The following is a 72,089-nucleotide window of genomic DNA, read 5'->3' as shown; positions in this document are numbered from 1 at the left end:
TTTTGCCTAGAAGGGTTCTTAATGACAGGAACAAATAAAAACCAATTAAAATACAAGGATTAAAATATTTAAAAACATATTAAAATGCAGGAGAATCTATTTCACCTAAGAAAACCTGAATTATGTTGCAACCAATTTTATTTAGAAAGGGGAGATCAGAGACTGCCAAATAGATACCGAAAGAAATCACAAAAGGTCTTACAATTGCTTCTTTAGAGAACTTGGAACATCTCCCTCTTTCAAAGAATCTTAAGCCCCTTCCACACTGTTCTTATATTCCAGGATCTGATCCCAGGTTATCTACTTTAAACTGGATTATATGAGTCTCCACTGCCATATAATCTGGGATAAACAGATAATCTGGGATCAGATCTTGGAATATAGGGCAGTGTAGAAGGGACCTTGGTCTTAAATCCTATGTTCCTATGTATCTACTGGTTCCAGAGATAATAAGCTCTGAATAAAAATGCACAAGAATGTGTTGGTAGTCATTTCAAGTGTTCAGCTCCATTTTATAGTTGCCAACAGCGTTAATCCTTCAGTTACCCATAGCTGTATTCCAGATTTTAATGGATTAAAACACATCTCTTTTTTATGGTTATGTGAGCCTTCTTCAATTGTTTATTTCAGTGCATGTTTTTATTTTAGCACTTTGCTCGTTGTTAAATTTCTCAGATAGGAACTACCAGCCAGAGGAGAAATGAGCTTTATAGACTTGGGATTTTGGCATGCATTGGAAAGCTGCTCATTTATTAGCAGACATCGCCCAAGCCCAAAAGGTAGTTGCAAGAAAAAGGAGAGGGATGTGGGAAGTCTTGGGTTCAGGCAGAGGGAATAATTCCTTTTCTTCAAAGCTGAAGATCTTGAATAAATGGTTTCATTTGTGTATTAAGGAGCTCCTAGGGAGCAGTTTTATTGAGTGGATGAAATAACAGTATCTAGAGATGGAAAATAACATTTTCTGAGATTTTCCAGCTGTTTGAGCTCTCTGTTGTTCCTTACCCTTTCTATATAAAAGCAAAAGCCCCTGAAGCTTTGCACTTCTGTGCCTCAATTGTATACTTATTACTCTGTGTCCCTTCTAATTCATTTTCTGCTAATAAAGACCTTTTTTAAAAAGTTACAAAAAACATCTATAAACCAAACCCATAAACTAATCAAGCTGTTTTTTTCTGGGGGGGAAACTGCAAAGAGATGGGTGAGTCAGATTTGCATTTTTATTTCTGTTTTAAATGCTAATATGACAGCGAAAGGAGGCTCACACATTACCTAAATATCTAACACAATGGTATCTTTTCGTTGCTGTTGCTGTGGCCCAACACATAAATTAACTGACCAACTTTCCACATGCAGTCACCAAGTTACGAATAAGAGAGGGTCTATTCTTAACTTGAATTTGTAAGTAAGTCAGAACAAGTACATTTTTAAGTGTAACTCCAGACACACACACACACACACACACACACACACACACACACACACATATATATATATATATATATATATATATATAGGCTTTAGATAGCATAGGAAAGGGCTAACACCACTGTGCTGTTTGCTTTGCTGTCTGTGCCTCTATTCAGAAGATTTCACCTCACTTTCTGTCCCTGAGATAATTGGATTTTGAAAAATGTGACTTGTTGTAGCAACAATGATTCATAATAAATTTTCAGTGGAGACAACTTTTCCCCGTGATAACTCTTTCCGGAGTGAATTTCCCTCCCAAGGGGTTGATTTCTCTCACTTCCTGTTGCCTCACCCCCATTCTTAACTATGAGTCATTTGTACATTGACACTGTCATTGACACTGTCCTTAAAGGTAAAGGCTTTCCCCTGACATTAAGTCCAGTTGTGTCTGGCGTCTGACGCTAGGGGTTGGTGCTCATCTCCATTTCTGAGCCGAAGAGCCAGCGTTGTCCGTAAACACCTCCAAGGTCATGTAGCCTTTGAGCATGACTGCGTCGAGCACAGTTATACACTGTCCTCATCCAAATAATCATAGGGGATGCTCAGATTTAAACTTCTTTTGACACTCTTCCAAAATGAATTAGTAGAGTGGCCTCTGGGAGCAATACATTTTTTAAAAATGCAGAGTGACTATGCTCATTTACTTATTTACAATACCAAAAATCAGAGGAGCGAATTAAGGAGATTCAGAAATCATTTTAAAACTATCAAGCTCTTTTAAATGCACACAGAGTTAGAGGAAATATATTTTAATGAGACATTTGCAGTAGTATTGCTCAGCTGCTAACGCTGGGCAGGAGGAAGCAGCCTGCCTGAGGAGAACATGAAATTGTCAATTATGTAGTTCATTATTGCGTTTTTACCACAGAGCGTGGAGCAGGGGGCACCATTTGGCTCTTCTGCTTTAGGCGCCAGTGTTCCGTGCCTTCAGTTTTGGATTCTTTTTTCAACACCTTAGAAAAACACAGAGGAGCAACATACCGTATATTGAGATGTGTACGGATAGAGGCAATTAACTTCAAAGGTTTTGGTGTTTCCTTTCATATACTGATCTGTCTATAGTTTGGTCCAAGGGCAAGAACAAAAATTAGGTGGGTCTCCATATTGTCTTGGTGTCCAAATCCTATCAGCCTTAGCCAGCGTAGCCAATGGCATGGAATGCTGGAAACTGCAGGTCAACACATCTTGGTGTTGTTGTGTGCCTTCAAAGTCATTTATAGGTTACGGCAAACTTCAGATGAACCCAACACAGGTTTTGGTAGCATAATTTCTTCAGAAGGGAGATGCCCTTGCCTTACTTTGAGACAGAGAGTGTGTGACTTACCCAAGGTCACCCAGTAGGTGTCATGGCCAAGCAGAGATTTGAACTCTGGTCTCTTTGGCCCTGCTACATAGCTGTATAAAATCCGGATTATCTGCTTTGTACTGGATTATATGGCAGTGTAGACTCCTGCCAACCTAGCAGTTCGAAAACATGCCAATGTGAGTAGATCAATAGGTACCGCTCCGGCGGGAAGGTAACGGCGCTCCATGCAGTCATGCCGGCCACATGACCTTGGAGGTGTATATGGACAACGCCGGCTCTTCGGCTTAGAAATGGAGATGAGCACCAACCCCCAGAGTCAGACATGACTGGACTTAACGTCAGGAGAAACCTTTACCTTTACCTAGACTGAGATAAACCCATTCAAAGCAGATATTGTGGATTATCTTTGATATTCTAGATTATATGGCAGTATAGAAGGGCCCTTAAGAGTCCACACTGGCTTTCCTAATAACATCTGGAGCACTACAAAATTCCTGCCTTGGACTAGATCTTCTACTCACCCAGGAAGCCATGTTTTGCATGCATGGTTCTCAATGATATAGTGCCAGCCATTATATAAATTGCAGATGAGGTAACAGCAGGGTAGAAGCAAGCTTGGGAACCAGCCCCTATTTCCCTGTGCTCAGGGATATGGGGAAAGAAAGTGCTCCAGCCATAGGCAGTCATGAAATCTTACATTGGTCAATTTCTATAGTTTTTCCAGGGGAGAAAAGGTAAATTAGAAACAGACCTAAAAGTTGCACTATGACTCCTGCCATCTAGTGTCAAGAGATTTCCATCTGGCATCACTGTTTTAGAGAGGACATTAGTCTAAGATGTGAAATGAAAATTATTCCACCCTAAATATATTGTTGTCTTCTAATCCCAGAAGTCCTAAATGGCATCATCATCATCATCATCAGCAGCATTATCATCATCATCTTTATTTCTACTCTGCCACCATCTCTCCAAAGGGACTCGGGGTGGCTAACAAAATATAGCAAAGTGCCGCATATAGACAATGCAGTATTCTCTCACTTATTGCCGGGGCTAGGTTCCAGGACCACCCGCAATTAGTGAAAACCCATGAAGTAGGGACACTATATTTATTTTAATATTTATACATTATTTTAGTAGTTATATACTATTTTAAGTCTTTATCAACCAATCGTGTGTTGATAAATCGCCCCCTTCTCCTTTCATTGCCGCTTGGGCTCCTTTTATTTCCCTTTGGCTTCTCCTTCCTCCCTTCCTTAGGCTGTAAATTGAAATTTTTTATGATTTATAATAGTCTTTTAGAGTTTATTGAAAAACAGCAAAAAAGCGAATCCACGAAAAGTGAACCGCGAAGTAGTGAGGGAACACTGTACATAAATCTAAAATGATAGAGCCACAGAATTACAATCACACACACACATAATTACAATGTAATCTCATCTAAATTCAGGGCCCACATAGTATCTAGGCTTTGTTAAACACAAGAAGGTAGAAATTGTATAGTCCAGAAATTAAACAATCTTAATCAGCCTTCTCCTCTGAACCTTACAACATTTTATTTAATGTTGCTATGTTGGTACGTGCTTATTAGGTATTTCTTAAACGTGTATAGCTCAAGAATATAACTATGCAACAAAAATCAAGACAATTTCCAAAATGCCCCCATATCATTGTGGTGTTGATTCTTATTGTATATCTGCTACTGGGGCACAACTAACATGCAAAAATAGGAATACGTTCCCATACCACAAAAAATGAGAGGGGCTTGAACATATTTCAGCTGATTTTTTTATTCAGAACTAAAGATATGCATATGTCAAATGAAATGAGCCTCTTTTGTCAACCACTTTTATAATAATTTCCATTCTGGTGGCCAAACATATAGATCTATGTTCTTTTTAACATGCTGATGGCAGCTGGGGAGGGTTTTCTGCTTTTCCCTTTTCTCTTTGTTTTGCTCTTATATACACAGTAAGAGATTCAAAAGACAGCTGCTCTTTGCTTTGCCTGTTGGAAGGAGGCAGACTGCTAGAGTAGAATCTTGCTCACTCCCTGCTCATGCTTCGTTTCATTGTTTACTACAGACATACTGTTTCAACCCACCACCATAACTGTGTGTTAGCCCAGCCCTCCATTACTACCTTCCCAGTGGTGCTGCTGTTTTTTTTGTTGTTGTTGTTTTTGTTTTTGTTTTGTTTTTTAAACAAACCTCTAGCTCATACATGAGCAAACTTCAGCCCTCCAGGTGTTTTGGACTCCAACTCCCACAATTCCTAACAGCTCACTGGCTGTTAAGGATTGTGGGAGTTGAAGCCCAAAACACCTGGAGAGACTAAGTTTGCCCATACCTGCTCTAGCTAGTAAGCAATGAGTCTGAGGAGGGATTTTAACTAAGGTATGCCTGCGTTTTGTCCCTATTCTGAACACCAGAACTCTATAATTTCCAAGTGGCCACCTTACCTTTGACCAGATCATACACATGTAAAAGATTGTAAGGTTGTTTTTTGTTTGTTTGTTTATTTGTTTTAAAGAAGAGTTATGTCTCAAGATATATAATATGTGCGGTTGATTCAAGTACGGCTTTTTGGATTCTGCAGCTGGATTATAATTACTCACTACTTATCAGTAACTGATCTTTGAAGTGATGCTGCAAAGCCTTGGCAGGCTGCTTCTGTTTAATTAGGAATAATGACACAGTGCCGTTTCATTCCGGGTCTCTCCTTCCTCTACTAACAACCATAGTGAACAATTCAGCGTTCTTTACTGTGCTAGGTGAAAATAAGATATATTGGCTTCCTAACCCATTGTGTTTACTATGCTGCCTAACCAGAACATATGCTGTTTAACACTACTATTAATCATGTCATGCAGACTTCATAAGATTTGAGCATCCGTTTACAATCCTGCTTCTATCCAGGCACAACCATCTCAGAGCGGCACCTGGGTTGAAAATTCATTTCAGGCACTATTTTTTCTTCTTTTTTTTTCCAGTTAAAGCTTATATCTCTCATGATGTCCAGAGCAACTGCTCCCTTGAGAAAAAGGACTTGTGTCCAGGCAATACTTTACAGATGTATTCTTTCCACTATTCACATTCATTACACTACAGCAAAGTCCCTTCAGGTCATCAGCAGAGTTTTGCTGACTCCCATCAAAGAGTTCATTTACACTGCAGAATTAATGCAGATTGACACTGCTTTAATAATAATAACATAATAGCACTTTATTTATATTCCACTCTATCTCCCCGAGGGGACTCAGAGTGGATTACAACATACACAGATAGGCAATCATTCACTGCCTTAATAAAGTGGAATAACAATGACATACAAATACACAGAACAAAGGTACTGTAAAGGCTTCCCCTTTCATCTCCGGCTTTCTGGAGGCAGTGCTCCACTCTGGCCATGGGGAGGTACTCTTGTTCCATTTCCAAGCTGAGGACTCTGTTGTCCATAGACACCTCCTGGTCATGTTGCAGGCATAGCTGCATGGGTACCTTTATTACCTTCCCGCCGAAACGGTACCTATTTATCTACTTACATTTGCATTCTTTCGAACTGCTAGGTTGTCAGGAGCTAGGGCTAACAGAGGAAGCTCACCCTGACCCGCAACTTCGAATTGCCAATCTTTAGGTCAGAAGATTCAACAGTTCAATGGTTTAACCCGTTGCGTGACCGCAGCCATGACTCAATGCCACGGGATAATAGGAGTTGTAGTTTTGTGAATCACTGGTACTCTTTGGCAGAGAAGGCTAAAACATTTTAAAACTACAGCTCCCGTGATCCCATAGTAATAGTAATAGTAATAGTAATAATAATACTTCATTTATACCCCACCACCATCTCCCATAGGGACTCAAGGCGGCTTACAAAATAGCACACAAAGATGTCATACATAAAATACATAATACATAAAATAGGATACATCAACATGAAAACAATAATAACATTATATAAACCAGGTATATAAATTAGATAAAACAACTAGTTAAAAGATCCATGTAATCAATATAGCAGCCCAGTTGAATGCGCAGAATCTATATATATAAAAGAGTGATGGCATCACAGCAATTCACAAAACAACAAAAGTACAGGCCCCCCAACCTCAAAATTTGACAACACAACCCATCATCCACGCCTCAAGGTTGATACAACAAAAAGAAAAGAAAAATAAAGTCCTAATTAGAGGGAGAGCAATAATTTTTTTTTATCCAATTGCTGCCAGTTTAGAGGGCTAATCTATGCCCACTTGGTTGCCTAGCAACCAAGGGACAGCCAGGTTTCAGTTAGGGGACAGGCAGAGTTAGGCCTCACTTAGACTTCTTCCACAGATTATCTAATTTGCACTGGATTTGCACTGGCAGTGTAGACTCAAGGCCCTTCCACACAGCTATATAACCCATTTAGAATCTTATATTATCTGCTTTGCACTGGATTATCTTGACTCCACACTGCCATATAATCCACTTCAGTGTGCATTTTATACAGCTGTGAAGAAGGGGCCTCATATAATCCAGTTCTAAGCAGATAATTTAAGATTATCAATATACAGTAGATTCTCACTTATCCAACGTAAACAGAACGGCAGGATAAGTGAATATGTTGGATAATAAGAAGGGATTCAGGAAAAGCCAATTAAACATCAAATTAGGTAATCATTATACAAATTAAGCACCAAAACATCATATTATACAACAAATTTGACAGAAAAAGTAGTTCCATGCGCAGTAATGCTATGTAGTATTTACAGTAGAGTCTCACTTATCCAACACTCGCTTATCCAACGTTCTGGATTATCCAACGCATTTTTGTAGTCAATGCTTTCAATATATCGTGATATTTTGGTGCTAAATTCATAAATACAGTAATTACTATATAGCATTACTGTGTACTGAACTACTTTTTCTGACAAATTTGTTGTCTAACATGATGTTTTGGTGCTTAATTTGTAAAATCATAACCTAATTTGATGTTTAATAGGCTTTTCCTTAATTCCTCATTATCCAACATATTCGCTTATCCAACGTTCTGCCGGCCCGTTTATGTTGGATAAGTGAGACTCTACTGTACTGTATTTACAAATTTACCACTAAAATATCATAATGAATTTAAAACACTGACTACAAAAACATTGATTATGAAAAGGCAGACTGCGTTGGATAATCCAGAACATTGTATAAGCGAATGTTGGATAAGTGAGATTCTTCTTTAATATGAAATAATTACTGGGATAGAATAATGCAGAACAATATAATCTCTAAAACCAGGACAGTAAATAAACAGGGGAATTCCACACAGGAAACAATCGGGGCCAGCTAACACCTCCCAACAAAGTATTCCCATCATCAAAGTCTGGCAAATCCTGTTTTCTCAGGGCCACAGACAGTAGAAGCACATAAAATATCGCAAACAACACCACTCTGAAAACAAGGGAATTCCAGACAGGAAACAATCAGGGCCAGCTAACACCTCCCAACAAAAAATTCACTCAGGGAGGAAACAGCCAGGCTTTAAAGCTGCAAGGCCATTACATCCTAATCATTTTTCCTAATTGCAGCATTCATACTTGCCTCCAACAAACAAAAAAAACCAATCAGAAATATTGTATATTCACAACCTTTAGGAAATAATATCCCCTGATGGCGCAGCGTGTTAAAGCACTGAGCTGCTGAACTTCTGGACTGAAAGGCCACAGGTTTGAATTGGGGGAGTGAAGAGAGCCCCCACTGTTAGCCCCAGCTTCTGCCAATCCAGAAGTTCGAAAACATGCAAATGTGAGTGCATCAATAGGTACTGCTCCGGCGGGAAGGTAACGCCGCTCCATGTAGTCATCCCACATGACCTTGGAGGAGTCTACGGACAACACCGGCTCTTCGGCTTAAAAATGGAGATGAGCACCAACCTCCAGAGTCAGACACGACTGGACTTAATGTCTGGGGAAAACCTTTACCCTTTACCTTAACTACCACCAATTCCTCAATACTTTATTTCCCATACCACCATACTTCGCCACAGCAACGCGTGGCCGGGCACAGCTAGTCTATATATATAAAAGACAAATGGTGTCCTCCCCTGCCACTAAACAACAAAAGTACAAGCCCCAGAACCTAGAAATTTGGCAGCATAATCCACCATCCTTGCCCCTAGGTTCCGACAACAAAAAGAAAAGAAAAATAAAGTCCTAATTAGAGGGAGAGGAATAATTGTTTTTAGCCAATTGCTGCCAGTTAGAAGGCTAAGCTCCGCCCACTTGGTCTCCTAGCAACCTACTCAGGCCTCACTCTCTCTTCCCCACTGCCTATAAAATACAGATTATCTAATTTGCACTGGATTATATGGCATTGTAGACTCAAGGCCCTTCCACACAGCTATATAACCCATTTATAATCTTATATTATCTGCTTTGAACTGGATTATCTTGAGTCCACACTGCCATATAATCCACTTTAGTGCGCATTTTATTCAGCTCTGTAGAAGGAGCCTCATATAATCCAGTTCTAAGCAGATAATATAAGACTATAAATAAACAGTAGAGTCTCACTTATCCAACATAAACACCCTGGCAGAACATTGGATAACTGAATATGTTGGATAATAAGAAGGGATTCAGGAAAAGCCTATTAAACCTCCCATTCCCTCTCGACCCTATCTGCTGCCAAACTGCCATCCATGTCTATGCCAGGCATCCTCAGAGACTATGAGATCTGTTTGAAAACAGACAAGTGGGATGTTTATTTCTATCTCAGCAATGATATCCAGGATGGGGCAACTCTGATCTGTCTCAGGCGACTGTGAATGTTCCACTTCCCCACCTTGATTACCATTGAATGCCCTTGCACCTTCAAGGCCTGCCTGCTTTCTGCTTCGGAGGGGCAATCCTTTCTTAGGAGATGTTAGCTGGCCATCAGAACATCCTGTCTGGAATTCCCTGATTGCTCAGTGCTGTTCTTTAGTTAACTGTCCTGATTTCACAGATTTTTTTTAATACTGGGAGCCACATTTTGTTCATTTCAGGCAGGCAGGAACCATCCAGGCTTTCAAGCTACAAGGCTATTTAGTGCCAATTCCAACATTCACACTTGCCTAAAGCAGACAACAGTTCTTTCTTCCACCCTGGTCATTCCACAGTTACATAAACCACACTTGCTTTCGTTACAACACATTTCACAACCTCTGAGGATGCCTGGCATACACGCAGGCATACATCAGGAGAGAATACATTTGGAACATGACCAGGCAGACCACAGAACTCAGAGCAACTCAAAGAGAAACAAAAATAATAAAATAAATACAAAAAAATAATAAATAATAATAAAGTAATACAATTAAAAAATAAATAAAAATAATATAATCAAATAATAAAATATAATACATACAAATAATAAAATAAAATAATAAAAAACACTAAAAATTAATACAATAAAATACTATAATAACAGAAAATAAGTAACAATAATACAAGAAAATAATAAAATATAATAAATAAAAAGATAAGTTACAATAAAATTAATTAAAAATACAAATAACATCAAATAAAAATTCCACAACAATTTTTAACCAATACCACCACCACTTTGCCACAGCAACACGTGGCTGGGCACAGCTAGTGTAGATATAAAGTGCTAAGTGATTGGCAATCAGTTCTGGTTACTGTCAAAATGTTATCAAATGCCTGATGGGGGAAAAAACAAGTTTTTAACTCTTTCCTAAAGTGTTGTAGCATAGGGGCTTGGCTAGGTTCCCTGGGGAGGGCATTCCAGAGCTGGAGGGACACCACTGAGAAGGCCCTCTCCCACTTCCCCACCAACCGTACTAAGGACGAAGGTGGGACTGAGAGAAGGGCCTACCCAGCAGATCTTAGAGCCTGTGCCGGTTCATAGGAGGAGATGCAGTCATGAAGATAGGCTGAACCCAAACCTTGTAGAGTTTTATAGGTGATAACCTGCACTTTGAATTGGGATCTGAAGCTTATCAGCAGCCAGTGGCCATTGCTGCATCTTCTGGTAGCAAATTCCATAGTTGGACAGTGCTTTTATTTATCACGACCCCCCCCCCCCCCCCGGCCGCCAACTGTATCAATTCGGCAGGAAGAGTCCTAATTAATGCGCTATCATTCCACAGTTTCTGCTGCCTTTAAAGTGTCCCAGTTTCACTTCTTCTCCCACTTTCCTCCATCGTTAGCTTAATTAAGTTGCTGCAAACTGAGCTCAACGTGCTATATATTTTGCATTCTCCGGTAGGAAAGTGTGTGTATGAGAGAGGGAGGAAAGGAGGGAGGGAAGGAAAGAAGAGGGGGGGACCTTACCCTTCCTAGTAGACTCAGGAAAAAGGAAACTGCTACAGACCCTTTTGGCTTGTGTGTTCTTCCTCATTAATAATTTTTGTATTGCACCTCATCTCTGAAGCACCTCTTCAACCAGCACAACACCAGAAACCAATAGTTCAAATATAAAGAGTTTATTGAATAAACAATCATAAAAAGGGGGAAAGGGGTTTACTTCCAAAAGCAACAGGAGGGATATAAACAGCAATATACAAAAACAGTCAGAGTTCAGTAAAAGTCCTTAGGAATCCATAGAAACTTCCCATGAACTTAGAATAATCCAAGGTAAAATACAGAAAAACGATCACAGGAAATTTACCACAATCCAGGCAGACACTTCCAAGGTACATACCCTGTTTCCCCTAAAATAAGACATCCCCAGAAAATAAGATCTAGTAGAGGTTTTGCTGAATTGCTAAATATAAGGCCTCCCCTGAAAATAAGACCTAGCAAAGTTTTTATTTGGAAGCATGCCCACCAAACAGAACACCAGAGAATGCAGGATCGGTAAATGTACATATCACAGAGTGTTGTACATGGAAATAATGGTAGTAACAAGAAATTCTTGATAGTATTCACAGTTTGTCTGGTTATGCTGGTTTGTGATGACAACTACTGTACAGCATATAATAAATGTTCATTTTTTTGTTCAACAATAAATGTGAATTCTTCTTCATGAAAAATAAGACATCCCCTGAAAATAAGACCTAGTGCATCTTTGGGAGCAAAAATTAATATAAGACATTGTCTTATTTTCGGGGAAACACGGTAGGCAAGGCACAAACATGAAACAAGAACCTTGAATCATAGACTTGGCCACATGAGCAGACCACGGTTTTCCCACAGCAATGCTATCTTCTCTGCTTTACAGAGAATCAACCAGCTAATTTAAACCCACCAAAGAATTCATGATATCATCCTTCCCACATCTGGACCTGAGACTTCTTTCTCTAATTCTCTGGGAATGTTTGAATTGCCTGGTTTTCACACCTTGAGTCTGGAAAGCTAATCTACACTCCCTTGACACCCCTGCACCCTCTGTCTCTTCCTATTCTCCAGGGAAAGTTCGCTTTCGCTTTCCTAAGTATGCACAACATCTGGGGGTTCGTGATCAGGCTGACTAGCCTCATACTGGCCTGTCTGTAAATTGCCTTGAAAATTCTCAAACTTTTCATCATCCTCATCAGAATTGTTTAGCCCTTGCTGGGTAAGCTATCATGAATCTTCTATCATTCCGTTTCTCTGAATGATCTCACATTTTACAATTTCCTTCTCCACACACACATTTCATTCTTATATGGGCAAATACAGATCATTTGGAAGTGGATATGTCTTTGGGTATATGTGACTGGAAGTAAGAAGCCCTGTTTACTGCAGATACAAAAATGCAGGAAGGTTTCATTTAATTAACAAACAAATGAAAGCAGATGGGTAGAACAAAAAATAAAATTAAAACAGGGAGTTGTTACAGACATTAACATTACCAAGCAGTAGGGTTATGATTAGTTCATTACCGTGAGCAGTAGGAAGTAGTAACAAACTGTAAAAACTACTTTTCTCTCAAAAAGGACACTGCGTGTTTTTAAGAAGTCATGAATATATGGATAGGGGATTGTAAGAATAATGCTGATTGATTTCATGGTCTTGAACAAATCACACACTCTCAGATAGAATCTATTGGCCTATGTTCTTGTGTCTAGATCAGCAGAAAATAAGTTTGTTCCTCCTTAATATGACATCACTTCAATTATTTAAACATTGCTTAATACTTACATATGCCCTACCAATCATATTTTATTCAAACAAAGCATACCCAGCTCCCAAAGCCGCTTCCCATAAAGCTTGACTTCCAGACTTTTGACCATTTTGGTCACCCTTCTTTGGCCATGTGTCAGTTTGTCAATATCCTTCCTGAATTGCGGTGTCCAGAACTGGATGCAGGATTCCATGTGAAGTCTTGTTATTTCAGTTCTGCTAAATTGTGGGTTCAGGGGCCCGGCATGTCTAGATTTAAGGCAGAATCAGACACAGATGGGCTGAAGGCAAAATCAGAGGGTTTATTCTCAATGGCCTGAAAGGATGCCTGCGGAGATAGCCTTCCAAAGAACTGACATACCGCAGTTGTAAAAACAGAACATTTTTATTTCATTTGACAACTATTCAAAAACTCCACGCCAGCTCCTGATTGGTTCAGGAACTGTCCAGCTAGGATCTGTGTCCGATGTCATTGCTGGTTGGCTCTTTGTGGTGGCAGGAAATTGAATAAACTGTCTTTGGAGCATCTGAAGTGTCAGTCCGTTTATTGATCTGTCTCCAAGAGGGGCACAATCTGAAAATGGCATTGGGAAATGAGTACATGATGGGCCTAATGGTTTGGCTCTGGTGAGGATAATGACCATTTTAAATGGGTGAGGCTGGCTTGGGGCATTGGGGACAAATTTTTCCTACAGGCAGATCTTATCAATGGGAGCAGGAAATGAACACAGGAACTCTGACACAAATTCATTGAGTGCTTCCCCCCCATACCTCCCAGTTTATTCTGAGGGGATTATGGAAATCAAAGGAAGGGGTCTGTGTGTGTTCAGACATCATTCCAGAGGCAATTTATAACAAAGGTTATTATGAGGGAAGGGCGCGTGCGCTTGCCATGTCCCTGGTGGAGCTGTGTCCTATATTTTATATGCTTTTATATATGTCATAATTTGGGGGACCGATTTCTCAATATCAGTCGAACCAAAGCAGAATAGAGTGGGACAATGACTGCCTTCAATCTAGAAATTATATGCCTCTGGATGCACCCAAAATCACATTGGCTTTTTAAGCTGCCACATCACACTGTTGACTCATGTTTATCTTATGGTCTATCTATCTCTAGATCCCGTTCACATGTACTGTTTTCAAGCTAGGTGTCATTCATCCAAAACCTGTGCATTTCATTTTTAGTACTATACATTTTAGTACTATACATTTTTCCTGGGAACTCTGCCATGGGATGGTCCATGAGGTCACAAAGACTCAGAAGCGACTGAACGAATAAACAACAACAACAACATTTTTCCCTTTTGAAATTCATTTTATTAGTTTTGGCCCAACTCTCTAATCTGTTCAAGTCATTTTGAATTCTGATCCCTTCCTCTGGGGGATTAGCTATCCCTCCCAATTTGGTGACATCTGCAAATTTGATAAGCAGGCCTTCTATTCCGTCATCCAAGGCATTGATAAAGATGTTGGATAGCACTGGGCCCAGGACAGACCCCTGTGGCACCCCACTGGTCACTTCTCTCCAGGATGAGGAGCTATTGGTAAGCAACCTTTGGATTCGGCCAGTCAGCCAATTGCTAATCCACCTAACAATAGTATTACCTAGATGCTAGCTTCTTTGGAGCCAGCTGACTATGTTCCAAAAGGAGAGTAATTTAGCTTAAACGGTTATGTTGACCTGGGAGTACCGACTGCCAAACCTGTATGGAAACTAGAGACTGTGACAAAGAAGGCATAACACCTGTGCATTAGGAGCCCCCATTTGAGAAGCCAAAAATTATAATTGACGTTTACCAAAAAAAATATCCCCACCTCCTTTGCAAAGAAGCTGTGAAGAAAATCCCAAGCAGCTGGATGAGACTCAGAAACTAAGTTTTGGCTTGAATTAAAAAAAATTTGAAAACTCCAACCTTTCACAAAGCAGGAACACAGGTTAACAGCAACACTCTGGCATTTCTCTCTTTGCAACATGGTTTTTCTAATGTTGTGGTAACACATACATTACATTCTGTCAGAAGACTGTGGCTAAATATAGATGTTGCAGCATCAGCATCAGAATAATGCCTCTCCCATCTTTATTTTCCTTGACATCATGCAGTCTCATTAAAGTTTTATGGAATATGTGCTGTATTACTTTGTCTTGATAAAGTTATCACACCACTGTAGATTTAAAAACATATAGGAGTCAACGTTGACATGAAGGTTTGGCAAAGTCTATGCAAGATGACACATCGAAATTCTACGTTTTTGTTACTTTCTGACTCCAGTCGTACTGGCAAGACAGCAACACTCTTCTATAAATACTGATCATCCCTTACCTGGAAATCCAAACTACTTCAAAAACCAAAATGTTGAGAGGCTGAGGCAGTGGCACTTGCTTTCTGATAATTTCATACACAAAATTATTAAAATATTCTATACATATTACATATTATATAAAATATAATTTAGGCCTTGGTCCAATTTCCAAGATATCTCATTCTGTAAATATATTCAAATGCAGCTGTCCCCAGATCCACATTAGACTTAAATCCAAGAACAATTCTAGTCCCAAACATATCAGAGAAGGGATATATGAATTGTTGTTTTGTAGATTTTTTATATGAATTGTTGTTTTTACATTGTTTTTAGGCATTGAATTTTTGTCTATTTATTGTAACCCGCTTTGAGTCCCCTCGGAGAGAAAGGCGGAGTAAAAGTGATGTAAATAAATAAATAAATAAATGTGCAAGCTTTATTTATTCTCAACCATGAGATATTTTTAAAATTTCCTTGAAGGAAATACATATGGTGCTATGGAATAAGAACAAATAATCAGCCTACCTATATTATTAATATTATTTATTTGGTTTTATTATTTATTATCATTTCCCCCAAAATTGGGACACAAATTGGCTCACAATTTTTAAAAAGACGGCAATTAAAACATACAAAGACTAAACACTAAATTAAAATTAAGCTACACAATGTTTCCATATATAGGAAAATATCACACTATGTGATCTGATTTTAGTACCTGGGTTATAAATGTCATTCCCTAATTGGTTCTATCATAAAAACATGGGAAAAGTTTATTAAACTGCAAAAGCTTTGTTTTTGCAGGACATCCTGTAGCACATTTTGTTATGGTTTCTCAATGAATATCTCATAGAGTCTCAACCAATCCAACTAAGGCCCCTTCCATACAGTTGCATAAAATCCACATTGAACTGAATTATATGGCAGTGTGGACTCAGATTATCCAGTTCAAAGCAGATATTGTGGATTATCTGCCTTGATATTCTGGGTGATATGGCTGTAGTTTGTGGCAGTCACAAAAGCAAAGTTTCTGGATTATAACAACTACTTTCACAGCAAGTACCGTACAATTAAATAGGAAATAACAGTTTCAAACCAAGAACAGTTTGGGTTGCCTAGCCCGGAAAACGCACAGCAACTCTTTTAACTACAACTTCCCATATTCCCTACATATGGTGACTTTTAGTACACCCTGTATTTAAAAGATTGAAAACAAATTCACACAACAATTTATACAATCAAATCCAGTCAAGAAACTCCAAAGTTCTTGTGCTGTAGAAATGTTGAGCTTCATTCGGGTAAACAACTCTTCATGTTCTTCCGAAGAGGGGCAGCGATAGAGCGATGAGCTGAACTGAAGTGAGGGCAGACTTGCCCTTGACAAAGAAGGCGCCCGCAGCGTCCCAATCAGAAGTTGCGACACATTCCTCCCATCCCTCCTTTTGTTACAGTTGGAGTCGGAAGCGGAGGTGGTGTCGTCACGGCTTCAGTCGGCCAGCTCAGCGCAGCCAATCAGAACGGCGGGAGGCCTTCGGCTGTGAGGATTCAAACTTGAAAGCGGCCGTTTCTGCCAGAGTTGCTGCCGTTGGCGAGATCGGAGAAGGCACGCGCCGGAGCGGGGAGAGATAGCGCGCGAGCCCTTCTTCTCTCTCAGACCCAGGTCAGCGAGGCCGAGGGGCAGTACTTTGCTTGAAGTTACTCTCCGAAAGAAAAGAAAGGGGCAATATAGAATGCTTCTTGTGACAATTGTCGTGTGATTATTATATTTTGACTACCAAGCTGAAGAAAACCAGCCCCAGGTAATGACATTGCGAGAAAGAGCGCCGTTTGCCTTGGCGTGGCTTTTCGTTGTTCAGGATCGTAGAATATATCATCATATATTCTATATATACTGTGTATGTATATGTGTGTGTAGACAGAGAGAGGGGGAGAGAATATATGATATATTTCACGATCCTGGAAGTAATTCTCCTTTTCAGGACTGCAACTCCCATCAACCGTAGCCAGCATATGGGATAGGGCAAGGTAACAGTCCCCCATCAACTGGTGGCCCACCATATATATGTATATTATATATATATACACACACAGTAGAGTCTCACTTATCCAACATTCGCTTATCCAACGTTCTGGATTATCCAACGCATTTTTGTAGTCAATGTTTTCAATACATCGTGATATTTTGGTGCTAAATTCGTAAATACAGTAATTACTACGTAGCATTACTGCATATTGAACTACTTTTTCTGTCAAATTTCTTGTATAACCTGATGTTTTGGTGCTTAATTTGTAAAATCATAACCTAATTTGATGTTTAATAGGCTTCTCCTTAATCTCTCCTTATTATCCAACATATTCGCTTATCCAATGTTCTGCCAGCCTGTTTATGTTGGATAAGTGAGACTCTACTGTACATACATTTCATTCATTCATTTTGCTGTGCTTTGGGCAAAGGATTCCCCAACTCAGCTATACAGTCCGCATTGCCCCAGGATCACGGATATTTTGCTATAAAATATTTGATGGTACTTTTAAGATTAACTGATTTATTTTAGTACATGTTGCGCATCTTGGAAATAGGGCCTGCGTCTAAGTATAAAATTTGTTAGTGACTCGTAGAAAACTTAGCCTGAAGGTAATTCTGTGCACAATATTTGAAATGAATGTTGTGCATGAAACAAAGTTTGTGGAAATTGAACCACAAGAAAGCAAAGGTATTACTATCACAGCCACTCATGGGGACCATTTTTAAGTTACCTTGGAATTCCATGTAAGGGATGTTCAACCTGAATTAAATGTTTTTCCTCTGGCCTCATCTACACTGACCAGTTTGAAGCTAGTTTGCAGCAGCCAGACAACAAACTCCCACAAAAGCAAGTGAAAGAAAGCCCTTGATGAATATCAGTGTTCTGTGGTTTGTGCCATCATCATCAGACTGGTTTCAGGATTTTCTACATAGTCATCTACACAGCAAAACCGCTCTCTTCAGTACCAGTTTGAAACTGTATTAAATGGTCAGTGTAGATGGGGTATAAATAAACATAACAACAATAAAAGATTGGGGCCTCAGATGCTATTGCAGACTCACATGGTTACTTCCTTGAATTTGAATGCTTTTGTGTGTGAGTTCCTAACAGGGTGGGTGCAGGTATGAAATAATAACTATTATTTGTATCATGGCAACAGATGTACCTGTTGCTTTTCTAATCTTGGGAGCTTTCAGTCACATATTTTACAGGAGGAAGCAACAGAGCAAGGAGAAGAAGGTGAAAATGAGAATCAATAGAAGTGCTGTAGAGTATGATTTCATCTTAAGCTTATATTTAATAGGAAATGAAATCTTAAAGAGAAGACTATAGGCTGTACAAAAATGATTAGTTTTGAGATTCTTTGGAGAAGTAGGATTTTGTAGGTGTTCTGTGGGGTCTTGAGGGTTAGCAAGGGCAGAGGAGGAAGAGTGGTGTCATTTAAAGGAGCAAGTATTGAAACTGGAAGAGCAAAGGTCATGAGTAGCAATATATTACAGCATCAGAGTGGGATGATAGGTCAGACTGCAGAAAGCTTTGCTGATAAAGCAAGAATTTGTTGCTGGCTAGAAATCTGGTGTGCAGATTTGCTGTATCCCATGACAATAACAGATGTGTCAGTTCAAAAGTAAAGAGGAAAATATTAGTCACGAGTGTCTGGAAAAGTTTACAAATCTAAGATGTCTGTGCCACAGTTTTCAGCGTGGAAGAGAGAAAGCCTGTATTTTGCAATATTGCTCATAGAGAAGTAACTTGATGAGAGCAGTGTCTGGATATGGGTAGAAGGAGCCATGATAAAGCCAAGTTTTTGTGCCTCTTCAACAGGATCCAGTGTATCTGAGTATCTGAATAAAGAATAGCTTGGCAAGGCAGACAGAGTTTGGTCTTAGAAACATCACTAGCATTCAAGTGGAAATATCAGAGATATACCAAGATTGTGGGACTGAATGCAAGGAGAAAGGTTGTCCCATTAACTTCGGCATGGTAATGAATATTTTCATATGTTAGGAGCTCATCCATTGATTAAGAGAGAAGGTGATAGCAGAAAGTTTTTCCTCTGATCTTTAGGGAATCCAGAAGAACTTATCTTTGAAAAGCTGACTAAGCAATTAGACAAGAAGGGAGTTTATAAATCTAGAACATGAGGGGAAATCAAGCACAAGTGTTCAATTAATTGTTTGAACAGCATCAGCACAGTCAAAGACTTGTAGAATTTTTTGTATTTGGCAGCAAAGTGATAATTAGTCATTCTGGTGAAGGTAGTTTCAGAGGAACAAAGAAGGATGAATTTAGACTTTGTGGGGAGGAGGGGATTAGAAGAGAGTTGTGACAAATGTTACACTTTAGGAATGTGGCCATTGAGAGGAAGGGAAATGACAATAGGGGAGGATGATTCAAGGCAGTTTATTTCTTCGTGTCTTGTTTGGAAGAATAGATTAAAAAGTGGCATGTTTGAAGTTAATAGGAAAAGAACTAGGGAAGAGTAGAAATAAATGATTACAAGACTGCAGAAAGTACATGGAAGTGTTTGGTGACAACATTGTAGCTAGGTTGCACGGTGGAATGGCTGGAAGATTCCCCTCTCCTCCAGCATAATTGTAATTGCTCTTTTATTTACCCTCAGCACCAGGTTCTTTGCCTAAGGACAGCAGCTGCCCTGCTTGTCTCAATTCCTTTTATGAACTGATAACACCTTCTTTTCTGTGTCTTTAGGAGATTCATTCTTTAAGTCCTTATCTTACAATTGTCTGGGCCTTCAAGGCAGCAGGAATCTACAAATTTCAAATCTGATTGCCTCTGAACAGATGCCTTTTGCATGATGGTGAAATACTGAGATATAATGATGGACAAATGAGTTTCTGGAAAGGTTTACAATGCCCTAAATTAAGCGTGATCTAATTTAGCTTGCTTATTTAATATGTGTAATCAATAAATGTAAGAAAATACTTCAAGTTAATGTTATATCCAATAAGTATGTGAAATGAAATACTTTTTTGATCAGGAGGGAAGTAAGTAAGGCATAATCCTAAACTTCAAGAAGCAAGTAAGGAACAATCTTAAACTTCAAGAAAGGAGTCATTTGTTTTCATGGTCCTTCCACTTTACGCATGGAGGTCTTCTGTGAACAGTGTGGGAAAACCCCACTGTCATCACTGCTTCACTAACAACACTTTAATTAGGCCACTGTTTCACTTGTTGTCAACTGCCTTCAAAATGATTTTATTTATGAAAGACCTCCCAAGTTAGCCTATGTTTCAGAATCAGGCCATGGCTTCCTAGATTGAGTCTAACCGTCCAGGATGTGGTTTTCCTTTTTTTCCTTCTCTTACATTGCTTTTCTAATAGGGTCTGTCTTCTCATAATATGGGCAAAATATAATAGGATAGTCATATTGGCTTTTAGGAATATGTTAAGCTTGATTTCTTTTAGGATCTATTTACAGTATTTTGGAATTGTAGCAATTCATGAATGATATCTAAGAACATTTCTAAGTATAGCATTTGATTTTCTTCCCATCAGTATTATGAAAATCTAATTTGGCCCTAGCAACACTGAACCATTTAAAGCTGCTTCAAACCAGTATTAAAGAAAATAGTTTCACTGTGCAGATGATTACACAGGAAATCAGTAAAACAGTTTGAGTCCCAGTTGGTAATACACAAACCACAGAGCACTGGTACACATTAAGGGCTGTGTGCTTTTGTGGCAGTTCGTTGTCTATCCACTGCAGTTCAAGGCTAGCTTTGAACTGCATACCTTTTGCTCTATGATTGAGTTAATTTTGAAGAAGGCTAAGAAATGCCAGACAGCTATTAATCAAGTCCCTTTAGATTTGATTCTGCTACATCAGATGTTTACTATTTTGGTAGAAAGCCATTGATTGAACATCAGAGGCTAGCACATAAAGTTTAATCTTTATATCTGGGGATTAGAAATGTTACGTGCTTGTTCTTGAAATGATGGTGGCCATGAAGTAGTTCTGCCACAGACTGCTGGCGTTTCCTTTAGATTAGTGCTACTAAAGTGGTAGTCCTGGACTAGTGCCAGTCTGGGAGGCATCAGTCGCTGGCCTGCAGTGAGTTTCTAGAAAAAAAACTTGTTACCAATGGTAATACATCAGAGTACTGGTACTTTCCTGGCGTATTAGGGGGAAAATGTTTCTTCCACATCAGATAGCCCGAGAAGCACTGCAATAAATTAATACAGTGATACCTTGGCATACAAGTTTAATTTGTTTTGTGACTAAGCTCTTTACTCAAATTGCTCGTATGTCAAATCAAAATTCCCATTGAAATGCTATTAATCTGTTCCATCCCCCCTCCCCAAAACCACATTACTCTACCTAAGAAAAATTTATTATAAATAACAAATAATGTATAAACCAGGGGTCCCCAAACTTTTTAAACAGGGGGCCGGTTCACGCTTCTTCGGACCATTGAAGGGCCGGACTATAGTTGGCCACCAAGCAATAAATAATAATAATAATAATAATAATAATAACAACAACAACAACAACAACAATAAAGAGTGTTGGAAGAGACCCTTTGGGCTATTGAGTCCAATCCCCTTCTGCCTTTGTGCACCAAAAGCACAAGCAAAGCACCCCTGAAAGATGGCCACCCAGCCTCAATGTTTATTATTATTATTAATAATAATAATAAAGAGGGTTGGAAGAGACCCCTTGGGCCATTAAGTCCAACCCTCTTTTGCCTTTGTGCACCAAAAGCACAAGCGAAGCACCCCTGACAGATGGCCACCCAGCCTCAGTGTTAATAATAATAATAATAATAATAAGGGTTGGAAGAGACCCTTTGGGCCATTGAGTCCAATCCCCTTCTGCCTTTGTGCACCAAAAGCACTAGCAAAGCACCCCTGACAGATGGCCACCCAGCCTCAATGTTAATAATAATAATAATAATAATAATAATAATAATAATGTGATTTTGTGATACGAAATCCAGCATATCTATCTTGTTTGCTGTGTCATACAAAATAATAATAATAATAATAATAATAATAATAATAATAATAATAATAATGGTTGTAAGAGAAGAAGAGACCCCTTGGGTCATTTAGTCCAACCCCCTTCTGCCCTTGTGCCGTGGGGGCCGGATAAATAGCTTCGATGGGCCGCATCCGGCCCCTGGGCCTTAGTTTGGGGACCCCTGGTATAAACAATAATAGATAATCAAATAATATAAATAAATATTTCCTTATTAACATTATTTTTACTAGAACTGTTCCTCTCTGCTTCAAATTCTCCAAAGTAAATTTTAGTATCAGTTGATTTACTGCAACCTTAATAGGCTTCAAGGGATGTGCTTAAATCCTAATAGGCGCTTGGTTCAATGTCTTGACTTCATGATTTATTCTCAGGGAAGGGAAGATAAGCTCTCTTGGGATTGGAAGAGGAGGCAGAATTGGAAGGTTATAAGCCAATAACAAGTTTGCTTTTCCTTCTATGAGTGGGAAACTTCAGTGCAATTCTTCTGCAAATATCAATTAGAATGACAGGTATCTGTGTAACTTGCTTATTTTATTCAGGATAGAAGTTTTCTGATGATTCCTGGCTTCTCAGCTTTCCTACAATCTCCCAAAGCCGTAGGATTGCAGAAATAACAGCAAGGATAAGAGCAAGGAGCTTCCCTGGCTGCTTCCTTAAAGGCCTGTTTAAGATGGTGCACTAGCTCTTAACTCAAATCTCATATTGTATGTCAAAGCAAATGTCCCATATCTCAAATAAATTGTAAGTTGGTTCGCTTGTAAATCAAGGTTTCACAGTATACTATATTTGCTGGAATTTGATTTAAGGAGCATATAATCCTATACTAATTTTTCCAAGACAAGGTTCCCCAGATGGGGTTAGAACTCTTATAATCCACCCAGAATAACCTATGGCCATTTTGTCTGAAGGTTATACTTGTCCAAGGAGGACAAGTATGGACATTTTAGTCTAAAATGTTGGAATATATTAGTTTGGAGAAATCTGCTCTTTACAAAGCTTATCTACTTTTTGTGGTCTAACAGAAATTATGCAATATTTGTGTAGTATTACATGTACCTAGTTTAGGCTGCATCTAGACCAGGGGTTCTCAAATCTTTAAAGCAACTGATCACTGTTTGTTTTTGGGGGGGGGAACTATAGGTTTTTTTTTAATGAATGAATTCCTATGCACACTGCACATCTTAATTGTAGTGCAAAAAACCATGAAAGAACAATCCCAATGTTTAAAATGAACAATTTTAATCAACATAAACGCACCAGTATTTTAGTCAGAATAGTGGACCTGCTTTTGGCTGATGAAATGTTCAAGGTAATTAGGATTGCTGTTGTATGCCTTCAAGTTGTTTCAGAATTAGGGCGACTCTAAGTGTAAAGTTTAGGGCAGAGGTCCCCAAACTAAGGCCCGGGGGCCGGATGCAGCCCTCCAAGGTCATTTACCTGGCCCCCGTCCTCAGTTTTAGACTTAGGCTCGCCCAAAGTCTGAAATGACTTGAAGGAACACAACAACAACAATCCTACTTAACCTGACTATCTCATTGGCCAGAAGCAGGCCTACACTTCCCATTGAAATCCTGATAGGTTTACAGTGTTCCCTCTACTTCGCGGTTCACTTTTTGTAGACTCGCTGTTTCGTGGTTTTTTAATAAACACTAAAATAATATTATAAATCATAAAATAATATTATAAATCCCTCTTTCTACTTCCTTCCTAAGGAGAAGCCCTATAGGAGAAGCCCTTCTTAAGGAGATGTCCAAATATAGTGTTTCTACTTCGAGGAATTTTCACTTATTGCAGGTGGTCCTGGAACGTAACATTGTATGTTGGTTAAAATTGTTTTTATTTTAAAATATTGTATTGTTCTTTCATTTACTAATATTGTGCTATGATAATATTATAATATTATATAATTTTGATACTAATATTTTAATATAATACAATATTATAATATAATACAATATAATACAGGTTCAAACCCCGGGAGTGGCAGGAGCGGCCGCTGTTAGCTCCAGCTCCTGCCAACCTAGCAGTTCAAAAACATGCCAATGTGCGTAGATCGATAGGTACTGCTCCGGCGGGAAGGTAACGGCGCTCCATGCAGTCATGCCGGCCACATGACCTTGGAGGTGTCTACGGACAACGCCGGCTCTTCAGCTTAGACATGGAGATGAGTACCAACCCGCAGAGTCAGACATGACTGGACTTAACGTCAGAGGAAACCTTTACCTTTTTAATGCAACATAATACTACTACTAATAATACAATACAATAATAATTATATATTATATATTAAATGTAATATTAGTAATAATATTACAGTATAGTGGTATAGTACAATATAGTAATATATAATGCTAATATTGTGCTATGCTAATAATATAATATATTGTATGTACATACAACTTGTAAGCCGCTCTGAGTCCCCTTTGGGGTGAGAGAGGGCAGGGTATAAATGTACCTAGTAAATAAATAAATGTTGGGGTTTTCCCCACTACAAATAAGACATGTGCAGTGTGTATAGGAATTAGTTCGTGTTTTTTTTTCAAATGATAATTTGGCCCCTCAACAGTCTGAGGGACTATGAACCGGCCCTCCACTTAAAAAGTTTGAGGACCCCTGGTTTAGGGTGAGGCTGGTAATTGACATGTGTACATGACCAGAGTGCTTTAAATTCAGCAATGGTTTATGACTTAACAGAGGAGTAGAATATCTGCATTTTATAGCAGTTTGTAATTCAACTAGAATTAGGCTCTGTAAATTCTTTGTATTTTTGTTTAAATATTATCATTGCCTACAAGTCTATGCAAGACTGAGAAATTAATCCTAATCTTAGTAAGGAGGAAACTTTTGATGAAGCTGATAGTTTTCTTGCCTCATCTGTGACCTTTGTTCTCATAACTTTTCATTCTCTAAATCCCTGAAAATCTTGCAAAAAGCTATGCTTCCAGAAGGATATTTTATTAAGTAGCCCTCTCAAAAGAGTGCATACGTTGCTTTTTAAGAGTGACATTCAGTTTCCAAGTCAGAATTATTTTCAGAGGTTTTCTATTTTCTTTTTATAAATATAGACTGGTAGGGATTTAAACTACTATTTCTTTGTGATGCAGCACTCTGTTCCCTTACATATGAGTAAGTCATATTTAGTTGATCGTATTGTAGACTATAGGTGAATGACTGTTCTGTAAGTTATGACTATATTACAAGGTTTTAACCTAGATAAGGATCTGTTATCTTGACAATGTTTTTAGGAGAAATACACATTTTCTGTGGGGGTTTTTTACTTAGATATTATTGAGTTTTTTAGTCTTATGTAGAGTGTTTCTTGTGCTGGTACATAACTGTAGTATGTACTTATACATAAATTTGCAAATATGCATGGAAGTATTATAAAGGAAGGAAGGATTACTGTAATTTGATGCTTCCACTCATTCCAAAGAAACAGCTGTGTCTCCTTATCAGTCCATTGCAAAATTTTGAAAATTCAGCCTATATTTCCAGGTGCTGGCAATTCTCTGTAGTCTTCACTGAAGCTGGTATTGTGTATGCAGTACCTAATAGCCATCAAATACCATCAATGCTCCTTTTAAGCAAAACTCTGTAATCACCAGTGCCCATTAAATGAACAACTTTAGCAATTAGCTATATAAAAGCCTAGTACACAGGTGATTTCTCACTTGACAGAATTACATCCCCATTGGACTGGGAACTATTTCTTTCTGTAATGTAGAAGCTCTGTAAACAAATATATTTGATCTCTATTGGCGTACAATTACAGCTGGAAGGAAATAGTCAAAATAGGCTTTCTTTCGTCTTTTTTTTTTTTTGAAAGTGCTTATCAACATTTGTCAGAGGCAGATTTGCTATGATGTAAAGTAGGGGTGGTGAGAGAGGATGTGACTGCCCACCACATCCTCCTGCCCAGACGAGGGTTTGACGCCTGGCTGGCTCCGGGGTTGGAAGAAAGAGCCCAAGGGGCTGCATCCAGCTTGCGAGCCTGGGTTTGCCCATACCTAATGTACATACATACAAATATATTTACACTCTACTGCTATGATGCGGCTTGTGTCATAATTTCAACTTAAGGGAAATGAGACGGAGGTACGTATGTGTGCTCCAATTTCTTTAGGAATCTGCATAATGCCCCTTACACTTTACAAAAGACTATATGCAAATAAAAAGATAAAACTGTAAACATTTAGAATACTTTTATGTACCCATTTGCTGGCACTGGTTGATAGAGAAAACATTTTTTCTTGTTTTAAAAACAATTCCTAAAAATGTTTTAATATATGTGTTGTATTTCTGCCTTGTCCTTCTCACTATCCTGAGAAGTTGTAATTCAGCCCAGATCACCTTGCAAACATCATTGTTTTTAATGCGATTTCCCAAGTTCTAATCCAACAGTAACCACTGCTCCTTGTTGTCTTTTAAAAGTAGCATACTGGAGTTGCCTGTCAGAATTCACAACCTGTTCTTTAGCCATCCCCAGACCAGTGCACTGAACATAGAGTAACCTAAAAGTGTGTGGAGTAGAAATTGAGGACAAAAAAGCCTCACTGCATAGAGTCTTTTGAAACATCTGAAACTTTCCAGGCAAAATAAATAATAAAGACTGCTTGCTTAGTGTGCTTTTTGGAATTAAACACTTCAAACATTTTTGTGTGGCCTTCTAGCTGTGGAGGTGGTATGTTGTTTACAAGAGATGCCAGGAAAGTAGTACAACCAGCCTCTGCTTGGTTATAATTTATTAGCTATAGTTCCATTAACTTTTGCAGTTACATGAGACTGAAGAAGCAATTTCTGCACTGCTGAACTAGCATTTTCTTCCATAATTCCTACTATGATATCACTGGGTATTGATACTTGGAAATGTGCTGACTATGTCATGAGTTTTTAAAAGCAACATCAATAGCATCAAAAATAGACTATGTCCATATAAGGCTAAAGGTATTTCAGAAATATATCATCTTACATTTTGTTGAGTATTTCATATTTTGCAAAGTCCAGATTTTTTGAAGAAAGAAATAATTCGTATTCTAGCTCTGGTAGGTTGATTTGAATCATGATGATTAAAACAATTAGGAAAGTATGCCAGAAATAGGAATCTCCCTTGCAAAGTTTTTGATGTGTTCAGAGGAATAAAGGTGTGTCAATTTCAATTGGTTAATTCACCATGTATTTTTCCTAATTTCCTACTAATTTTAATATTGAGTAAGGCTACTCAATATCAAAGGTCCCAGGTTCAAACCCCGGGAATAGCCTGAGCTGCCGCTGTTAGCTCCAACTTCTGCCAACCTAGCAGTTCGAAAACATGCCAATGTGAGTAGATCAATAGGTACTGCTCTGGCGGGAAGGTAACGGCGCTCCATGCAGTCATGCCGGCCACATGACCTTGGAGGTGTCTACGGACAACGCCGGCTCTTCGGCTTAGAAATGGAGATGAGCACCAACCCCCAGAGTCAGACATGACTGGACTTAACGTCAGGGGAAAACCTTTACCTTTTAAGGCTACTCAAAGTAGTGATTCTTAGACTGATGCTGGTCCATAAGCTAGTGGCTGCTGTACCATGGAGAGTTATCATGAAAGAAAAAAATTGTTGTAGCTACTGGTACCAGTCTCTGACACTTGTGTAGGAATTGACCGTCCCTCTCTCAGAAATATTGCTCTAGATAGAATTTGGATGCTGAAGTTAAGTGCTTCCCTCCATTGCCAAAGCATCTGATTTCCATTCAAGAGTTTTGCTATTCGCATGTCCAATCCAGCAAAGAGAGTTGATGCATTTTTGATACAACAATGTATAACAGTTCTTCCATAAGAAACCATTAAGACAGAAGTCACTTGTGTTAATCCATTGGCCTCTACATATTCTACATCAAGGGTCCCCAAACTAAGGCCCGGGGGCCGGATGCGGCCCTCCAAGGTCATTTACCTGGCCCCCGCCCTCAGTTTTATAATATAATATTTTTATATCAATATTAATAATATAATATATTGTATATACATATAATATTGATAATAATATTATGTTTTACAATATAATACTAATAGCAATACCATATAATAATATTAATTATATGTTATATATTACATATTATATAATAGTATAATGGTATAGTTCAATATAGTAATATATAATGCTAATATTGTGTTATGCTAATAATATAATATATTGTATGTACATACAGCTGCTCTGAGTCCCCTTCGGGATGAGAAGGGTGGGATATAAATGTAGTAAATAAATGCAGTAAATAAATAATTAATTTTAGACTTAGGCTCGGCCAAAGTCTGAAATGACTTGAAGGCACACAACAACAACAATCCTAATTAACTTGACTATCTCATTGGCCAGTAGCAGGCCCACACTTTCCATTGAAATCCTGATAAGTTGATGTTGGTTAAAATGGTTTTCATTTTAAAATATTGTATTGTTTTTTCGTTGTTGTTGTTGTTGCACTACAAATAAGACATGTGCAGTATGCATAGGAATTTGTTTTGTTTTTTTCAAATGATAATTCGGCCCCTCAACAGTCTGAAGGATTGTGGACCGGCCCTCTGCTTCAAAAGTTTGGGGACCCCTGTTCTACATGGTTTCCCCTGATTTTCAGTGTGAAGGTACTGCTGAAGTCCAGAGAATAGAACATTGGTTCTTAACCTTTTCGTTACCACCTTTAAATATCTTCAGTTGCTGCAGAATTGCAAAACTTAACTCAAGATTAAAAACCCTAAAGTACATCAAATCTTTATGTAAGTTGCTCATGAAGGGACAAGGGAGAGATAAGTTACTGAAATGATTAATTAAATTAATTTATTAATGAACAGGCGTTTTCCTTACAGACTTTGTTGTATTTCGCTTAGCAGCTAAAACTTGTATTTTATTTCTGACCATGTTTTTCAATATGCTTATTTTTTAAAAAAATAAATGAGAGAAATAAATGACTTTCCACACTGGTATGTTGTTATGGAAGGCATCAATAATTAACTCATGGGAGCATCCTCTCCCCCCCCCCAAAAAAAAAGAAAGAAAAAAGGTCTAACTGCCATTCTGGACCAGAATGAAGAAGGTGGGGCCAGGAAGACATCTTCCCACCATTTCTCCTGTATCAATTTAACAATATAATAATATATAATACTCATATTATACTATACTAATATTATAATATATTGTGTATACATATAATATTGAAAATATTATGATGTAATACAAAGTGAGAAGGGCAGGATATAAATGTTGCCAATAAATAAATAAATAATATTTCCATAGTCCTATTTAATAGTACCAGGAAATCTGCTTGTAACTGAGCCCAGAGATTTGGAGGGGACTATTCCTTGAACTGCAGTTTCAGAGCACCATTCATGGATATTTTTATGAGCTCTTCTTCCTCTGCTGTTGTATGACCCCCCCCCCCCTTTTACATACACTTCAACTGAAAATGGATCTCTAATCCAGTTTTTGCTTGCATCAAGAACAGGAAAATAATCCCAGAAACTATGTAGCAAATCTTTCAGGTGTTGTGTAATAAACAGGGCCGGCCGGAGATATTTTTTGAGGTGAAGCGGGGGTGCTGAAAAGCGCCCCCGCCACCGGCCCCGCCTCCCGCGCCCTGGCCTCGCCCAGCGTGCCCTGGCCCCGCCTCCCACGCTGCGTGGGAGGCGGGGCCAGGGCGAATAGTGAGGGGGGCGGGGCCAGAGTTGGCCCCGCCCAGCGTGCCCTGGCCCCGCCTCCCACGCTGCGTGGGAGGCAGGGCCAAGTGTGATGAACCATGGGCCTTGTAGTCCTGCTCAGGACATTGTAATTCCGGATGAAGATGAAAACTTGGGTTTTTTACCTTCCCAGTCTGAACTGGATTCCTCTCAGCCAGATCTTTCCCAGGCAGATCTGGGAACCTTGCACCTGCAAGAAAGTTGTGCCCCAGAAGTATGTCAAACAACCCCAGAGCCTACTTCTCCCGTGTTCTTGCGCCGGGAGTTTTGTAAACAACAGAGAAGTTTGGATTCAGCTTCGCGCAGGAGTGCGAGGATAGCAGCTAAGAATGTAGCCAATTAACACTGGTTCTCGTGAGAATCTTTAAGGAGTTTAACATCTGGTCTTAGAGTTTAGCTTTCGTTTCTGATTCCCAGAGAACCGCTTTGGTGAGAAAGTTGGACTCTATATAGGTGTTTTGCCCGCGTAGCAACTTCGCGGAGTCAATTCGTCAGCCTACGGAGCAAGTTGTGTCTGGACAGCGCGCTCCGATTCAAGCCTCGCTTCAGCTCAAGCCTTGCCTTGCTATCCAGCCTTCGCCTTGCTTCCCAGCCTTTGTTTACCCACGGACTTTGCCTTGTTTCCCAGGACTAATCCTTGCCTTGTTTCACGGATTTTACCAAGTTATTCCACGGACCTTGTTCTTGTTCTTAGTTACCTTGTTCCACGTTCAAGCCTTGTTTCAAGCATCAAGTTATTTCCTAGCCACGCTCAAGTTTTATGGACTAAAGGACCTTGTCATCTCCCCTCACTTTGCTTGTCAAAGTGAGTGTTTCGGTTATTGGATTACAACTTTGGACCTTAATATTTCTTATTGGACATTGCTTTTTTGGACTAATTCTGACCTTTCCTGAAGGGTCTAATTCTGGACTATTTTCTATACTTGTTTTATTAACTTTATATATTCCTTCAATAAAGATATTAGATAGATTCTGGCCTCTGTGTATGGTTATTGGTGCCTCTGCCGCCTGGGTCGTGACAGTTTGACTCCGCGCCCCATAAGCACCAACTAACCGAGGCCAGGATGTCTACCGGAGCCGCGCCGGCTGGACAGCCGCTCAGCTACACCATTAGCAAGGACGAAGTGGACCGCATCCGTGACAGACTCAACGCGCAGGATGGAGAAATAAAAGGGTTGAGGGAGCGCGGAGTTCGCCTCCCGGCCATGGCGTTGCCTACCAAGTTTTCTGGAGAAGCTGCTAAGGTTCATGTTTTCCGCCGCCAATGTCAAGCTTATCTAGAGGCCCGTGATGCCGAGTTTCCCCAAGAAGACATCAAGGTGGCGTGGGTCTACAGTCTCCTAGACGGACCAGCGGCTAGCTGGGCGACGGCCCTGTTTGATCAAGCCTCCCCCCACCTAAGTTCAGCACAACGCTTCTTGGATCACCTTAAGGAGACCTGGGGAATCGAGGACAATTTGGAGGCAGCCGGTCACAAACTCCGGCGCCTCCTTCAAGGAGACAGACCCATGTCTCAGTACATAGCCGAGTTCCGCGTGCTGGCCCACAACACCGGCTGGAACGATGTAGCCCTCAGAGGACAATTTCGGGAGGGTCTCAACATTGAAATGCTGGAAGAAATCTCCAAGGTGGATCCTCCCCAGACCCTCGAGGCACTCATTGATCAATGTTTACGGGCTGAAGTCATGATTGCCAACAGGAAACAATGGGTTCGAGGCCAGGGCGGTAGAGCCGGGGCAAAACCCCCCGCTCCCGCCAGTGTTCAGCCACGTCCGGTGTGGAGAACCCCGCCGCCAACCCCATACCCCAGAGGAGGCGAGGAGGTGCCGATGCAGTTGGGCAATGTGCGTCCCAGACTAGATGCCGCCGAGAAGGCCCGTCGTCAACGCTTGAACCTCTGCTGGTACTGCGGGAACGGGGGCCACTTCGCCAGAGAGTGCCCAGCCAAAGGGAAGCCTGCCGCCCGTCTTGCGGCGGCGTCCTCCACGGAGTCGAAGGCGTCTGAGCCGACTGGCACACAGCCGGCGGGGGAAGCCAACGACCGGGTGTAGAGAGGCTCGCCAACCCGGTCAAAAAATCCATCCAAGAGCCGCCAACCGGGGTCCTGTTCCTTCTCGTGGTCACATTATGGTCAGCAAAAAGGGGACCCGTCATGATCCACGCCATGATAGACTCTGGAGCTACCAACAATTTCATCGATAGAGAGTATGCCGACTCTCTGGGATTACAATATCATGATTTCAAGAATGCCCGTGTGGTGCAAGCCATAGACGGCCGTCCCCTCAAGACGGGCCCCGTAAGCCAGTGGTCGGAACCCACCAGGATGTGGATAAGGGAACATATGGAAGAGATTTCCTTCTTTGTTACCGAGGTCCCCCATTTCCCTGTGATTTTGGGAATTCCATGGCTGACACTCCACGACCCTAACATCTCCTGGTCCAACAGAGAACTGCAGTTTGCTTCACCGTACTGCCAAAACCATTGCCTCGTAGCCAAGGTATGCCATGCCACAGACTCCGAGCCCATCATCACCTTGCCAAAGAAGTACTCCGAGTATTGGGATGTATTCAATGAGAAAGAAGCCGAAAAATTACCCCCACATAGACCTTATGACTGTGCCATTGACTTGGTGGAGGGGGCCCCGATCCCGCGAGGGCATCTCTACTCCCTGACTGAACCAGAGCAAGAAGCTCTCAGGGAATTCTTAGAGACAAACCTTCGCAAGGGGTTCATCAGACCCTCTCAATCCCCAGCCGCCTCCCCAGTGATGTTTGTGAAGAAGAAGTCAGGGGAATTACGCTTGGTGGTGGACTACAGAGCATTGAACAATATCACCAAGCGGAACAGCTATCCCCTGCCCTTAATCTCGGATCTACTGGACCGACTTCGAGGAGCCAAGGTCTACACCAAGCTGGATCTTCGGGGGGCTTATAATCTAGTTCGCATCAGAGAAGGGGACGAGTGGAAGACCGCCTTCCAGACTAAATTCGGATTATTCGAGTCCCGAGTTATGAATTTCGGTTTATGCGGAGCTCCCGCAACGTTCCAGCATTTTGTCAACGATATTTTTCAGGACTATCTAGACAGATTCTTGATAATCTACCTGGACGATTTTTTGGTGTTTTCCAGATCACAATCAGAACATGAGAACCACGTCAAAATGGTGTTGCAACGATTGCGGGATCATGGACTTTATGCCAAGCTAGAAAAATGCGCTTTTGATCTACAAGAGGTAGATTTCCTTGGCTACCGCATCTCGCCTCTAGGGCTTTCCATGGATCCAGCCAAAGTTTCAGCAGTGTTGGAATGGCGGGCGCCAACTAACAAGAAAGAGGTGCAGCGTTTCTTGGGGTTCGCGAACTACTACCGCAAGTTCATTCCAGATTTTGCCCGCTGGTCCGACCCCATCACTAGCTGCATCCGTGGAAAGCAGCCTTTCCGCTGGACTGATCAAGCAGAGAAAGGGTTCCAGCAACTGAAGAAACTATTCACCTCCCAGCCAATTCTACAGCACCCAAATCCTGGAACCCCTTTTGTGGTGCAAGCGGACGCCTCTGATGTGGCAATTGGGGCTGTACTCTTACAACCGGTGGGAGATCACCTCCACCCCTGTGCCTTTTACTCTCGTCAACTAACCACACCAGAGAGGAATTACACCATTTGGGAAAAAGAACTACTGGCCATAAAGGCAGCCTTTGAAACTTGGAGACATTGGCTAGAAGGGGCCAAATTCCCCATTGAAGTCCACACTGATCATCGTAATCTAGAACATCTAAGAACTGCCCGCAAACTGAATCAGAGGCAGCAACGTTGGGCTTTATTCTTTGAACGTTTCAACTTCCAGATCCATTATGTGACCCCAGCTCAAACCAAGCAAGCAGACGCCCTGTCACGTAAACCGGAATACGCTGCAGGACGCAAGGAGACCTTTGAATCCCAACTGCTACAACCTGAGAACTTTGCCACGCTCACAGTGGGGAACACCAAATCCAGTCCCATTGGTTCAACTTCCCCTACTCCAGGACCCATCTGTGCTCAAGAAATCAGGGCTAGTCAGCAAGCAGATGCCTGGGCGCAGGACCAACTTCGCCAAGGTCTGCATTTTCCCTTTTCGCTTAAAGATGGGCTGCTCTGCTATAGAAATCATGTTTATATCCCACCCGGACCGGGCAGGGAAAAAGCGCTTCGTCTGTGTCATGACTGCAAACCAGCAGGACACTTCGGACTATTTAAAACCATGCATTTGATCCTAAGAGATTTTTGGTGGCCCAAGATCCGCAAGGATGTGGAAAAATATGTCAACACCTGCCCAGTATGCCAGCGCTCCAAGATACGAAGGGAGAAGCCCTCAGGGCTTTTACACCCCCTTCCTACCCCATCTCGCCCATGGGAAATAATTTCTGCGGATTTCATCACTGACCTACCACCTTCCTGTGGATTCACCACGATCTTAGTGGTGGTGGACCTATTCACCAAGTTAGCCCATTTCATTCCCTGCGAAGGCCTCCCCACGGCCAAAGAAACTGCGGATCTATTTCTTCAGCATGTTTTCAGACTACATGGATTGCCCAAGAGTTTAGTCACAGACCGTGGATCTCAATTCACCTCTCGTTTTTGGAAGGCACTACAAAAACTACTGGGCATAGACTCTCGCTTATCTTCAGCTCATCATCCCCAAACAGATGGGCAAACGGAGCGCACCAATGCCACTTTGGAGCAGTATCTTCGCTGTTATGTAAACTACCAACAGGACAATTGGGCTTCTCTGTTACCACTGTCTGAGTTTGCCTACAATAATGGAGTTCAAGCTTCTACAAAAGAAACGCCGTTCTTTGCAAACTACGGTTTCCATCCACGTTTCTTTCCCCCTGTCATTGAAACTTCAGAAGTTCCCGCAGCAGAGGATTGGCTGCAGGAACTCACAGCGGTGCAACAACTTTTGCTCCAGCAACTGGACCAAGCCAAAGAGGACTATAAACGCCACGCTGACAAACACCGCCAGCCGGGCCCTGAAATCAAGGTAGGAGATCGGGTTTTTCTGTCCACTCGCTTTCTGCCCTCCCACCGCCCTTGCCGGAAGTTAGATGCCCGTTTCATTGGCCCCTATTCAGTGGTGGCGCAATTAAACCCCGTGACTTTCAAACTCCAACTTCCGCGTTCAATGCGCATCCACCCAGTGTTTCACCGTTCCCTGCTCCTTCCGGCGGATGGTGTGCGTCCTGATACAGACCAACCGGCCCCCCCTCCTGTTTTGATGAATGGGGAGGAGGAGTTCGAGGTTGAGGACATTTTGGATTCTCGCTTTCATCGCCGCCGCCTACAATATCTCATTGACTGGGTGGGTTTTGGGCCTGAGGAACGCTCTTGGGAAGACGCCTCCACAGTCCATGCTCCTGATCTAACCCGTCGCTTTCATCTGACCTATCCCACCAAACCGCGACCTCGCGCCTCGGGGAGAGGATCCCAGTTTGGGAGGGGCCCTGAGGAGGGGGATAGTGTGATGAACCATGGGCCTTGTAGTCCTGCTCAGGACATTGTAATTCCGGATGAAGATGAAAACTTGGGTTTTTTACCTTCCCAGTCTGAACTGGATTCCTCTCAGCCAGATCTTTCCCAGGCAGATCTGGGAACCTTGCACCTGCAAGAAAGTTGTGCCCCAGAAGTATGTCAAACAACCCCAGAGCCTACTTCTCCCGTGTTCTTGCGCCGGGAGTTTTGTAAACAACAGAGAAGTTTGGATTCAGCTTCGCGCAGGAGTGCGAGGATAGCAGCTAAGAATGTAGCCAATTAACACTGGTTCTCGTGAGAATCTTTAAGGAGTTTAACATCTGGTCTTAGAGTTTAGCTTTCGTTTCTGATTCCCAGAGAACCGCTTTGGTGAGAAAGTTGGACTCTATATAGGTGTTTTGCCCGCGTAGCAACTTCGCGGAGTCAATTCGTCAGCCTACGGAGCAAGTTGTGTCTGGACAGCGCGCTCCGATTCAAGCCTCGCTTCAGCTCAAGCCTTGCCTTGCTATCCAGCCTTCGCCTTGCTTCCCAGCCTTTGTTTACCCACGGACTTTGCCTTGTTTCCCAGGACTAATCCTTGCCTTGTTTCACGGATTTTACCAAGTTATTCCACGGACCTTGTTCTTGTTCTTAGTTACCTTGTTCCACGTTCAAGCCTTGTTTCAAGCATCAAGTTATTTCCTAGCCACGCTCAAGTTTTATGGACTAAAGGACCTTGTCATCTCCCCTCACTTTGCTTGTCAAAGTGAGTGTTTCGGTTATTGGATTACAACTTTGGACCTTAATATTTCTTATTGGACATTGCTTTTTTGGACTAATTCTGACCTTTCCTGAAGGGTCTAATTCTGGACTATTTTCTATACTTGTTTTATTAACTTTATATATTCCTTCAATAAAGATATTAGATAGATTCTGGCCTCTGTGTATGGTTATTGGTGCCTCTGCCGCCTGGGTCGTGACACCAAGGCACGCTGGGCGGGGGGGGGGGGCGGCGTCAGAGCTGGCTCCGCCTCCCACTCTACTCCCGCTCGCCCGTCTGGCCTTTTCTAGCAGGCCAGACTGCAGCGGAGGTCCCTCCAGGCCGCGATTGCGGCCTGCAGGGACCTCCGCTGAAGTCTGGCCTGCTAGAAAAGACCAGACGGGCCAGGGCGCACTGGGCGGGAGGCGGGGCACCGTCAGGGCGGTGCCCCGCCTCCCGCCCAGCCTGACGGCGCCCCCCCCGGGCCTGCACCCGAGGCGGCGGCGTCAGGTGCCTCAATAGTGGGGCCGGCCCTGGTAATAAATGATGTAACCTCCTCACACAACTCTTCATTAGTGGAAATATCTCATAGTTTCAGTTCGATATGTGATAATGCCATAATTCCAGATTTTTTCATCTGTGCTTCAATCTTATCTTCAGCTTGAAAAACTGTAACCTTTTCTCTTTGAAGATTTAAATGGAGTCTATTTTAATAGTTGAAGCTATCTGACAGATATGTTAATTTTACTAAACAAGAAAATCTGTCAAATGATTGCTGAGGTAAAATTGCTGCTCCGTGAGGAATAATTTTGTCTTTCATTCCCCTAGAACAAGACAAAACTCGTGATAGCCAACAAACTTCACACTGTAGCAAGGTTGATAGCGTCACTGTCCATGTCTTTTGAAAGCTGCTCAGAAAGTCTTAAATTCAGTTATTAGCTTTTTTTTAAATGGCAATTTTCATTTATTTGTTTAGTATCTGTTTTTCTAGTATCTTCTAAAACTTCCCTATGTATGCAGCCATTTTAAAAATTATTTTCATACTTTCCCATAGCCCCTGCCCCTTTCTTTTGGGGAAGAATCAGTGCTCTTTCCAGCATGTTCTTTATGCTTAGTCTTGAATGTCTTTGCAATTGTGGTTTCATTGTCTAATTGAATAATATGTATAGCATAACACACTGTGGTAGTTGGTTGTCTTCTAGACCAGTACATGTAAAGACAATTGACAGACATCACTGCTATAATGGCAACACTTTTGTAAGATGTCTGGAAGAAGTTGCATTTTGCTTTGAACAGGCAAAGGCAGGTTGGGTCTGTATGTTGCCATTAAATCCTCTCCAGCCACAACTTGCAGATAGAAGCAGGAGAAAAAATTTCCTTCCCCCTCTGGTACCATGGAGGCTGGAGCAGAGTGGATAGTAATGTGCAAATCCAGGCAGCCAACCAGCCTTTGCCTTGGCTTCTGTCACATGGCCATTGTAATGGGGAGATAGGCTGAGCAGCCTTCAGGCCTCTGCAGACTCCCTGTGAAGTCCTCATGATCCCTATGAACCAAAGGTTAAGAACAGCTGAGCCATTTGAACAAGAGGATCCTGAGTGATTTGGCCATGCTTTTGCAGGATCTAGTTTTTCAATCATGTTGTATGTGCCTAGAAGCTGAACAAGAGAAATGTCTATGTATGGTAGTCTTTGGGCGCTTCCCTACACCCAAAAAACCCCGGGCTTTCTGGGGTGTGTCTACATGCCATCTAGGTAACTATTGGGATGGCATCCACTCCCCCCCCCCCCCCGAAGCCACCCTAAACAAGCCTTAACACTTAAAAAAACTCAGTGGGCCACTATTAAGGTGGTCCTTCAGTCCTCCCTCTCTCCTCCCCCCCCCCCCCCCCAGGTCTCCTGGCTTTTCATTTATACATGCTAGGAGGACTTAAGGTCCACCTTAACGGTGGCCCAGTAAGGTTTTTTTTTAAAAAAAAAGTTTTAAGAGCTTATTTTGGAGTAGGGGGTGGTACCTTCTCCGTTTTTCAGACTCATGGAGCCCGAAAACCAAGATGTTTATGTGGATTGGGCCTGAGGATTACATGACACGGTCCCCAGGCTCAATCCACACAACCCATTTCTGGTAAGATCTGAGTCTTATCAAGTATCTAATAAATTCAGGAAACTCTGCTTTGTTCTAAATTGATTCGGTTTTACCACTGGCATTATTTGGGTGCCTCTGGTAAAACCGAGACAGGTCCCCCTTTAAAGGCGTGTCTGGATGGGCCCTCATCAAGAATGGTATACAACACCATCTTACCCTCATGTTAAACTTCAGTTAACAATTTGTGAAATAAGGTGGATATTTGGGAAACATTGAATCTACAGGAGTAAGTTGAGGGCTCCTATGACTCCTTTTTAGCTCATTTAAGTTGTTAGTCTTTACTTGCATTGATTTCACTGTTTAACTGTTGCTGCATTAGTTTTTCTCTCTTAAGGCTAGACCTGTAACTTAGGGAGAACCTTCTCCATAGCAAGTTACAGTTTTGTTTTCATTATGGTCTGTTTCTAAGGAGGACTTCATCCATCCCTTCTTGCTATAGCTCAGGCATGGGCAAACTTGGGCCCTCCAGGGGTTTTGAACTTCAACTCCCACAATTCCTAACAGACTCTTGGCTATTAGGAATTGTGGTAGTTAGTCCAAAACCCTGCAGGGCCCAAGTCTGCCCATACCTGCTATAGCTGCTTAAAGCAGTGGTTTCCAACCTTTGGTCCTCCAGATGCTTTGGACTTCAGCTTCCAAAATTCCTGACAGTTAGCCAAACAGGCTGGGGCTACTGGGAATTCCAAAGGTTGGGAACTGCTGCCTTAGAGAAATTGGACAACTGTGAAAATGGTGGATTCCTGCTTGTTTTCTTTTTGTCATGCTATTATCTGGGGCTTAACCCCAAGTTCTAGAAATCATGAGATTTGTTTGTCCCATGAGCTTAAGGTTTTTAAGTTGTATCTTTCTGTTAGAACAGCTTCCAGCACCCTTGCTGTCCTTCAAAAACTGAGTTGCATTTCAAAAGCCATTTGTTATAATACTTGAAAGGCAGCTGTTCAAAGAAATGATTTCACATTTCTAATATGTTCTCCTTATCTTGCAATAGGTCTTTGGATCTTAGCAACCAGATGTTTACAGATGCAAAGGCAGTATTTTCTTCATGGCAAGAAAATGTCTGTGTTGTCTGCATTTGTAGCACTAATAAATATTCATAACATTCCATAATAAACCTGTTGATATTCATAATGTTCATCCTACTCAACCCATTTCCCCTTAGTTTGGACTTTAGTAAAATTTGCTTTTTAATGTGATTCTTAGAAGGTTACAAATAGAGTTGTTATGAACTGTAAATTACACTTTTAGCAGGTTTCTATTTAGGTTTCATTTAAAATAGAGATGCTTAATAGAATGCAATTTTTATTTTTCAACAGTTATCTAGAAATCCAATTTTTGTGTTTTTAGTTTTTTTTAATCCACACTGCTCCAGTTCTAATTATCATTTTCTTCAGATCTTTCGTTTGCTTGAAGCCTTTGGCATAATTCATAAACTTCATTTCCTACTGTAACCCAGTTTAACTATTTCCTCTTGTAACAACGTTTAACTATGTGAATTTTTTATAAAATCAGGTAAAGCATATACTATGTAACTGACGGTTTATGAGTAAGAAAAAGATTGCAATATGACATTGGCTAGAAGATGTGTAAGAATGGTGATGTACTATGTTTTGTTCACACAAGATTAGTACCTTTTTAAGTATGAGTGTAAAAATAATACAATAGCTACACAGTGTAATTGAGATGCAGTTAGTAGCATCTATAATGGTGGAGATTATTCTAAAGCAGTGGTTCTCAATCTCTGGGTCCCCAGATGTTTTGGCCTTCAGCTCCCAGAAATCCTAACAGCTGGTAAACTGGCTGGGATTTCTGGGAGTTGTAGTTCAAAACACCTGGAGACCCACAGGTTGAGAACCACTGTTCTAGAGCTTCAAGTTTAATCTTGCTGATAAGGATAGCTATGTTGGTCAGAATAAAATATGGGGGGAAATACTAATCTTTGAATTATTTCAGTTTCCTGGCACAATGATGGAGACATCACTACGGAATTTACGGAACCTCTTTGACCATCTGATGCGTCAAGTAGAAATTCTGAATGAAGGCAGTGAATACCGTAAGTTGTTACTTCCTGTGGACATGTGGTAGTAACTGATGTCTCTTGAATACATTCGTGAGAGTGAGTTTTTAGACCTGCCAGTTGACAAGTGTTAACTGATTCTGGAAACTTTGTCACTAGGATAGATACTTTTGCTCTTTAGAAAAGTGGTCTACATATCAGCTAGCAGGTTCTGTATAAAGTAGTTTCTAGGCAACCATACAGAGCATGTGGTTAAAACATTATGGTTCCAGTAGCTACTTTCTTCTATCTGTTGCCTCAGGGACATGATGTTTTATTGCCATGTACCATGACAGGTCTCAAAGAGCCCAAGGGAAGCCTGTGCTATGTTACAGAAAAATGGCATCCGTAAATAATAGGTTGTGCGGGAATACTGGCTGGAGGCAAGTTTGTCCAATCTTCCGTAGAGGTAGTTTTGCAGGATGGAACATTTATATTCCCTTTAGGCAGTGTTAAGTAGCTAAAAGGAAATTGGCTTTTTCCTTTCAAATCAATATTTGTATAATTATCTAGCTGAATACAGTTGCTGGCCCAGACATCTATAATTCTAATCTACATCTACTGAAGCACATTACAGCAGTTACATTTAAATTCTACTGTTGAATGTCTTTCTGCTGTGCTTATCTATGGCCATAAAATAATCTGTTCTCAAGTTAATTATAGCTGTAGCTCTGTTCTTGGGTCTGACAATTGTCAGCACATTCATATTGTTATTTAAATGGCCTTATCTTCTAACATGTAATGTTACTGGACATTAGTCAAATTGAGAAGCCAAACAGATTTGGAAAATCCTGATTCCTAAGTGTCACTCTTCAATCCAGTCCTATGCAAATTTACTCAAAAGTAAGGCCCAGTTTGCTGTTTTTGTTATTTTAGGTTGACTCCAAATATGGTGACCCTATCGCAGATTAATTCAGAGCACGTTTGCAGTTGCCTTCCTCTTAGGCTGAGAGAGTGTGATTTACTCACAGTCACACAGTGTGTTTTCATGGCATATAAAAGGTCCAGATCTCAGTCTTTTGAAGTTCTAGTGTAACAGTGAAACAGCTATAGTAATGCTAGTTCTCCACTATCTTCATTGGGCTTATTGCCATGTAAGCTTCTTAAGTTGTGGCGATCCTTTTGAATGGCATTCCAAAGGTGAGCAGCTTTGTTTGGCCTGATCCCCCCCCCCCCCCCCAAAGCTCATCATAGGATGCATCCCCTCAGGATTTTCTTTTTCTTTTCTTTTTTAAAAAAAGGAAAATAAGCAGAAGTGCACCTTTAAAAAAAACAAATTATTTTCCACAAACACAAGGTTGAATGTTTATTTCTCCTTATTTTGAACCTGTGTTTTTCAGCAGTAGATGCTGTGTGTGGGTCTCAAGTTGTCCACTCAGGTTCTATGTAATTAGGTGTATCAGTACCATGTATGATATTGGAAGGAGACAGTATTTGTGATGTAGCAGTGTTAAATGAATTATGTACAATATATCTTCTTTCTAGAGTTTATCCAGCTGGCCAAGAACTTTGAAGAATTCAGGAAAAAGTGGCAGAAAATGGATCACGAGGTGGCCAGATACAGAGATCTTCTAATGAAAACAGAAACTGAGCGAAGTGCTCTGGATGTGAAGCTGAAACATGCCCGAAATCAAGTGGATGTGGAGATCAAGCGAAGACAGCGAGCTGAAGCCGATTGCGAAAAGCTGGTATGTATAGCACTTTTTCAACTTCAAGTAGAGATGTGGAGGCCCAGAGGTGGAACAGAAGAATCAAGTCTCCCCCGCCGCCGCCTTTCAGAAAGAAATATTATGGAATGTTTTTTCTTTTAAAATATTTACCAGTACCTTAAATATTTAAGAGCAGGTGTCCCTGTATTTAAACACCTTCAGTTATATTCTAAAAACTATGTAGCAAATAAGACTTTCATGTACAACTGTATATAGTATTTCACATCATGGAAACTGCTGATTTCTTTTTTCAGTTCTTTGTGGGTATCAGCTGCTTTATGTCTGCTTTGCACCTTGAAGGACTAGAGAAAGCAAGATAGTTTTCTGTGTTACCTCTCTTAATTATTTCTTCTGTTATTTTTTCCTGGAAAACCAAGAAAAATCCATATTTATTTATTTATTTTACTACGTTGATATCCTGCTCTTCTAACCCCGAAGGGGACTCAGAGTGGCTTACAAAACAAATGAACATACAATATATTATTAGCATAGCACAATACAGTAGAATCTCACTTATCCAACAGAAACGGGCCGGCAGAACGTTGGATAAGTGGATATGTTGGATAATAAGGAGGGATTAAAGAAAAGCCTATTAAACATCAAATTAGGTTATGATCTTACAAATTAAGCACCAAAACATTATGTTATACAACAAATTTGACAGAAAAAGTAGTTCAATATGCAGTAATATTATGTAGTAATTACTGTTTTCATGAATTTAGCACCAAAATATCACGATGTATTGAAAACCTTGACTACAAAAATGCGTTGGATAATCCAGAACGTTGGATAAGTGAGACTCTACTGTATAAGCATTAAATTACTATATTGTACTATATCATTATATGGTAATATTCTTATATTGTATTATTAGTAGTATAATATTGTATTCCATTATAATATTATTATCAATATTATATGTATATACAATATATTATCTATATATATAAAAGGGTAATGAAATTTCAGCCTAGGACAAAACAACAAAACTACACATCCCAGAAACACTAAACTTGGCAGCACAACTCCTCATCCATGCCTCTGAGTTCATACAACAAAAAGAAAAGAAAAATAAAGTCCTAATTAGAGGGAGAGGAATAATTGTTTTTATCCAATTGCTGCCAGTTAGAAGGCTAAGCTCCGCCCACTTGCTCTCCTAGCAACCCACTCAGCCCAGGGGACAGGCAGAGTTAGGCCTCACTTAGGCCTCTTCCCCACTACCTATAAAATACAGATTAGCAGATTTGAACTGGATTATATGGCAGTGTAGACTCAAGGTCCTTCCACACAGCTATATAACCCATTTATAATCTTATATTATCTGCTTTGAACTGGATTATCTTGACTCCACATTGCCATATAATCCACCTCAGTGTGCATTTTATCCAGCTGTGTAGAAGGGGCCTCATATCATCCAGTTCTAAGCAGATAATATAAGATTATAAATATACGTAGATTCTCACTCATCCAACATAAACAGGCCGGCAGAACGTTGGATAAGTGAATATGTTGGATAATAAGAAGGGATTCAGGAAAAGCTGATTAAACATCAAATTAGGTAATCATTATACAAATTAAGCACCAAAACATCATGTTATACAACAAATTTGACAGAAAAAGTAGTTCCATGCGCAGTAATGCTGTATTTACAAATTTACCACCAAAATATCACAATGAATTTAAAACACTGACTACAAAAACATTGACTACTAAAAGGCAGACTGCGTTGGATAATCCAGAACATTGAATAAGCGAATGTTGGATAAGTGAGATTTTACTCTACAGGGGAAAACATTTACCCTTTACCTTAACTACCACCAATTCCTCAATACTTTATTTCCCATACCACCATACTTAGCCACAGCAACGCGTGGCCGAGCACAGCTAGTATATTTATAAAGTATTATAAATAATTTTATATATATATATATATATATATATATATATATATATATATATATATATATATATATATATTTAGCATAGCATGTTGCTATGGAACAGGAGACAAGATGGAACTATCTTCCTGCCCCCCCCCCCTTCTTCCCTCTGGCCCCAGAGTGGCAGTTATTCCTTGGGGGGAGGGGCTCCCAACCGATGACACAGGAGACAGGTTGTTATGATGTCTTCCTGGCCCCCTCCTTCACTTCTTCATATAATTCACAGGTTCCTGACAATTCATAATCTTGTAGCTTCATTTGTAAAATAAAACAAAATTAAATATTTGAAGTAAATTTTATTTGTATTTTTTATCAACTGTACTTTTAATATGTCAAAGGTGATAATTTTTGCCAGATCAAGTTATGAATAATGCATGTTATATTCTTATCCTAACAAAGTGATCTTCAGGTTGTAAGGGATGTTTATATTGGATTTTTCAATTTTTTTCTGTTATGGCTGTTACTAAGCTTAGATAGGTTAAATTCAGACACTGAGTTTCTCATCTCTGGACCCATTCACATTTTGGATACAGTCTCAGTTCATCCAGCTGTCTCTTGTCCTGTTTCATTTTCTAATTCTGTTGCTTCATTTATTGTATTACAAACCTTAACAGCACACTGAATCTTCTTTCTCCCGAACCGTAGATTTACAGAAATATTGAAGATGACATCACTATGTCATGCTTGTCTTCACCCTGTTCTTCTTGATTTGCTACCATAAAGTAGATTCAGTTGCATAATAAAAGTAAAACATCACAGTAAAAAGGGAACATTCAGTACAGTGCGGTACAGTACTTTCACACTTAGTGACAAAGAGCAATTTAGGATGTTCTTGTGAATGAATAAAGAAAAAGGCAAAAAATTATATGAATTAAAATTCAAAGTGAGTCTTCTGAATCATAAAATCTGAAGGGATCTCATGGGCCAGCCAGTCCATCCCCTTGTTAATGAAGGATCTGCAGATGAAGAATCCCCAACAGGTTCAGCCTCTTTGAAAACAAGGGGACTCCATCACCTCTCTAGCTAGACAGTTGGCTCAATTGCCAAATTCCTCTTACTTGTTAATACATTATTTCATTTGAAATCTACTCTCTTGCAACTTCAAGCCATTATTAGACCTGGGCCTGCCCTCTGGGAAGCAGAGAATAAGCTAACTCCTTCCTCTCTGTGACAGCCTTTGAAGTATCTAAAGAATGAACTCATGTCACAGTCATATTACCAAGTTGAACATCCCCAGCTCCTTCAGCCTCCTATATTTATTTATTTATTTATTACAATATTTATATCCCACCCTTCTCACCCAACAGAGGACTCAGGGCGGCTGTTTTATTCTACATACCTCTTATCTTTGTTGCCCCATTAACTTACCTATATCCTTAAAATTGGATCCCAGATCTTGTATGCCATGCTGCAGACGAGGCTTAATTATTAATTATAATTATTACTTCCCCTGACTTGGAAAATATGTTTCTACCTATACTATAATAGCATTCGCCATCTTTGCTCTGCCATCACACATAAGCATGACAATTTAATTCTGTTTAAATTTACTTAATCTTTTGCTTTAGTAATACTTATGTCTTGTCTGTGCTCTGTTCACTCTAGAGGTGACACAATGTAATAATAGGGAAATTGCAAGTTAAACCTCTTAGTAACTAAAATACCGAGTCATATGGATGAATTAGTAGGTAGTTGTAGCTAGACAGAATTTGAGGGTCCTCTGAGAAGAGAGATGTAGCCAGAACCCATTATACCCAGCTATCTTCATTTTGAACAATTAAATTAAGATTTGGAAAGTGCTTTTGCTGGGGAATTGTAGGAAGTCCTACTTAAGTCACCTTGCCGATCACCTGAAAGAGACCTTGCTGTTTACTGCCCCCTTTCTTAGTTAGCTGCTAAACTAATTTATGCACAGCATCCGTTCAGGGAACCCAACTTGGTGCATTTTGGAGTTGAGGAAGATTCTTTGTTGTGTCCCTTGGCAGATGGGAACTCTCATTTTGTTTTGGCTAATCTAATGTGGCAGAAATCATTGTGACTTGCAAATAGAATTGATAACATACCATAAAATTACCTTATGGCTCAAAGAAATCTATTTGGAGTACCATATTCTTTAAATGCTGGCTAGCAATTTGTCCTGTAAAATCTTTGCTGCTGCTTTAAACTAACTTGTTGATATCTCTTGAAAGACAGGTGTACATCTCTTTATAGATGTTAATATGCTGGTGGTGTGGTGGCGTTTCTCAGAAGGCTGTGTGTATTATGGGCTGTCTATCTCATAAATGCAAAGTGAGACTACTTTTAATGTTTCCTAACTTGTAGGAGCGACAGATTCAGCTGATCAGAGAACTGCTCATGTGTGATTCATCAGGCAGCATTCAACTGAGTGAAGAACAGAAATCAGCACTGGCCTTCCTAAACAGACCTCAGACTTCCCTTGGTGGAAACAAAAGGTAGATTAAGTTAGATATTATTAATTGTTATTATTACTATTCTTATTTATTCATTTTTATCCCGCTTTTCTCCCATGGGTGGGATTCAAAGCGACATACACATTTAAACACCAATAAAAATGCATCGGCACACAGAATACATCCTAAACCATCTAAACCATCATATACAACTAAACTAAACCATCATATACAAATATAAAAATAACCCAATTTATACAGTTAAAACTTAAAAACGGATGCCATTTTAAAATATCCATAACCTCCAATTTGTGAAAATTATAAAGCTCTTAAGATATCAATTTTCAAGGTCAGAACGCAATTGCCAGGGCCAACAAAGCATTCAGTGGTGAAGTTTTACCAGTGGTTATCTGGCAGTTTTACCAGTGGTTATCTGCCTGTTATCATTTGTCTGGCTGGGAAGGCCTGGTTCCACAGAAATGTTTTAATTTGTGAACAAAAGGCCAATAAGGAGGGGTCCAATTGTACCTCTCTAGGAAGGGAGTTCCAGAGCTGTGGGCCGCCACCGAAAAGGCCCTCTCTCTCGTTCCCACAAAAAGTGCCTGCAACGATGGTGGGCTTGAGAGAAGGGCCTCTCCTTTGCATTATCTCGATGCGAAGTACCCTTTTGGTGCAGGATGCTTTCTTGCTGAGTCAGAAAGCTAAAAATTAACAGGCATTCTTAAATAGAAGCTATCACTCATGACAGTCATAATGTATAACCCAGAATCCTACTGAGATCTGGCAGAAAATAATGCTCCCCCTGTGTAAACATCCCAGCATGTTGAGAATGGCAAACAGTTGGTGTGCATTGTGCCTGAGTGTTAGGCAGAAGAGATGTCATATGTTGTGCTGTATACATATGTTTTGTGTATACAAAAAGTAGATACTTCCATATGGAAACTCAGGCAAAGTACAACGACCAGTGCAACCACGAATTCAGCTGGTGAATTTCAAAGGAATTTCAAATATGTATTGTTGGTTGAACAGATTAATTTTATCTAACATGTCCTTTTTCAAGAGAGAGTGTGTTAAACTACCCTGGGTCATAGTTTGGTAAGCTAGACAGATTTATCAAATCTAAGGCCATGGTACTCCCAGCATACAGAACTCAATACTTATCCAATGCCAAGAAGCCACTGGGTTCTCTGAGAATTGTATGATATGTCTGTAGGAAAGAGTTGTAAAACAATGTTGCTTTGTTTAGAGCACCCTTTTGCTTGTAGAATGTTTTTAATATCTATAACTGCTGTAAAACATTGTTTTCCACTGATGTATGAATGCTACCTTGGATGTCAATAACATTGCCTCTGCACCAGTAATAAACTGAAAGGTGGGCACAGTAGTTCCATAATACCATTTTTAGCAGCTGACCTAGTTCTCGACAGCAATCTTATTTCTACTGTGGGAAAAGGTTCTTTGATCTGAATCCAGGTTTAGTGGATATTGGGAGGGCTTCTTCTGTACTGGTAACCATAGATTATGTTTTTTCTTCATCACTAGTCAATGAGGTTTAAGCCACAGGAATTGCAGTGAGTTGTTGAGAAAGACAGATTTATGATAGTGTTTCAATCAAAATTTATATTCAATAGAACAGGGGTCCCCAAACTAAGGCCCGGGGGCCGGATGCGGCCCTCCAAGGTCATTTACCTGGCCCCCGCCCTCATTTATAATACAATATTTTTATATCCGTTTTAATAATATAATATATTGTATATACATATTATATTGATAATAATATTATTTTATACAATATAATACTAATACCATATAATATTAATTATATGTTATATATTACATATAATATTACAGTATAGTGATATAGTTCAATATAGTAATATAATGCTAATATTGTGCTATGCTAATAATATAATATACTGTATATACATACAGCTGCTCTGAGTTCCCTTCGGGGTAAAAAGGGTGGGATATAAATGTAGTAAATAAATGTAGTAAATGAATAAATAAATAATTTTGGACTTAAGCTCGCCCAAAGTCTGAAATGACTTGAAGACACACAACAACAACAATCCTAATTAACCTGACTATCTCATTGGCCAGAAGCAGGCCCACACTTCCTATTGAAATCCTGATAGGTTTATGTTGGTTAAAATTATTTTCATTTTTAAATATTGTATTGTTCTTTCATTGTTATTGTTGTTTTGCACTAATAATAAGATAAGTGCAGTGTGCATAGGATTTTTTTTCCCCAAATGATAATTCGGCCCCTCAACAGTCTGAAGGATTGTAGACCGGCCCTCTGCTTTAAAAGTTTGAGGACCCCTGCAATAGAATATGAAGTTGTATAGGATCTCTAGGGATGCTGTGTTCAGTTGCATGCAGAGGGGACATTCTTATCTGAACAGCAATAAAAGATTTAGGAAGAGATTGATACAGAATCTTAGAAGAGGTTTTGTTAATGATGAAGTGGTGAAATAATGCAATGTAAATTGAACATACCTCATTATGCAGACCCAAATAATGTTTAAGGAGATTAGGAAAAGGTGTGCTGAATTTTAGTACTTGTGTTAAGTGTTTGATGTCACTGTCTCTGTAGCACTGAAAGAGAATGCATAAAATCATTTCCCATGAGTAAAGCTTTCCGTGCATCCTGTAAGGAGACATACATTTCTGATCAGAAAAATTACGTCTGTAAGAGTCAGATTTTAGACAACATGTTCTTGTGCAGGGGTCCCCAAACTAAGGCCCGGGGGCCGGATGCGGCCCTCCGAGGTCATTTACCTGGCCCCCGCCCTCAGTTTTATAATATATTGTATATACCGTGTTTCCCCGAAAATAAGACAGTGTCTTATATTAATTTTTGCTCCCAAAGATGTGCTAGGTCTTATTTTCAGGGGATGTCTTATTTTTCCATGAAGAAGAATTCACATTTATTGTTGAACAAAAAAATGGACATTTATTATATACTGTACAGTAGTTGTCATCACAAACCAGCATAACCAGACAAACTGTGAATCCTATCAAGAATTTCTTGTTACTACCATTCTTTCCATGTACATCAATCTATGGTACGTACATTTACCAAACCTGCATGCTCTGGTGTTCTGTTCGGCGGGCATGCTTCCAAACACAAACGGTGCTAGGTCTTATTTTCAGGGGAGGCCTTATATTTAGCAATTCAGCAAAACCTCTACTAGGTCTTATTTTCTGAGGATGTCTTATTTTAGGGGAAACAGGGTACATATAATATTGATAATAATATTATAATGTAATACAATATAACACTAATAATAATAATATTATTTATATATAATATAATAATATTAATTATATATTCTATATTACATATAATATTACTAATAATATTACAGTATAGTGATATAGTTCAATATAGTAATATATAATGCTAATATTGTGCTATGCTAATAATATAATATATTGTATGTACATATAATTTGTAAGCCACTCTGAGTCCCCTTTGGGGTGAGAACGGTGTGATACAAACGTAGTAAATCAATGCAGTAAATAATAAATAAATAAATAAATAAATTTCAGACTTAGGCTCGCCCAAAGTCTGAAATGACTTGAAGGCACACAACAACAACAACAACAACAACAACAACCCTAATTAACTTGACTATCTCATTGGCCAGAAGCAGGACCACACTTCTCATTGAAATCCTGATAAATGTATGTTGGTTAAAATTGTTTTTATTTTTAAATAATGTATTGTTCTTTCATTGTTCCTGTTGTTGTTGTTGTTGTTGCTGTTGTTTTTGCACTACAAATAAGACATAGGCAGTATGCATAGGAATTTGTTCGGGTTTTTTTTTCAAATGATAATCCGGCCCCTCAACAGTCCGAAGGATTGTGGACCGGCCCTCGGCTTAAAAAGTTTGAGGACCCCTGTTCTTGTGGATAAGGGTTGGGGGGTTTTAGAGGTAAAAAAAAAAAAGGGAAATGGTGCGGGGAGATAGCTAAGTAAAGGGAGCAAGTTAATCATTAACAACAGTATTTAACTTCTGAACTGAAAGCATGTTTCTGTGATAATTTGGGTGCAAGTTCACATTCGAAGAATTCAAATTTTCATCAGTATTATTGGTTTTAACAAATGAGAGGAGGAGACTGAGCTTTGTAAGCAGCTAAATCTTTTGTGCATATGAGCTGCGCCAAAAATTCTCATTCTGCAGACAGGATAGATCACACATATTGATCAAGCATATCCCATGTTACATAATAGCCCCCTTCAAGTAGCAAAGTTGGTATTTTTGGAAGGATTAGTTGATTGGAAAATAGAAAAGATTTGGTAATATGTTACATCCAAATCCCACCAATTTTTGTGAGAATGTTAACAGTATGATTAAGAACCCATTAGAACCAAAAGGAATTAAAAGTATTTTACTGGCTGTTAATGTATATCTTAGTATACCTGGTTCTTCAAATCAGCTATTAAGACCCAACTATATTCAAATTAAAATTCTTTTTTATGAATCCTACTATTAGTATTAAGATTCATAAAAATGAATCAAATTTTGTGTTTATGTGATGAGGTTGCAAACATATAGTATACAAAGAATTCTTCACATGCTGTAACACTGTTCATAACGAGTGCTGCCTAAGTAATTGGGTTAATCTTTAAGACCCCAAACATGAAGTTTAGAGTTTTAAAAGTTATGTATATGCATATGTGTCTAAACATTATTTTTTATATTTAGATTGTCAACAATAGATGAATCCGGTTCAATTTTATCTGACATCAGTTTTGACAAGACAGATGAATCACTGGTAATGTAACCCTGATCTATTTTTATTTCTTGTACTGTTTCAGAATGAAGTGAGAATATGAGGCTGTATAAAGAGAGATGTGCTGATCGTGTGAAATGTCCTTTATCTGACTGTATGTTACTATTAACTGAATGATTTATAATTCCTCTGTATGGTAGGCATATGATACCAGATATGTAGTACAAGATCATAAGATGCAATGTATTAACTCTGAATAAAAGAACTGTACAAATCAGCACATATGTGTTTGCTTTCTGCATAATACTAAGAAGATTATTTTGTTATTTCCAGGATTGGGATTCTGCAGTAGTAAAAACTGTTAGACTGAAGAAAAGAGAGAAAAGGGTATGTATGTTCCTTTCCCTTGGTCTAATGTAAAGCTAAATTCCATGTTAGCTTCTGTACACATTTTTCAGTGCATTACTTTTAAATTATATGGTATCAAGAAGACAATAATTTCAGAAATGCAAGCTTTAGTGTGACATTTAAAGAGTACATGTAAGAATTGATTGTTCTTCACTGGGAATAGGTTTCTCCATCAGAAACTTGTGTTCTCTTTAGGTCAACAGGACAAGTGGTTTATCAAGCTAGCATTATTAAAAAGCTGCTTCGATTTCTAGCTGTGTTCCATCTAAACCGCTTCTTCCAATCCTGGAGTTATGTTCAGACATATAATGTTTTTCACTAAGATTCTAAGACTATATAGGACAGTTTTGGTTAGTGTTAGCACATGGTAGAAATGCATCAGGTTTCCACACTCCAGCAAGAAATGCCGTGTTAGAAGAACATTTGACTGTATTTTCCTGCATTGCAGAGGGGCTGGGCTGGGCTGGATGGCCCTTGGGTCTCTTCCAGTGGATTATAGGACTTACTGTCAATTCTTCCTAGATTCTGAGAGTATCATAGCACTTGTAAATAGAAACATGTGAAAGAATTTCATTTCTCAGCACTCCAATAGATGTTTCTTTCACTTTTCCTAGAAATGCTGTGACAAATTGGTCAAAATTTAGTATTTCTTTTTTCACAGCGCTCATCTAGGCAGTTTATTGACGGTCCTCCTGGTCCTTTAAAGAAAACCCGTTCCATTGGCTCCACAGCGGATCAGGTGTGTGCTTTGGGGAAGATTCAACTAGTTTCTCATGAAACAAATATCTGAGAATGCACTGCATGGATGAGTGGTGTTTATGTGATGAATATTCAGTAATAAATGCTGTGTAGAGCTGGTTAACTCATTCACACTTAGAGTTCACAGAACATTGTTAACTATTTCTCCATACCCTAGTTGCAAAGTTTGATTATTATTTCTTCTTGATGTAATCACATGCACAACTTAGAACTAAGGTGGGAACTCATTGTATAATGAGAATAAATGATCACCATAGATAGGATTTCTGCATTTTTGTAAAATGTGGCAGGTTTTTTTAATGAAGCAATATGTCTCATGCATTCTTGAGTTCAAATATTCCATAAAAAGCTCGTCAGATCCAAATACATTTTCTTGAAGTCATCCTTTAGCAATTTCGTCATTATTTCTCATATTCCCTTTTTGTAGAAGACATATGCGGATAACATTGGCTTCCACTTTGGATACAGCCACCCCACCCCTCCTTTTCCTGGCACTACTATAATAATATAATAATTATTTTTGTACTCTGCCTCCATCTCCCCGAAGGGACTTGGGGCGGCTTACATACTACTACTTGCTTCTTTGTGTTTCTGACCTTTCAGTGGATCAATCTTTTTCATGTGTGTTTTGTGAATGACTATTATGTGCTCTTGTACAATCCTAAAGTTGAGTTCAGGAGAGTTGTTTGAGTAGGGGCAGGTCATGTATATGTCATTCATAAAATTGCATGTGGTCTGTTTGGAAGATGTCAACACAAAAAAGTATTGGGATCTAATAGGACAGTTCTTTAGTTTAAACCAGGGGTTTTATGCTACAAACGGTGCTGAGTAGGCATTTGAAGTTGCACAAAGTTAAAGTGGATGCAGGTGCCCAGAATTATGATGATGATGTTTATTTATACCCTGCTTTTTCTCTCCATAAAGGAGACTTAGAAAGAGTTATCCTCTTCTTGCAGCTGTTAATGCCTTGGCTGTCTCTTTTCAGGGAAATGAATCAATAATTGCAAGAACAACCCTAACAGTTCCCAACGACGGAGGCCCAATTGAGGCAATCTCCACTATCGAGACAGTACCTTGCTATCCTGGAAACAACAGAAAAGCAGGTTTGTATTGGCTTTGAGTTTATTTTGTAGGCTTTAAGCTTGAATTTGCAACATCCTTGTAGCTACAGCCTTTAATCAGTTTCTGTCTGTAGCCATACAAATGCTAATATAAATAAATTATTTCCTGTGATTAATAATCCCAGAGGGGAGGCCCTGGCCATGACAGTTCATTGGACAATAGTAGCACATCATCTAAATTGTGTTTGGAATTTGTTTTGACTGAATAAAGAACAGACTTTTCTTTGCCAATTTTATAGCACATAGCTCATTTTCAACGTCTTGCTCTCCTTTATTTTGCAATATAAAGAAAGGAAAATACATTTTGAAATATTTTATCTGTCTTGCTTAAATCCACCCTGCACATCTATTTCTACTTTAATAAAGATGAAGGAGTTGCCCTGAAAGATGACTGCTAAATATTCTTCCAAAGTCTGAGATTTTTTGCTGGCAAATGATCTAAAACTAATCTTTTGGGGTTTTTAAAAGTAAAGCCTTCATTATTTTAGTATTAAAAACAGGAAAAAGGATGAAATGGAATATTTTGAAACACCTCTTTCTACCTGCATTCACTTGCCACTGCAAATAAGGGTTGTAACGCATGTGTGGAGAAAAGGCATTTGCACTAGTTTATCTTGGAAACCCTTAGCGCAAGTTTGATATGGACTTGAAGACAGAAGTATAAAATGAATGTCTCTTCTTCACTCCAGCCATTCTGCAGGCTTGGAACAGCGAATCAAGCCTGGGAAGCAGGAAGCTAGAAAGCAAATCTGAAACAGATGGATCCAGCACTCCTGGGAACACTGGGATGAGACTTCATGAATTTGTATCAAAAACTGTGAGTGAATAGACAAGGATCAGCCTCTCAAATTCCTTTTTGTTGTTCTTGGATGGGTTTCTTAATGCAAGGCAAACAGTCCAAATTCAGAATACTGGGTTTGATCTTTTTAGATGCTCTAACTACTTCTCTGTGCTGGCCTCTTTTTCTGCAGGACTCCAATTGATACATTGTTCTCAGTATCATGATTTTTGGGATCCAAACTCATGGAGTAGGAGAACTGCATTTTTCACCAGCATATTTCTTTTATTCAGTGTTCTAGAGGGAGGAATTCATCAAAGATGAACCTCACATCTCAAAGCTCACCATTTTCCTGAGCCGCCCCCCACCCTCCAACATAATAATAAAACTATTTATAATCTACTGCCTTCTTCCCGAGGGGACTCGGAGTGGTTCACATGGGGACCAAGCCCGATCAACAGATAAAACAATACGTCGACAGCATATGTCATTAAAACAATAACAGTAAAATAACATTCATAAAATACATCGCAAGCATCATAACATGCCCATGTAGTAGCTGAGATCTGCACATCTGAGATCATCCATCTGTGTATCACCATTCTGACAAGTCACACAATAATGCAGTATTCTTCCAGAACCTTCTGGTAGTCTTACAGATGCCTAAAAGGCCAACTTAAATATTCACTGAATATATTGAATGGTTTTTAACTGAATTTTTCATACTGTTTATATTTACAGTAGAGTCTCACTTATCCAAGCTTCACTTATCCAAGGTTTTGTATTATCCAAGGCAGTCTGCCTTTTAGTAGTAATTGTTTTTGTAGTAAATGTTGCAATGTTTTGGTGCTAAATTTGTAAATACAGTAATTACTATTTATTTATTTATTTCCAACCCTTCTCACCTGAAGGGACTCAGGGCGGCGTACACAATTGGCAACAATTTGATGCCTACACATAATTAAAACATAGCAAGGAAAATCCAATTATAACAATTAAAACAATATAAAAATACTAGCTGTGCCCGGCCATGCGTTGCTGTGGCGAAGTATGGTGGTATGGGAAATAAAGTATTGAAGAATTGGTGGTAGTTAAGGTAAAGGGTAAATGTTTTCCCCTGACATTAAGTCCAGTCATATCTGACTCTCGGTTGGTGCTCATCTCTATTTCTAAGCCGAAGAGCCGACGTTGTCCGTAGACTCCTCCAAGGTCATGTGGGATGACTGCATGGAGCGGCGTTACCTTCCCGCCGGAGCAGTACCTATTGATGCACTCACATTTGCATGTTTTCGAACTTCTGGGTTGGCAGAAGCTGGGGCTAACAGTTAGGGCTCACTCTGCTCCCCCAATTCAAACCTGCGGCCTTTCGGTGCAGAAGTTCAGCAGCTCAGCGCTTTAACACGCTGCGCCATCGGGATATTATTTCCTAAAGGATGTGAATATAAAATATTTCTGACTGGGTTTTTTTTTCTGTTGGAGGCAAGTATGAATGCTGCAATTAGGAAAAATGATTAGGATGTAATGGCCTTTCAGCTTTAAAGCCTGGCTGTTTCCTCCCTGAGTGAATTTTTTGTTGGGTGGTGTTAGCTGGCCCTGATTGTTTCCTCTGTGGAATTCCCCTGTTTTCAGAGTGTTGTTCTTTATTTAGTGTTCTGATTTTAGAGATTGTATTGTTCTGTTTTATTATACCACATTAATTTTTATATATTCTGATTTTAGTGTTTTTGAATACTTGGAGCCAGATTGTATTCATTTTCACGGTTGACCGCAACACAATAATAATAATAATAATAATAATAATAATAATAATAATAATAATAGTATTAGTAATGATAGTAATAATAATGACTTTGCTAATACACAGTGCTTCACTCCCTTCTCAGCTTCCTTTCTGGAAGAATCTTTTCTTGGGAGGTTTTAGCTGGCCCTGATTGTTTCCTTTGTGGAATTTCCAATTTTCCTGCTTTCAGAGTGTTGCTCTTTATTTACTGTCCTGGTTTTAGAGATTATATTGTTCTGCATTATTCTATCCCAGTAATTATTTCATAATAAAGTAGAATCTCAGTTATCCAACATTCGCTTATACAATGTTCTGGATTATCCAACACAGTCTGCCTTTTCGTAATCAATGTTTGTGTAGTCAGTGTTTTAAATTCATTGTGATATTTTAGTGGTAAATTTGTAAATACAGTACAGTTGAGTCTCACTTATCCAACATAAACGGGCTGGCAGAATGTTGGATAAGCGAATATGTTGGATAATAAGGAGGCATTAAGGAAAGCCTATTAAACATCAAATTAGGTTATGATTTTACAAATGAAGCACCAAAACATCATGTTAGACAACAAATTTGGCAGAAAAAGTAGTTCAATACGCAGTAATGCTATGTAGTAATTACTGTATTTATGAATTTAGCACCAAAATATCACGATATATTGAAAACATTGACTACAAAAATGTGTTGGATAATCCAGAACGTTGGATAAGTTAGACTCTACTGTAATTACTACATAGCATTATTGCTCATGGAACTACTTTTTCTGTCAAATTTGTTGTATAATATGATGTTTTGGTGCTTAATTTGTATAACGATTACCATATTTAATCGGCTTTTCCTGAATCCCTTCTTATTATCCAACATATTCACTTATCCTGCCAGCCTGTTTATGTTGGATAAGTGAGACTCTACTGCATATTGATAATCTTATATTACCTGCTTAGAACTGGATTATATGAGGCCCCTTCTTCACAGCTGTATAAAATGCACACTGAAGTGGATTATATGGTAGTGTGGAGTCAAGATAACCCAGTGCAAAGCAGATAATATAAGATTATAAATGGGTTATATAGCTGTGTGGAAGGGCATTGAGTCTACACTGCCATATAATCCAGTGCAAATTAGATCATCTGTGGAAGAAGCCTAAGTGAGGCCTAAGTCTGCCTGTCCCCTAGGCTGAGTTGGTTGCTAGGAGACCAAGTGGGCAGAGATTAGCTCTCTAACTGGCAGCAATTGGATAAAAACAATTATTCATTTCCCTCTAATTAGGACTTTATTTTTCTTTTCTTTTTGTTGTATCAACCTAGAGGCGTGGATGATGGGTTGTGTTGTCAAATTTCGAGGTTGGGGGGCCTGTAGTTTTGTTGTGTTGTTGGTCGCCATGATGCCATCACTCATTTATATATATAGATAAAACATGGTTAAAAATCCGTTCATTCAAAATCCTCGTGCTGTAGCCGTAAATCAGTCCGGGTCGTCTTTATCATTTAATCATCAAAAGCCTGGGCACATAGCCATGTTTCCAGGGCTTTTCTAAAACTCAAAAGGGTTGGGGCATGTCGTATATCTCTGGGTAGGGTGTTCCACAGCCGAGGAGCCATGACCAAAAAGGCCCTGTGCCTCGTTCCCGCCAGCCTTGCTTGCGAGGCAGGCAGGACCGAGAACAAGGCCTCACCAGATGACCTTAGCAATCTTCCTGGCTCATAGGAGGAGATACGTTCGGACAGGTAGATTGGGCCAGAACCGTTTAGGGCTTTATAGGTCAAAACCAGCACTTTGAATTGGGCTCGGTAGCATATTGGTAGCCAGTGGAGCTGGCTTAGTAGATGGGTGGTATGCTCCCTGTAAGCCGTCCCAGTTATTAATCTGGCTGCTGCCTGTTGTACTAATTGGAGCTTCCGGGCTGTCTTCAAAGGCAACCCCGCGTAGAGAGCGTTGCAGTAGTCCAAACAGGATGTAACCAGAGTGTGGACCACCGTGGCCAAGTCAGACTTCCCAAGGAATGGCGCAGCTGGCGCGCAAGTCTGAGTTGTGTGAAGGCTCCCCTGGCCACCGCCGAGACCTGGGGTTCCAGGCTCAGCGATGAGTCCAGGAGAACTCCCAGACTGCGAACCTGTGGCTTCAGGGGGAGTGCGACCCCGTCCAACACAGGCTGTAACGCTATTCCCTGTTCGGCCCTACGACTAACCAGGAGGACCTCTGTCTTGTCTGGATTCAGTTTCAATTTGTTCGCCCTCATCCAGTCCAACACAGCGGCCAGACACCGGTTCAGGACCTGACCAGCCTCCTTAGTGACAGATGGGAAGGAGTGACAGAGTTGGACATCATCTGCGTACAGATGACACCTCGCCCTGAAACTCCAGATGATCTCTCCCAGCGGCTTCATGCATATATTGAACAGCATGGGGGACAGTACTGAACCCTGCGGGACCCCACAAGTCAATGGTTGTGGGGCCAAGCAGGTGTCCCCCAGTGACACCATCTGGGAACGACCCTCCAGAAAGGACCGGAGCCACTGCAAAACAGTACCCCCGAGCCCCATTCTGGCAAAGCGCCCCAGAAGGATACCGTGATCGACGGTATCGAAGGCTGTTGAGATGTCCAGCAGACCAGCAGGGATACACCCCCCTGTCCAGTTCCCAGCGTAGATCCTCAACTAAGGCGACCAAGGCTGTCTCGGTACCATGCCCCGGCCTGAAGCCAGACTGTGCCGGGTCCAGAAAATCGGGTCCAGAATATCTACCAAGAATGCCTGGAGTTGCGCGGCCACCACACATTCCACAACCTTGCCCAAAAAGGGGAGATTGGAAATAGGCCGATAGTTATCCAATTGAGTGGGGTCCAGTGATGGCTTTTTCAACAGCTGTTTGATTACAGCCAATTTAAGGCTCGCTGGAAAAATGCCTTCCCAAAGGGAGGCATTCACCACCACCTTCACCCACTCGGCCAATACCCCTCTGGCTTCTCTCACCAGCCAGGATGGACAGGGGTCTAGGATGCATGTGGTAGCCCTCACCTCTCCAAGCACCTTGCCCACGTCCTTAGGCTAAACCAATTGAAACGAATCCATCAAAATAGGACAAGCAGGTGCTCGTGCTACATCCTTGGAGACTGCCATTAATATGGTGTCAAAGCCAGAACGGATCAAAGCGACTTTGTCCGTAAAGAACCGAGCAAATGCTTCACAGCAGGCTGCCGAGTTGTCAGGGATCCCCCTCTTGGGGGACGGGATATAACAAGCCTCTGACAACTCGGAACAGCTCCGCCAGATGGTTCTTTGCGGACGCAATATTTGCTGCAAAGAAAACAGCCTCTGAGGATGCCTGCCATAGATGTGGGCGAAACGTCAGGAGAGAATATTTCTGGAACATGGCCATACAACCTGGAAAACATACAACCATCCTGAAGGAAAAGTTGATAAAGAGAAGACCTGATTATGACTTCACTTCACACTGAAGAAGGAGACAGAAGGCCTGATTCTTGCAGCCCAGGAGCAAGCCATCAAAACAAATGCAATTAAGGCCAAGATAAAAAAAATCAGCTAATCACCCAAAATGCGGATTGTGCAAGGAAGCTGACGAAACCATGGATCATATCCTCAGCTGCTGTAAGAAAATTGCACAGACGGACTACAGAGACCCAACTATGTGGCCCAAATGATTCATTGGAATTTATGTCACAAGTACCACCTGCCAGTAGTAAAGAACTAGTGGGATCACAAACCTGCGAAGGTAGTGGAAAATGAGCATGCAAAAATACTGTGGGACTTTCGAGTCCAGACTGACAAAGTTTTGGAACACAACACACCAGACCTCACGGTTGTGGAAAAGAAAAAAGTTTGTATTATTGATGTCGCCATAACAGGTGACAGTCGAATCGATGGAAAACAACAGGAAAACCTCAACCGTTATCAGGACCTCAAAATCGAACTTCAAAGGCTCTGGCATAAACTAGTACAGGTGGTCCCAGTGGCAAGATCACAGTCAGCATTTGAAAACAATAAACATTGACAAAATTAAGATCTGTCAACTGCAAAAGGCCACCTTACTGGGATCTGCGCGCATCATCCAAAAATGCATCACACAGTCCTAAACACCTGGGAAGTGTTCGACTTGTGATTTTGTGATACGAAATCCAGCATATCTATCTTGTTTTTTGCTGTGTCATACTGTATCTTTATGTTAATAATAATAATAACTCTGACATGCATCCAGTTGTCAGTGTCAAGTACAGAACGCCACAAGATAAGATATAACAAAGTTTATTGGAGTTACAGAACCAAAAATGCCCGTAAAAGACAAGGGCTAGGCAAACATTGGCCTTAAAAGTAAAAAGACACAAGGAAAACGTTCAAAAGATAAACCGGATTAAACCGGAGTTTAATCCGGGTTAAACCAAAAAAGCTTACTTCAGCCTGGGACTAAAACAAACAAAAGCTGGTGAACAAAAGGTTCAAAGGAATACAAAAAACTGGCAGCAGATGCTTCTCTGCTGCCAAAAGCTATGTTTGAGTAACTAAGAGGTTACTCCTCCACACAGCAAGCAATTTCCAGATACAAACGCAGCATTCAAGGGCAGAAGCGGTCAGCGAAGTTCCAATCCGGTCCGAAGGTCGTAAGGCAGGTACAGACGTTTGTAGTTCACCAGGTCCAACGATAATCACAGGAAGGAGAGTCCGAGGCCGTAGTCAGTCAGTCAGTCAGTCAGCCCAGAATAAACAGATGGCGTCCGTCAAGAAGACGACAGAGGTCCAAGCTATTAAGATTAAGCACAGGTTGCACAACAAAAGCCCACACAGTTCCTCCTGCCGTCTATGCCCAGTGTCCTTGGTAACTTACGTAGTCAGCAAACGAATCACACCCGTCTTCAGGAATTTCCCACACAGAGCCCAAGCGTTCGTCCAGATTACCTTGCCCAACGCAATTAGCCATTGCTTCCAAACCCCATTTTATGCCAGTTTACAGCTCCTCATCACTATCAGCTGTTACCCTAATTCCAGGCGTTTCCTCATCACTTTCCTCATCAGAACTGAAACACCTTTGACTACGCCCCACAGCATCCCCAGCTGTGGATCCCGTCCCATCCCTCCAGCTTGTCCACGGGTCTAATCCTGAAGGTCCCCAATCGCCTTCCATACTATCATTGCCAGTGGCACCCAAATCCTCCCTCACACGAGTCCATTCCATGTCATCTTCCTCTGAGCTAACCATCTCTTCCTCCATTCTCTCAGTAAAACCCTCAAAGGAATCCTCGTCAGATGGTTCTGCAAATAAGTCCCGCAGCCGCTTCCTTTCTCGCTCCTCGAGAGTATCTGACTCCCGAGGAGTCTTACGACCACGTCTCCCAGTATCGGAGCCATAAGGCTCAACCATAACAGTCAGAACATGGCTTTCTTGGGGAAGGGAATGCAGGACAATGCATGTATGGGGATGGGAAACAGGAGACATGGTATAGCTCTGCCTGGCACTATCTTACTATAGAATTTCATCCATAGTTTGTTCCATATACTACATAAGCATAATTTACAAACCCACCTTTCAGTCTTAGTTTGCAACTAATCATTAACCATGTACCCAGATATACTTAAGGAGAAACAACCCTTGTTAACCATTACTAGTATGTAATACAAAGTGACATAGTTACTGGTATACTGCCCATAGAGGCTCATGTGACATACTTGTGGAGAAAGAAACTGCTTAAAGGAAAATGGGTTAAAATTTATGGCTTTTTCCTTTTAAATGTAATGAGTTTTTTTTAAAATTTGGTGCATATCTGAGCCTCACTAGTTGACCAGGTGTTCAAAATCATCAAAAGGAATTAACCACCAAACATCTATTTTTACTTAGACTTTCTGTATTTTCAGTAGTTAATTCCAGTCAAGTGAGTTCCATACACTTCTGTTGTTCCCCCCAGGTTATTAAACCAGAGTCATGTGTTCCATGTGGCAAGCGCATAAAGTTTGGGAAACTGTCCCTGAAGTGCCGAGACTGTCGGGTGGTGGCACATCCAGAATGTCGAGACCGCTGCCCCCTCCCCTGCATCCCTACGTTATTAGGAACTCCTGTCAGAATTGGAGAGGTATGTTTGTGAGGTATTATCAGTGGGCTGCTGTTGTATCGTTCTTTGCCAGATTCAAAGTATCGAAGAAATGTGAATTAGAGATTGAAATATAATGTGTAGCCCAGCTGGGAAGATGCCTTGGCAACATGTTGGGGTAAAAGTAGCAGTGATGTCCAGAGAAGACTCTTAGACTGCTGCTGATGACACATAATCAGCTAACAAAACCTTTCAGTAACTACATGTATAAATATATTTAAATATAATAATTTTAAAAATGACCTGAAGTTTTCAGGTGACCTGTAATGAGTGATGTTCAGAAAGTTTATATTGTATGGCTCCTCTTAAGCTTTCTGCTTTGGGCTTCCCTCGCTTAAGGATAAATGTAAGATTTTTCTTACTACCTATCACTAAATATGGCTAGATAGAAAGTAAAGGGTGAACAGAATAAAAAAAGAGAGTAACATTATGTGACAGTTTATTAGGAAAGCTGAATGATTATACCAGTTCATAGTGAATTTGCCATTTGTTATACATGTCTAGGTTTAAAAAAAAAATCTGGAAATCTTATTTTTAAATTGAAACCACGAGAAGTGGAAAATATGACTGGTCATTGTTAGAAATGCATTTGCCTTAGGAATGTGCACATTTTTTTACACTAGTCAGATAACTTACAATGTTTTTTCAAGAATTCTAGTGCCTCTCATGTTGATTCACTGAGTGGCTAATGTTATGATATTTCTCGTCATATCTGGATCATGGTCCATAATAACATTCAAAACTACAATATTAGAATTGAGCTTTACCATGAGATATTTGGGTACAAAGTTTGATTAAATGCACATTTTGCTTCCTGACTTTTTGAGCACTTTTTTTTCATCTGTGACTCTGGATAGGCAATTCTCAGATTCTGAAATACATTAAATTTGTCCCATAGAATCTTCTGTGGAGTTTATGCAAAAGCAGGCACAAATAGAAAATCACTGTATTTTTTCTTTCAGGGGGCCCTCATGGATTTTGTATCTCTGACTCCACCAATGATCCCTTCCATTGTAGTCCATTGTGTGAATGAGATTGAGCAGCGAGGACTCCATGAGGTAAGGATATGGATGCTATGTAGGGAGTTGTTTAGAACAGCAGTGAGCAACAAACACGTTGCAGAAAGATCTTACTTTCATTATGCCACTGAAATTCAATGGAGTGGCAGCAGAGTTTTAAATTGCCATGTCCTTCCTGAACTCCAGATTTTATTGGCATTCCTGCATTTCTTGCATATCATGCTTCCTGGCTGCATATCTGGTGGTTGATCTTGGGCTGTGTGTATTTTTTGCCATGGAACTCTTTGCATAATATCTGCTTTAGCCTAGTTGCTTTAGCCTTTTACTTTGAACTACATGACCATGCCTTTGTACTACTTTTTTCTTAGACTGACCCACTTGGTAACACTATGTCTTTGGGACAGTTCCCTCACCTTCTTCTAGATTCTTCATGTCTGGCTGGTCTGTTTGTGACATAGTCCGAGTATAATACATTTCAGACACTCACCCAAATATAGAATACTGCCATTTTAAAGATGAAACAGCAATTTCTGACTCTAATGCCATGAGAGTGAAATCAGAATATGACGGGGATACATAGTGTTTCCTAGTATATTCTTAGGAGCCCAAATATGCTGTTCCCAATAGTTGCCTTCCTCTGATTGAAAAATAATACATTTATATTATTGCTACAATAACAGGTGGCTATCAGAACCTTTGTCAAAGGTACCTTTGTGATGATTATGAGTACAATCCTAAACATTAGGGAGTGAGTTTTTATTGGAGCCAGAAGTATTTCTGAGTAAATGTGCATAGGATCTTGCATTCAAGATAACTGTTTCAATAGACAGGTCTCTATCGAATTTCTGGCTGTGACCGCACAGTGAAAGACCTGAAGGAGAAGTTCCTTCGAGGGAAAGCTATGCCCCTGCTTAGCAAGGTGGAAGACATCCATGCTGTATGTGGTCTCCTCAAAGATTTCCTTCGCAACCTCAAAGAACCTCTTCTCACCTTCCATCTCAACAAGGTTTTTATGGAAGCAGCAGGTAAATGCAATGCAGAACTATTGCAAGTTACTAGGATGTATTTAGGGAAAACTGTCTTGTGGTTGGAGACTTGTAAGACACTGGCAGTGGAGTCTTCTGTTACAAAATGGTTAAAATAACAGTTTGGTATTTTGCCACTGTTAGAATCAGGAAAGAAATAGAATCTACCTAATTGGCTGGATCCTAGACAATCTAGCACTGACTCTTTGCAAGTGAATGTAAAAGCAAAAGACAATTTGGTCAAATGTATTCACATATGGAATGCCATTGGTGTGATTTAATTGTAACATTTTCTCTAAATGACAAGTATTTTAGTATTCTTGACTCTTTGCCTACAAACCAATTAACTTCCTTTACCTTCCATACATTGTCTTCTGTCTTGGTTTTATCTTACTGTCTTACAAATTGGTCTCCTATTTTCAATAATATTGCAGAAACCAAAGACTGCAATGATAAGAATATAATTACATTATTAGAAGCCTTTTTTCTTATCAGTAGTTTTGTACCACTCAACAGGATCACACCTATTTTTCAAAGAACTTTCCCAGCCTCCTAACTGTAGTTCTTAATTCCTTTCTACTTCTGTTATTTTCCACTGTTGTAATGGGTAATAGAAAATCTGAATACACCACTATGAGAAAAAAAAACATTGTGTAGCTGGGATCAAACATACCTCAGCAAACAAACCCACAGAAGTAGAAATTGTTAATACAAAGAGGGCCAGGCTGTTGTTTGGGCCTTTTCAGCACTTCATCATGGGATAACTAAGCAGTTTGCTAAACAGGCCATTATGTTTCTATGTTCAGGTAATCCCAAAGACATTACTTATTTAATTAACTTCCCCTTTTCCTAATGTTAATACTAGGGATTCTACTGACCCCGGTACCCCATGATATTAAGGGATAGCAACTCCTTGTTTCGCAGCTTAAGCTTTTTGTCAATATTTATTTACTTTTGACACATCAGAAACAGCACTGTTCCCACGTTCTCTATTAATGTAATCTATTGTTACACTGAAAGCAGTTATAGAAGCACAGATTTTGTGTTTTTGTTTAAAGAAATCTCAGATGATGACAATAGTGTGGCAGCCATGTATCAGACTGTTGGGGAGCTTCCTCAGGCAAACAGGGATACTCTTGCTTTCCTCATGCTACACCTCCAAAGGTGAGTGCAGTTTGTTTAAAAGGAATGCTATCACTTGTTTCATCAGATTCTGGTGTGCATTGGGAGGAAGATAAACTTAACAGTAAACAGTTCATCAGACTTTTATTGAACATAGATAGTATAGTGTCTAGATCCAGGGAAGTAATGCTATCTCTCTAGTCTGCCTTGGTCAGACCACACCTAGAATACTGTGTCCATTTCTGGCCACCACAATTTAAGAGATGTTGCCAAGCTGGAATGTGTCCGGAGGAGGGTGACTAAAATGATCAAGGGTCTGGAGAACAAGCCCTATGAGGAGCGACTTAAAGAGCTGGGCATGTTTAGCCTGCAGAAGAGATGGCTGATGGCCATATATAAATATGTGAGGGGAAGACATAGAGAGGAAGGAGCAAACTTGTTTTCTGCTGCCCTGGAGACTAGGACACAGAACAACGCTTCAAATTACAGGAGATTCCACCTGAACATTAGGAAAAACTTCCTAACTGTGAGAGCTGTTCGGCAGTGGAACTCTCTGCCCCAGAGTGTGGTGGAGGCTCCTTTGGAGGCTTTTAAGCAGAGGTTGGATGGCCATCTGTTGGGGATGCTTTGAATGCGATTTTCCTGCTTCTTAGCAGGAGGTTGTACTGGATGGCCCATGAGGTCCCTTCCAACTCTGATTCTATGTTCCCATTAACACAAAATACTCTGCCTCAAATGTCTGTTTCTTATCTAGAGTGGCTCAAAACCCTGATACCAAAATGGACATTTCCAACCTGGCCAAAGTCTTTGGGCCTACAATTGTTGGCCATGGAGTCCCAAATCCTGATCCTATGACACTTCTCCAAGATACAAGGAGGCAACCTAAGGTAGGTCAGCAGTGTAGCGTAACATAGTAGAAATGTATGTTGCACCTTAAGATGTGGAATGTTTGGCATTGGTTTCTGTTTTATATTGACAGTGCTGTGTGTATTCCACTTTAAAGAAGAGTATTATCACATGATTCTTTAGGTTGTGGAACGGTTAATCTGCTTGCCCACGGAATACTGGAGTCAGTTCATGATGGTGGAACAGGAAAACATTGAACCAGGACAAGTCATTGAAAATTCAAATGCCTATTCCACACCCTGCAGATCAGATGTTAAAGGTAACTATCCCCTTTATTGAACTGCCAGCCCTAATCCAACCAGTGTGCTAGTTGACATTTCTTTCCTTCATCAGATGGCCTTGCTTTTTCACAGCAATTTTTCAGTGCAAAGAAATTGGTTCTAGTCGTAATTCAGGCTGTTGCTCTTTAGCACATGTCACTTTTAATCCACTTCTCCCCTACTTATCAGCTCCTTTTCTGCACTTTCTTCTTGGTCATCTGGTGCTAAAAGTTAAGATGGCACCATCCCACATGCTTATCCTGGGAGCACTACAACAAAATAATGTGAATAGATGTGCCATAAAGCATGGGGCTGCTGCCAAACTGAGGCAACCCCAAGGTCAGATTCACCCAGCACAGTATGAAAAGACATAGCTTCATCGTTTTGGTCCTTTCCTTGCCCAGTATGCACTATTGCCATCATATTGTGCATTTATTTAGGACATATTATAGGGGTGCATTTGAGAGAGTGATTAATTCTTCATGATGTCTGTGAAATCGCACATATAGGTTATCCGTGCATGCACGGTACAGTTCGGAAACTTCTAAATTTCTAGATTGAAACATTTTGGCGGAGGCCCCGCCCACTCTCCCCATACTGTATTAATACCAGTGGGTGGAGGCAGAGACTCAGTTCATTTTTTCTGATCTTAATAGCAGCAGCTTGGAACCTCACTTGTATCTCTTCCGCACTCTTTCTATGGTTTCTTAACGGCTTTGACTCAGACTCTCTTACTGCACTTTACATCTACTTGACCTGACTCAGACTGATTTATCTACCTACTCTTGTGCTTCTGCCAGTCCCGACCCAGACCTCCTTGGCAACAGTATCAGGCTAGTTCCTACCTTAAAATGTCCACTACATCCTTCTTTAAGAAGTGTGGGGCTTGTGGAGGCAAGCCCCCAGACTCAGATGGCCCAGCATGTGCCTGCTGTGCCTGGGCAAAGGCCACATTTACCAGTTCTGTCAGACCTTCACCCCTCAGGTGCACCGGAATAGGGAGGCCTTAAGGCCTTGCTATATGAACAAGCCTTGGCTCCCCCGACCTCCCACCCATCGAAATACCCATTCTTTGAGCTACCGGCCATGCCAGAGGCACAAGATTTCGCCTCCCTCATGATCAGGGAACACAGGTGCCTCAGAGAGCCTGCAGGACCCCCTCCTCCCCACAGCATGGGCAAAAAAGGCAGACATCTCACCCCTCCTTCTCCACAACAGTGAAGGCTAAGGAAGCCGTTAAAAAGGCGAAGAAGGGAAGGCAACCTGTTGGCGGAAAACCCTCAGGCCCTTTCCCTCGGTGTAGCCCTCTCCTTCGGCCACGGCCTCAGGAGCCTTCACCTGCCTCGGCAGCATAGGAAACACTTCCCCAACTCACGCCGGTCACTTCTCAACAGCCGCCAGCCCTTGAAATCACAGCCCCAGTCTCCCTACTACTGACCCTTCCAGCTCTTAACAGATTTCGGGTCACAACTTCTGTCCCTCTCGGGTCACACTCCCTCGCATCTTGGCAGCGTGATGAAGGACCGCTCAGGCTCGAGATCACAATCACGGGGGCACCTGCCAGTGCACCACAGCTACTCCTGCCACCATCCAGCCCATCATAGATAGTGCTGTCAGTGGATTCATGGATCTCTAGAAGCCCCTCAGCGGGCTCATATCGCTTCCAATCCCGCTAGCCTGACTCACGTTATGCCTATTACGGTTATGGCCACACTAGATACTCTCCCCCACCCCCAAAGGAGGAGTATGGCTGCTGTCAGTACCGTGGTTGCTGTCAAGACAGCCACCATCATCTTGAGACAGGGTTTGCGCACAGGTCTGCCCTGTCGGTGTCTCACCCCACTCCAGAGAACCCAGCTCCTCCACCTGCTGTGGTACCAGTGCCTCCTATGTTCTTTCAGAGAACTGATTGCATGAATTCAGTGTCTGTAGTTTCCTTGTTGCAGGATTTAAAATTCATTGCTAGAAAATTTGCACAACAATAATGGTTACTGGGAGCCTAATAGTAAATCTGAGTACAGTCCTCCTTTCACATTTGAGAATTAAGCATTCATGGATTTGATTGCTCAGACTGCTGTATTTTGCTGCCACTCTGCTACTACCTTATGTACACTTGATTGAAAATATATATTCTCTTTATTCATTCATCCAGTATTATTCATGCTGGAGCACCAATAAATGCCTAGAGAAAGGTTATCTCAAATATTAAAAAGATTTGCATTTTTTATTTATATTCACAGTGTTTCCATTTTTTGTGGGGACCCTGGGTCCTTAATCCCCACAAATATGGAATAATTACTCTATTAGTTGTGTGTTTGTGCTGTGGCATATTCTTTTAGACCAAGAGGAAGATAATTTCAATGTCTCAGAAAATTGGTAATGGGACCTATGTCATACTGTGTTTTGGGTATTTTTGTTAACTGCCATCAATTTATTGTCATCTTGTAAATGAGAGAACTACACACCACCTTTACTCAGTAGCCCTGTTTGGGTCTTGACTCAAGGACGTGGCTTCCTTGATTGAATCTATCTGTCTAGAACAGTGGTTCTCAACCTGTGGGTCCCCAGATGTTTTGGCCTTCAACTCCTAGAAATCCTAACATCTGGTAAACTGGGGGATTTCTGGAAGTTGTAGGCCACAACACCTGGAGACCTAGAGGTTGAGAACCACTGGTCTAGAATGTGGTCTCTTTTCCTACTACCTTCCAAGCATGACAAAGCATTGTCTTTTCTACTGTGTCATGGCTTCTCAAGATATGACCATAGTGTGGCAGCCTCGGTTTAGTCATCTTGGCTTTTAGGGAAAATTCAGGCTTTATTTCCTCTAGGGCCCATTTATTTGGGGGTTTTTTTTAGCTGTCCATGGTACCTGTAGAACCCTTTTCTTATAACTGACATAAAAAGTTATCTGTTCCTTAAGACTTCTTATAATTGTGTATATGTTGTTGGACCTACTTGATAATGTGAATTGGGAATGCTAATGGAAGTGTAATGTCTATTGTCTTCTTACAAAGTGAGTATGTTAGGACCACTCACCACTCCAGAGCAGCAACTAGTGAAGACACCTTCGAGCAGCTCACTCTCACAGAAAGTCAAGTCTACTTTCAGCAGAACTACACCCAAGTAAGTCAGGTAGCTGTTTCCATGGTCTAATGACCAAAACATTTTCCTTTCCTTTTAATAGAGTTCTGTAGATCCTTAGCAAATCAGTTTAAGGGGCAATACAGGTGAGCTGTGGTTTTTGCCGTAGAATTCCTCCACTTTTTTTCAAACTATATGATGATAAGAGTGTATTTTGAAATCTGGTATAACTAGCGGCATTGCACATCTTCCTGTAGACAATTTTACTATATCTAAAAAGGGGTGAACTGTTAGTTTTTAGATATCTGGAATGCACAATCCTATATATTCCATTCTCGAAGTGGCCAAAGTGTAAACATGCTGGTCCAGATTGCCATACACCTGGTAGTATGTAAGCATCAAGGGGGAGGGTTGGTGTGAGTAGGATTTTGGCATGTAAAGATCACAAGTTTATCTGCATTAACCCTGATGTTTTGAGCTGCACCTATCTACTCAGCTCTGTAGAATTTGCAAATGACATTTTCCACATATATGAACTTCCCATTGATTTAACAATAGTGAAAACAGATCAAAGACTGGGCTATTGGTTGATCCTAATTACAGGTGTGCAGGGTGATACAGGATGCTGTCATTGGTCAAATAAATGTGCGGACATACTCAGAAAAATATTCCTTGCTGAGCCTTTCCATTTCTTTTCTAGATTTGCAAGTAAAAGCAAGTCTGCAACCACTCTTGGACGCCAGGGCAACTTTTTTGCTTCTCCTATGCTGAAATGAACCATGTTCCTGTTCTAAACTTCTACTTACTGCCTTAAAGCTACAATAAAACCCTTGAGTTGCGCTTTCACTATTCCCAGCAACACTGTGTACTAAGATCAATTGTGTGTGTTTGTTTTTTTAAATACAACTTATTTGAATTTTAATGTGCAATGTAAAGTTATCTAGAGCTGTATCACATTTAATGTATGGTTGTAACTGGCAGAATCAACTCAGCATGTTTGTAGAGAAGCTCAAGAGGTGGATTGTTTTTGGAAAGTTGTCTGTAACTGTAAAGCTGCCACCATCTGTTCTAAACACCCCATTATTGTTTCATTTGTGTGTTGTGACTGTAAAGAAGGGAATGCATTTTGCACCAGCAGTAATCCTGCTTATTTCACAGAACTATCATTCTTTGGGGAAGTGGGTGTAGGATTGCTGATCCGTTGTATTGGAAAACAGTGCATGTTGAAACTATACTGGTACTCTTTTGCCTAGTTCATTTTAGTGAAACCAAGGACTTTCAAAAATCATGGGCATTCAGAACTTGGTCATGTGTAAAATTAAAATCTAGTGTCCCATTAGTACATATGCACATTCCTGTTTTGAGGTTTTCACTTGAGCAGTGGAGAACAACAGCAAGTAAATCTCATGCTTGAACTGAGTATCTTAACTGTATAGTTATTTTCACCTCCTTTGGATATCTTACCTAGATTATTTATCTCAATGGAAGGTAAAAGCACATATTGAGCATTGCAGGCACTCCTAACTTTGTAGCCATAGCAATCTCATTTTACATTTTACCCATGTATTTATACCTCCTCCCCTTAGCCGTTCCCTTCCATGGGAAGAAGTTTACCATGCTGTTTGTTAACATGCAGACGAAACTCATTCTTTCCACAAAGGTCTCTTTTATCAGTTATTTTTGTAAAAGGCGCTTCCCATTTGTAAAATCATTATATATTGTATATCCTGTCACAAATAAATCCTACCTTTTAGAACTCATACTGATTTCTGAAGTGTTTAGATGGTACAATCGTATTTGGAAATTTTGACCTTAACTCTAAATCCTCAAAATGCTGCAACGTTGGTGGTATGAAATTTAGGATTTTTGTATTTTACTCTTGATGCTAGGTGGCCCTTTGTCTTGCACTAGTTAATGAAGGTCACCAAAGATGTTCATGTGATGTATGCACAAAAAGACTGCATTATTTATAACAGTGGAAGTCAATAAATGAAAAGGGAAGGTGACTGCTTCCTGAATCTCAGCCAAAAGGCTGGAGTAAGAAAATCAAATCTCTGCAGTGTACACTTTTATGGTCCATCCAATGAATGAGCATTAAAACACGACTTTCTCAGCATCCCAGTTAATGATGGCTATATGCTAAAAATATTGTAGGTCATCTTACCTTTCTTTTTCTTGAGTAACATGTCAAACTTAGGTTAATGTAGAAACAGGAATTGGACACAATAACCTCTTACAATACTAATCAAGGCAAAACTTTGTATTAAGGAAAGGCTTACTAAACTGGTCCTATTTGATTCTGGGAAAATGACAGGACAGACATCAAATGAATGGACTAGTGTTTAGCTTTTTTTCAACAGACAGAAATAAACAAGTATCTAAGGATCTTTTGTGGGATACTAATTTGTTCAAAAACTCAGTTTTGGGGGAGTAAAATGTCTACATTTCCTGATAATGTCGATTTAGATTTGAAGAACACCAATGCAATTCTTCAATCTAGGTCTGACATCAACTGAATTTCACTGCAGAGTTTGTTCCTAGGAATAAATGAAAAAGTAGCAGCAATCAAAACCCAATGTAGCATGGGAGTAAAAAAGACAATACTA

The 72,089-nt window shown here is 40.3% G+C and overlaps 1 protein-coding gene across 3 annotated transcripts; it reads left to right on the top strand.

Annotated features, from left to right (window-relative positions):
- The first annotated feature begins 16,680 nt into the window (after positions 1-16,680).
- racgap1 (Rac GTPase activating protein 1) lies at positions 16,681-71,243 on the top strand. Of its 3 annotated transcripts, none has more exons than XM_003216932.4 (17): positions 16,681-16,814; positions 40,226-40,325; positions 41,814-42,016; positions 46,300-46,430; positions 51,104-51,173; positions 51,465-51,518; positions 52,201-52,278; positions 53,284-53,401; positions 54,109-54,236; positions 61,888-62,052; positions 63,033-63,128; positions 63,916-64,114; positions 65,173-65,278; positions 65,991-66,123; positions 66,266-66,401; positions 69,417-69,525; positions 70,184-71,243. In XM_003216932.4, exons 2-17 carry the CDS (start codon positions 40,238-40,240, stop codon positions 70,257-70,259), a joined length of 1,890 nt encoding a protein of 629 aa, XP_003216980.2. In that variant the 5' UTR covers positions 16,681-16,814; positions 40,226-40,237; the 3' UTR covers positions 70,260-71,243. The 3 variants fall into 3 exon arrangements, with proteins under 3 accessions (XP_003216980.2, XP_062827019.1, XP_008102177.1); XM_062970949.1 differs by having other exon boundaries at positions 16,686-16,953; positions 69,417-69,534; XM_008103970.3 differs by having other exon boundaries at positions 16,687-16,953.
- The last annotated feature ends 846 nt before the right edge of the window (positions 71,244-72,089 follow it).

The sequence above is a fragment of the Anolis carolinensis genome, chromosome 2 (genome assembly GCF_035594765.1).
Source record: "Anolis carolinensis isolate JA03-04 chromosome 2, rAnoCar3.1.pri, whole genome shotgun sequence".
Lineage (NCBI taxonomy): Eukaryota > Metazoa > Chordata > Lepidosauria > Squamata > Dactyloidae > Anolis > Anolis carolinensis.
Note: the sequence above shows the minus strand (reverse complement) of the source record. Positions and strands in the feature narration are given on the sequence as shown.

Excerpts from the sequence above, each read along its gene's own strand:
- racgap1 (XM_003216932.4), top strand. The coding sequence starts at position 40,238 with ATGATGGAGACATCACTACGGAATTTACGGAACCTCTTTGACCATCTG. Across the intron at positions 40,326-41,813 it reads GAATGAAGGCAGTGAATACC|AGTTTATCCAGCTGGCCAAG; the intron begins GTAAGTTGTTAC and ends TCTTCTTTCTAG. Across the intron at positions 66,124-66,265 it reads ATACAAGGAGGCAACCTAAG|GTTGTGGAACGGTTAATCTG; the intron begins GTAGGTCAGCAG and ends ATGATTCTTTAG.